At 44.4% G+C, this 60,948-nt stretch overlaps 4 protein-coding genes across 12 annotated transcripts in view; 1 reads left to right on the forward strand and 3 right to left on the reverse strand.

Annotated features, from left to right (window-relative positions):
- Positions 1–19,525, reverse strand: part of LOC123754253 (RNA-binding protein 24-B) — a 180,043-nt gene extending 160,518 nt beyond the window's left edge. For 2 of the 9 annotated variants that reach the window (XM_045736474.2, XM_045736468.2), the window contains exon 1: positions 19,156–19,514. In XM_045736474.2, coding sequence (XP_045592430.1) covers positions 19,156–19,389 — 234 coding nt within the window. In that variant the 5' untranslated portion in view covers positions 19,390–19,514. Of the gene's footprint in view, positions 1–19,155 lie in introns of all 9 variants that reach the window. The other 7 variants (XM_045736476.2, XM_045736473.2, XM_045736475.2 and 4 more) reach the window with 5 other exon arrangements.
- A 3,326-nt stretch (positions 19,526–22,851) lies between these two features.
- LOC138366018 (mRNA decay activator protein ZFP36L3-like) lies at positions 22,852–23,790 on the reverse strand. Its single transcript, XM_069326737.1, has one exon. It carries the CDS (start codon positions 23,788–23,790, stop codon positions 22,852–22,854), a length of 939 nt encoding a protein of 312 aa, XP_069182838.1.
- A 9,160-nt stretch (positions 23,791–32,950) lies between these two features.
- Positions 32,951–36,314, forward strand: LOC138366019 (uncharacterized). The gene is made up of 2 exons (XM_069326738.1): positions 32,951–33,029; positions 35,686–36,314. The coding sequence occupies exons 1-2, from the start codon at positions 32,951–32,953 to the stop codon at positions 36,312–36,314; spliced, it is 708 nt and encodes a 235-aa protein (XP_069182839.1).
- Positions 36,315–40,227: 3,913 nt separating this feature from the next.
- Positions 40,228–59,995, reverse strand: LOC123754252 (calcium load-activated calcium channel). Its single transcript, XM_045736467.2, has 6 exons — positions 59,977–59,995; positions 59,610–59,836; positions 58,035–58,112; positions 49,570–49,744; positions 48,659–48,803; positions 40,228–44,873 (listed from the first exon to the last, which is right to left on the reverse strand). Exons 2-6 carry the CDS (start codon positions 59,668–59,670, stop codon positions 44,772–44,774), a joined length of 561 nt encoding a protein of 186 aa, XP_045592423.1. The 5' UTR covers positions 59,671–59,836; positions 59,977–59,995; the 3' UTR covers positions 40,228–44,771.
- Between the last annotated feature and the right edge of the window lie 953 nt (positions 59,996–60,948).

The raw sequence follows: 60,948 nt of genomic DNA on the forward strand, positions 1-60,948 counted from the left end.
CTATACACCAGATGACTGACAATTGTTCCTTCCACAGGCGAGTACCTGTGTAAGGAACCACTCACGCGCTCACTGCTATAAACACTATAACCGATCCGTGATCCGCGGCTACTACGATACCTAGAGAGTGCTACGCTAGCACGATACCTGGACACGATACTGTTATCAATGACGGTTATCTGGCTTCCTACGCCACTTCCTGACACACAACACATGGCTGGAGCAGGAGAGTCTGTCCTTAACTGACACCCCTCAGTCACCTGATGCCGCAGCCCCTCCTCTTACGGCTCCACAACCTCAAGACACTGTCGTACTAAAGTCCCCTTATCCTAACCTAACAGAGGACCCCGAACAGAAAACGGGAGAATATGTCACTTTCGCCAACCGCGACCATTTTCCAGTACGATAATTTTTTGACCTTTGGTAAAGTACATACGTCAAAATGCGACGTTCTATTAGGAGGACGGGTGGGTCGCCCACCACACTGGTATCTGGCTTTTTCATAGCATTTACGGTTTCATCAAGCATTAACGCAACTCTCTACGAAACCAGTACATCTTCCCTCGACCAAGGCGACATTTTTTACATTTATTAAACAATTTATGAGCTCTGCGTCATTACGAGGTTGTGTCAATAACTATCTTGGGTTGTGGGGTTCGGAGCTCATAACTGTTTAATAAATGACAAGAGCCGCCATCAGTGAGAAGACACGTATAGTTTACTAAGTGGCTGAACCCTGGCAAAGTTCCGTTGTTACCTACAACCATAAAACATTCATATTGAAAATGAAGAAAAGACCCAATTTATGTTGAAGTGAATTATAAAAAAAACAATTGTAAGTGTTTCTAACACACTTAAATGTAAATTGTGTCTTCTCTTCACCTACATTCCAGCACTACAGCACTGTAGTAAGTTCCTCCACATTCTATACTTATAAGACGAGGGAGGGTGAGCCCCAGCCCTCCCCCAGCAGGTGTTGTGAAGGGTGGTAACATCTGTGGCGGCTGACACACACCCCCCCTCCCCCACCCCAGGCTGGCTCAAGTCACAACACGTACCCTCCTCACGGAGCACCTCCTCACGGAGCACCTCCTCACGGAGCACCTCCTCACGGAGCACCTCCTCACGGAGCACCTCCTCACGGAGCACCTCCTCACGGAGCACCTCGTCACGGAGCACCTCGTCACGGAGCACCTCGTCACGGAGCACCTCCTCACGGAGCACCTCCTCACGGAGCACCTCCTCACGGAGCACCTCCTCACGGAGCACCTCCTCACGGAGCACCTCCTCCTCCTCCAAAACATTCCAAACGTCAAGAAGCTGCCGTTCTAAAGTACCTCATCCTAACCTACCAAGGGGGCCTCGTAGCCTGGTGGATAGCGCGCAGGACTCGTAATTCTGTGGCGCGGGTTCGATTCCCGCACGAGGCAGAAACAAATGGGCAAAGTTTCTTTCACCCTGAATGCCCCTGTTACCTAGCAGTAAATAGGTACCTGGGAGTTAGTCAGCTGTCACGGGCTGCTTCCTGGGGGTGGAGGCCTGGTCGAGGACCGGGCCGCGGGGACACTAAAGCCCCGAAATCATCTCAAGATAACCTCAAGATAACCAAAAGATCCAACATACAACACGGGACATTATGACAACTTCGCGAGCCGCGACCAATTTCTAGTACGACGATTTTTGGCTTTAAAGTATACGTCAAAATTCGACGCTGTATTAGGAGGACGGGCTACACGGAGAATAACGTATGGCGAGTCCTAATTTGTGTGCTCAAAGCACAAACGCCTTCAAAATTATCTAAAGGTAAGAAGACTTCAAGAAGGATTTGTCCTCTTTGTTTCAGGAGCCCTGAATCCCCAGTGTTGCCTCCACTGGCCCCCTTGATGCCCAGTGCCGCCCCCTCCAGTGCTCGCGGTGCCCTGCGTGACCCAGTTCGGACCCTCGGTGGGCCCTCCGTGGGCCCTCGGTGGGCCATCTCACCCCACATGAACCCCCCAGGGCAACCTGTCGCCTCATACGGGGTCCCAGACGCACCGTGTCGCCCCATACGGGTCCCAGACGCATAGTGTTGCCCCATACGGGGTCCCAGACGCATAGTGTTGCCCCATACGGGGTCCCAGACGCACAGTGTTGCCCCATACGGGGTCCCAGACGCACCGTGTCGCCCCATACGGGTCCCAGACGCACCGTGTCGCCTCATACGGGGTCCCAGACGCACCGTGTCGCCTCATACGGGGTCCCAGACACACCGTGTCGCCTCATACGGGGTCCCAGACACACCGTGTCGCCCCATACGGGGTCCCAGACGCACCGTGTCGCACCATACGGGTCCCAGACGCACCGTGTCGCCTCATACGGGGTCCCAGACACACCGTGTCGCCCCATACGGGTCCCAGACACACCGTGTCGCCCCATACGGGTCCCAGACACACCGTGTCGCCCCATACGGGTCCCAGACACACCGTGTCGCCCCATACGGGTCCCAGACACACCGTGTCGCCCCATACGGGGTCCCAGACGCACCGTGTCGCCCCATACGGGTCCCAGGAGCTCCGGTATCATCCAAATGTAGTGTACTTTTTCACTTTTACAAAGACATAGTAGGTTAGTTTTTAACGTGAGTTTCCATAATGGCTGAAAGCGCTGTATTTGCCGTGTTAAAGTGATCCAAGTGTAGAAAGAGATGTTATTAGTCGGACATGTTTACCCAGGAGAGAGAGAGCTCTTTGTGACGGCTAAAATGAATGACTCTCTAACACGGCATTGATGTTAGTGTTCAGTTTTCCTCTGGTGTTAATATGTGATTATCTACAAAGATAAACGCGATAATTATTATCTATAATGCTTATCGTAAGTATAAGAATACAGATGAATCTTATATCAAGTGTATTCTTATAATAGCCTATGAGAATAATTGTATTCAAATACCCTTCTCATCATTCTCTGGGTAGACTGGGTACGGGGAGGGGGGAGGGGGAGAGGCTAGAAAAGAGGATGTGCCCGTGTGCTGAGGATAAGGTGAGGAAGTTATAAGGCGAAGGTGAGAAGCCAGCATGTTGATATAATAACACGAAGAGAAACATGTTAACAGAATGTGTGCCTCTAATACAAGCAGTGAGGTAAACATTGGCGGTAATGTTGTGTATTATGGCTACTATTTCCGGCCACAAACATTATTTTGATACTGCTGACTTCTTTGACATTAAACAAAAACTAACATGTGTAAAGAACTGTACATTGGCAACGTTAACATGACGGAGTATAAAGATGGTCCAGACAACGGTGATGGTCCACTATATGGTGACCAGTGTGTGGTGAGGGAGTACACAGGCGCCTGTCGCCCCACCGGTCATCAGGGGGACACTACACAACTAAAACAACAATAATCACTTCACGAAACACTCCACACACGTGACCAGGGGCGAGGGGCACACACGTGACCAGGGGCGAGGGGCACACACGTGACCAGGGGCGAGGGGCACACACGTGACCAGGGGCGAGGGGCACACACGTGACCAGGGGCGAGGGGCACACACGTGACCAGGGGCGAGGGGCACACACGTGACCAGGGGCGAGGGGCACACACGTGACCAGGGGCGAGGGGCACACACGTGACCAGGGGCGAGGGGCACACACGTGACCAGGGGCGAGGGGCACACACGTGACCAGGGGCGAGAGGGTAAATGTCAACAAAGGAATCAAATGTCAACAAAGGAATAACTGGAAAGTAGGAAGATGTATTTTAAACTTTCTAACAAACCGAACGCAGAAAAATAACCAACAAAATATAATCTGGTAGTCTGCATGGGGGAAGAGATTTTTTCCACGGTAGTGTACTTGTTCTAATACTCTGGTGTTCTAGCCGACACACCTGGAGTGGGTACCTGGAGTTCTACTCCTCCCCCAGGCCCGACCCATGGCCGGGTTTGACTTGTGATAACTTAGTCCAATAGGCTGTTGTTGGAGCTGCCCGCAGGCCACACAGGCAACCTGGTGCCTTACATCATGCTCCCAGTGCAGTGTCGAATTTGCTATTGAAGTTGTATATAGAGTAGTTAATGGAGCTACTAGGGAAGGGGGAGGTGGTAATTGTTGCAGATGCATAACAACTCTAAACGTCTAGAGGCTATCACCATAGAGGGAACAATAAACATAGAGATGCAATTATAAGAGAACATTCGCAGAGTTTCCTAAGCAAGAGAGACTACTGGAGCCATCTACCTGGTGGGGTGATGTGCGGAGGACCACCTCTGGTGCAGCCTGGCTTCTTCCTTATCTGGATATCATTCAAGGTCGGCCCCCCCCCCCCCACACACACTCACGCCTCGTAATATGTGTTTAAAACTGTTCTAAACTCTCCCTCCAGAGAGCTACACGTAAACAAACTAAAAAAAATTGTAAAAACTATATAGTGTTTTAATGGATACTACCTAATTAAAATAATTACCTAATAATGTATATATATATATATATATATATATATATATATATATATATTTATATATATATATATACTATATATACTATATATATACTATATATATATATATATATATATATATATATATATATATATATATATATATATATATATATATATATATACATATATTTACATATATATACAATTATATACATATTGGCTTGGCTTTCTGATCAATGTAAATGTTGTAAGTTATATCAAGACGAGAAAGTATTCTATCACTATCATACAGAATCTATTCCCCGTCCCCCCCACCCACCATGAAAGTCCAATTCCCTAACCCCAATAAACTCTAACCCCCCCCCCCAACCTTCCAGGTTCACTCCCCCTCCCCCCCCCCTTCCCCCCACCTCCAGGTGCCCGTGTTGATGGGAGGGTGAAGATGGGTGAGGACCGGGGGGAGGGGAGGTGGGAGGGGAGGGGGAGGGGAGGTGGGAGGGGAGGGGGAGGGGGGGGGGTGAGGTGGGGTGTGCGGAGGTGACAGCAGTATGCCTCCAAGCGACCACCGGGACCAAAATAGTAGCGGTAGTGGCACCGTGGCTCAGTGCCATCCTCCGCCTGGCTGTGGAGGATGGCACTGAGCCACGCTTCCTCACCCTGCCTCGCCTGCCTCGCCAACCACAAGACCAAGAGGCCGTCCTTCATAGCGGTGAGCTCCACATATGCTCCTACATGAATGACGCTCACGTATTTCATTTGGTAAATTATAGCGTTCGTGAACGACCAGCACAGACAGAACCCCCCCCCCCATCTTTATGAACCGCATGTTTGCAGCCGTGGGTCCGAGAACCACCAATACTCCACCGTGAACCACATGATGATGTCCTCAGCGTGGGTCAGAGAACCGCAGCCACCGGTCGGAGAACCACCAATACTCCACCGTGAACCACATGATGGTGTCCTCAGCGTGGGTCCGAGAACCGCAGGCACCGGTCGGAGAACCACCAATACTCCACCGTGAACCACATGATGGTGTCCTCAGCGTGGGTCCGAGAACCGCAGGCACCGGTCCGAGAACCACCAATACTCCACCGTGAACCACATGATGGTGTCCTCAGCGTGGGTCCGAGAACCGCAGGCACCGGTCCGAGAACCACCAATACTCCCCCGTGAACCACATGATGGTGTCCTCAGCGTGGGTCAGAGAACCGACGGCACCGGTCCGAGAACCACCAATACTCCCCCGTGAACCACATGATGATGTCCTCAGCGTGGGTCCGAGAACCGCAGGCACCGGTCCGAGAACCACCAATACTCCACCGTGAACCACATGATGGTGTCCTCAGCGAGGGTCAGAGAACCGCAGCTACCGGTCGGAGAACCACCAATACTCCACCGTGAACCACATGATGATGTCCTCAGCGTGGGTCCGAGAACCGCAGCTACCGGTCGGAGAACCACCAATACTCCACCGTGAACCACATGATGGTGTCCTCAGCGTGGGTCAGAGAACCGCAGGCACCGGTCCGAGAACCACCAATACTCCACCGTGAACCACATGATGGTGTCCTCAGCGTGGGTCAGAGAACCGACGGCACCAAATCTTCCGCTATGCCAAGAAGAGTTTGCTAGTTCTATATTTGCCTTTAATATTACGTCAACAAAAATGTAACTCTTCCCTCTGTTAGCAGTCATAACAGTCACTGACGTGAGTCACGGGTGTGACAGCCACGGACATGATAACCTTGGACTTGACAGCCACGGACATGACAGCCTCGGACATGACTGACAGTTGCATGATAAACATGGACTTGACAGCCACGGACATGATAACCTTGGACTTGACAGCCACGGACATGATAACCTTGGACTTGACAGCCTCGGACATGACTGACAGTTGCATGATAAACATGGACTTGACAGCCACGGACATGATAACCTTGGACTTGACAGCCACGGACATGATAACCTTGGACTTGACAGCCTCGGACATGACTGACAGTTGCATGATAACCATGGACTTGACAGCTACGGACATGACTGACAGTTGCAGGATAACCATGGACTTGACAGCCACGGACATGATAAACATGGACTTGACAGCCACGGACATGATAACCATGGACTTGACAGCCACGGCAGGCAAGGCCATGGCAGAATAAATACCAAAGGCTCACACTATTGTTGCGCCGCTAAACTTGTTGGTCCGTTTTAAACTTGTTGTTGGTCCGTCTTACATGGTCGTACGACGTCGACAACTCCGTAGTTGTGGATCAGTCGTAGGTGCTGGTCCGTCGTAGTTATCTCTGGTAGCTGCTGATGAATCATCAGGGACGTCACGTACCTCGTGATATAATATATAAAACACGATTTAATCTATATTTTCCGCATGGTTAGGGTGGGAAGGATAGCATAGATAGTGATAGGATAGGTAGAGTTAGAATAGGTTAAACAAGGATAGCAAAGGTTATACGACGATAGGTTAAGTTAGGTTGGGTTAGAATAGGATAGGTTTGATAAGGATAGGATAAACTGAGTTAAAGAGTATCGATTACGTATAGCAATATATACTTTTCTCAAATTTCCGACCGCACTTCATAATAGCCTATTGTCCCATAACAAAAAAGTTCTACAAAAGCTTTTCATTCAAAGGCAACGAACAGAACACGTGTGGAGGGTGGACCCGGTGTGGACCCGGTGTGGAGGGTGTGGACCCGGTGTGGAGGGTGTGGACCCGGTGTGGAGGGTGTGGACCCGGTGTGGAGGGGGTGGACCACCCTCCACCACCAACTATGGTGGCCACCACCACCAACCGTCATCCCCCCCCCCTCCCCCCCACCATTCCCTGCGTCACACAATATCCATCATTAAACTAGTATTATATTCCGCCTGTGTTAGTCTGGTCATGCTAGTGTTAACCTCAAGGTGTTCCGGTCGTATATCAGTTCAGTCCAATCATAACTAATGATTGTGTGAATGACAGATAAAGCCAAATCAATTAATCAACCCTCTAATTGATCACCCCCCCCCAATCACCCTCCAAGCATTACTTACCCTTAAAACCTTCCACGGTTACAGCTGAGAAAGTAATTATTATTCACAGCAAACAGCATTCACTTAAGGCAGAGAATTAATAATAGACTTCCATTTTCGTAATTGTCAGTTCAAAGTGTATAAGTTGAAGTGAAGTGAGGTGTTGCTCTCGTGAACCCCGTGAAGCCTGGTGAGCCAGGCTGGTGTCCACAACCTCCACAAGCCTGGTGAGCCAGGCTGGTGTTCACACCTCCACAAGCCTGGTGAGCCAGGCTGGTGCCCACACCTCCACAAGCCTGGTGAGCCAGGCTGGTGTTCACACCTCCACAAGCCTGGTGAGCCAGGCTGGTGTCCACAACCTCCACAAGCCTGGTGAGCCAGGCTGGTGTTCACACCTTCACAAGCCTGGTGAGCCAGGCTGGTGTCCACAACCTCCACAAGCCTGGTGAGCCAGGCTGGTGTCCACACCTCCACAGCACCATTTAGCGTGAGTGGCCAACATTGTGTGGGTCTGGGCCGGCTGGGAGCGGGCCACACGCACCTCCACCTCCTTACACGCTAAATTCCCTCTTCTCTAATTCCATAAAAACTTGTCGTGATGAAAAATTCAGAGATAATTCCTCATGTTTTGTGGAGAGTTGGTCAGACCATAGAGTAAAGTTGGTCTGTCCGCGCTCGCAGGTCGCCCAATTATTCTATACCAACCTACACAAAGAAATCACATTAACTTACTTTATTAATAAGATAATCAGTAAAAGCCATGATGAGGATTCGAACCCGCACACTGGGAACTCCCAAACGTACGGCTTAAACAACTCTGTCACGACATGCTAAGAGTCAAGCAACCTGGGACTCAACTGAATCCCCTAGAGGTTCTGAGGCCGCCATGGAAGCCTAGTCAGGGTCCCACACTCCTTGCCCCCGCCCTCCCATACACTCTGACTGTTGGTGGCCACCTCCAGCGTGTCTCATCACATGCACAAAGAATACACATTAACTTGCTGGAGCTTCATCATGGCGCCAACTGATTCTTCTCACTGATTCACCAAGTTAATGTGATTTATCTGTGTATTTTAAGAGAAGCGTTGGAGGTGGAACTTGTACAACAGCCAGAGTGCATGGGGGGGGGGGGGAGGGCAAATGTGTAGAACAATGTGTTAAACCTCCTTTTTTGTTACACACCTCCAGAAAGTAGCCCGTAGCAGCTGTCTAACTCCCAGGTACCTATTTACTGCTAGTTGAACAGGAGCATTTTTGTGAAAGAAATTCTGCCCATTTCTTTCCGCCCCCACTGGGGATCGAACCCGGAACCTCAGGAATACGAATCCTAAGCGCTGTCCACCCAGCTGTCAGCCCCCCCCCACCCCCACCCCGGTGTACAATGAAGCACAATTCAGCGTCGTGTACAACCCATAATTGTACAACCCAGAATTGTACAACCCAGAATTGTACAACCCATAATTGTACAACCCAGAACTGTACAACCCAGAATTGTACAACCCATAATTGTACAACCCATAATTGTACAACCCAGAATTGTACAACCCAGAATTGTACAACCCATAATTGTACAACCCAGAATTGTACAACCCAGAATTGTACAACCCATAATTGTACAACCCAGAATTGTACAACCCAGAATTGGAAATCCTATTTTATAATTTATAACTTATGAATGTCGAAGCCTAACAAGAATAGGCTACGCGGTTTCGCTTTCAAGACTAAATTGTCTTGGAGGCCCTTAAGTCTTTAGCAGAGCTGCCGGATAGCTGAGTAGTAGTTTAAGAGCTGCCGGATAGCTGGATAGTAGTTTTAAGAGCTGCCGGATAACTGGTTAGTAGTTTTAAGAGCTGCCGGATAGCTGGGTAGTAGTTTAAGAGCTGCCGGATAGCTGGGTAGTAGTTTTAAGAGCTGCCGGATAACTGGTTAGTAGTTTTAAGAGCTGCCGGATAGTAGATTTAAGAGCTGCCGGATGGCTGGGTAGTAGTTTTAAGAGCTGCCGGATAGCTGGAGTAGTAGTTTTAAGAGCTGCCGGATAGCTGGAGTAGTAGTTTTAAGAGCTGCCGGATAGCTGGAGTAGTAGTTTTAAGAGCTGCCGGATAGCTGGAGTAGTAGTTTTAAGAGCTGCCGGATAGCTGGAGTAGTAGTTTAAGAGCTGCCGGATAGCTGGGTAGTAGTTTTAAGAGCTGCCGGATAGCTGGAGTAGTAGTTTAAGAGCTGCCGGATAGCTGGGTAGTAGTTTTAAGAGCTGCCGGATAACTGGTTAGTAGTTTTAAGAGCTGCCGGATAGCTGGATAGTAGTTTTAAGAGCTGCCGGATAGCTGGATAGTAGTTTTAAGAGCTGCCGGATAGCTGGGTAGTAGTTTTAAGAGCTGCCGGATAGCTGGAGTAGTAGTTTTAAGAGCTGCCGGATAGCTGGAGTAGTAGTTTTAAGAGCTGCCGGATAGCTGGAGTAGTAGTTTTAAGAGCTGCCGGATAGCTGGAGTAGTAGTTTTAAGAGCTGCCGGATAGCTGGAGTAGTAGTTTTAAGAGCTGCCGGATAGCTGGAGTAGTAGTTTTAAGAGCTGCCGGATAGCTGGAGTAGTAGTTTAAGAGCTGCCGGATAGCTGGGTAGTAGTTTTAAGAGCTGCCGGATAGCTGGAGTAGTAGTTTAAGAGCTGCCGGATAGCTGGGTAGTAGTTTTAAGAGCTGCCGGATAACTGGTTAGTAGTTTTAAGAGCTGCCGGATAGCTGGATAGTAGTTTTAAGTGCTACCGGATAGCTGGATAGTAGTTTTAAGAGCTGCCGGATAGCTGGGTAGTAGTTTTAAGAGCTGCCGGATAGCTGGAGTAGTAGTTTTAAGAGCTGTCGGATAGCTGGAGTAGTAGTTTTAAGAGCTGCCGGATAGCTGGAGTAGTAGTTTTAAGAGCTGCCGGATAGCTGGAGTAGTAGTTTTAAGAGCTGCCGGATAGCTGGAGTAGTAGTTTAAGAGCTGTCGGATAGCTGGGTAGTAGTTTTAAGAGCTGCCGGATAGCTGGAGTAGTAGTTTAAGAGCTGCCGGATAGCTGGGTAGTAGTTTTAAGAGCTGCCGGATAGCTGGGGTAGTAGTTTTAAGAGCTGCCGGATAGCTGGGTAGTAGTTTAAAGAGCTGCTGGATAGCTGGGTAGTAGTTTTAAGAGCTGCCGGATAACTGGTTAGTAGTTTTAAGAGCTGCCGGATAGCTGGGTAGTAGTTTTAAGAGCTGCCGGATAACTGGTTAGTAGTTTTAAGAGCTGCCGGATAGCTGGGGTAGTAGTTTTAAGAGCTGCCGGATAGCTGGGTAGTAGTTTAAAGAGCTGCTGGATAGCTGGGTAGTAGTTTTAAGAGCTGCCGGATAGCTGGGGTAGTAGTTTTAAGAGCTGCCGGATAGCTGGGTAGTAGTTTAAAGAGCTGCTGGATAGCTGGGTAGTAGTTTTAAGAGCTGCCGGATAACTGGTTAGTAGTTTTAAGAGCTGCCGGATAGCTGGGTAGTAGTTTTAAGAGCTGCCGGATAACTGGTTAGTAGTTTTAAGAGCTGCCGGATAGCTGGGGTAGTAGTTTTAAGAGCTGCCGGATAGCTGGGTAGTAGTTTAAAGAGCTGCTGGATAGCTGGGTAGTAGTTTTAAGAGCTGCCGGATAGCTGGGGTAGTAGTTTTAAGAGCTGCCGGATAGTTGGGTAGTAGTTTTAGGAGCTGCCGGATAGCTGGGGTAGTAGTTTTAAAGAGCTGCCGGATAGCTGGGTAGTAGTTTAAAGAGCTGCTGGATAGCTGGGTAGTAGTTTTAAGAGCTGCCGGATAGCTGGGGTAGTAGTTTTAAGAGCTGCCGGATAGCTGGGGTAGTAGTTTTAGGAGCTGCCGGATAGCTGGGGTAGTAGTTTTAAGAGCTGCCGGATAGCTGGGGTAGTAGTTTTAAGAGCTGCCGGATAGCTGGGGTAGTAGTTTTAAGAGCTGCCGGATAGCTGGGGTAGTAGTTTTAGGAGCTGCCGGATAGCTGGGGTAGTAGTTTTAAGAGCTGCCGGATAGCTGGGTAGTAGTTTTAAGAGCTGCCGGATAGCTGGGGTAGTAGTTTTAAGAGCTGCCGGATAGCTGGGGTAGTAGTTTTAGGAGCTGCCGGATAGCTGGGGTAGTAGTTTTAAGAGCTGCCGGATAGCTGGGTAGTAGTTTTAAGAGCTGCCGGATAGCTGGATAGTAGTTCTAAGCAATATGATAGTAACAGTTATGAGTCATACAAAATATTCTGTTATGATAGGAAAGTTAATCAAATTTATATTATTAGAAATATAATAAATTTAAAATTAATACATTACAAATACATAAAAGTCCAAAGGAACTGTTAATGTTGAAGAGAAATGAGTTAGAGACGAGAGGAACCAATAATTGCGTGTGGGAGTAGTACAGAGTGTAGCCAGCCAGAGGTCGGTGAGGCCCACCACACACACACTATGTAAAACACACACCGAACACTTTATGTAGGGTATACGTAAATCTGTGTATCTATGTATTTACGTATGTAGGTTAGCTTAGCATTTTAAAAGCACCGAATCACCTTCTGTGGTTGAGTGTTCAATAAACCCTTGAACTGTATGTTTAACACTTCTCTAATCCTGTCCATGGAGGACAGAAGAAAATGTATACTGTATATGCTGGTTAGCATTGTAAATGTGTGGCCACGTATGTGGTAGAAAAAAAACATTCATTCAAGTGTGTGTGTACTGTAACTGTGGTGGTCAAGTAGACTAGTAAACCCAACGTTGCCGGCCTGTGGCGGGACCGGGACCTGAAGCTTGGAAACACACCTAGGTAAGCACACACAAAAGAGAAAGATCTGGGGGTTGATATCACTCCCAACCTGTTCCCCAGAGGCCCACATCAAAAGGATATCATCAGCGGCATATGCTAGGTTGGCCACCATATGAATTGTCTTTAGAAATTTGTGTAAGGATTCATTCTTGTATACCTCATATGTTAGACCAATCCTGGAATATGCAGCGCCAGCCTGGAGTCCATACCTAGTTAAACACAAGATAAAGTTAGAGAAAATTCAGAGGAAAGACTACGAGAGCTAAACCTTACGTCCCTGAAAGACAGAATAGTTAGAGGAGACATGATTACCACCTTCCAAAACAGGAATTGACAGGGTGGTCAAAGACAAACTATTGAATTTGTCTAAGCTAAACTCCATACACAGTTTTAAATGTAGATATTATAGAGCCCAGTAGGCTCAGGAACCTGTACACCAGTTGGTTGAGAATTGAGAGACGGGACCAAAGAGCCAGAGCTCAACCCCCGCCCTACAGATGCACAGGACCCAGCTACGCCATAACCTCAACACCTCATCGGCATAACATTTTCTGATTATTGAAATGACAGAAAGCAGTGACAAACAAGATGATTAGGCCAGTTTAGCTGATGTGGCCACGCTCAGGCACGGACACCCAACACCCCACTACGACACGGACACTAACAGCCCACTACGACACGGACACCCAACACCCCACTAGGACACGGACCAATAGCCCACTAGGACACGGACACCCAATAAGCCAACAGTAGGGAAACTCAACAGAAGACACAATGAGCCACAGACATGAGACACAAGGGAGGCTCATCAAGCACTCAACACAGACAGACAGACACGCTCAACAAACAGGTTCATCATGCACTGACAGCAACAGTCAACAGTCAGGCGCGGCAGATTATCAACTATAGTCTGCCTGTCAGTCATCACAAACCCAAGTCAAAAGCTTTTGGGTCAGAATCAAGTTTTATATCAAGTTATGGACAAGCGGAGGCAGACTGCGGCAATCAAGTTATAGGCACTAAAGATTAGTGCCTATAACCTCTAGTCCTATATAATCGCTAGTCCTATATGAGTTATAGGACTAGAGATTAAGGCAAACCGCAAGTTATACGCTTTGAGATTTCGATAAAGTGAGTTACAGGTCTATAAGTTAAGGCATATGGTAGGCGGAAGGGTTCACATCCCCGCAGACAACCTAACCTTGGTAGATATATGGGTGTGTGTGTGGGTGTCACATGTACTAGTTCGCTCATATATATACACAGTGCCGTGACGCCTGCGGTACCCCCGCTCACCCCACCTGTACTGACCAACACCTCCAGCTGCCCCAGGCCGCCCCAGGCTGCCCCAGGCCGCCCCAGGCCGCCCCAGGCCGCCCCAGGCCGCCAGCAACGGTGACTACACGCCTTAGAGCGAACTCTCTAACTTGTAAAGATTCGGTGTGGACTCTAAGAGAGGTCTACTCTTGACGTGTTCTGGTCTTGTAAGTTACGCGGCTGTAAGTTACAGCCGCGCCGTTTAGTCCGTGCTGGCGAGATGTGATTAACGACCTGATGACCAACCACACACCAGAAGATGTGTGGTTAACGATGTGCTCAATTAATGTCACGTTGAGGATGTGGACTGAGACACGGGAGGCTCTTGAGCCACAATTAGCAGTTTGCATAAAATGTTTATTTGAATCTGAGCCATTTCTTCGCCTATGCTGCATCGTCTGAGAGGGACAAGGTGACGTTTGTTCCCCCTTCATAATTGTCATCATTACCGCCCAAGTTATGGTCACTATACCGCTACGCTCTCTTAACTACACCCGCTTGTTAAACTTGCACTCTAATTACCCTCCCGTTAACTGCAGGCTTTTTCCCGGCACAGTTGTTGCCCAACCGTTACACCGTGCAACACATGCAGCTGCAACACAACTGAACCTCCCATACACATACACACACACACATACACACAACTAAAGTCTACAGGGGCCGGTGGCTGAGTGGACAGCACGCTGTACATGTAATCCTGTGGTCCGGGGTTCGATTCCTGGCGCCGGAGAGAAGCAACGGGCAGTTTCTTTCACCCTCATGCTCCCTGTTATCTAGCAGTAAATAGGTACCTGGGAGTTAGACAGCTGTTATGGGCTGCTTCCTGGGTGTGTGAGTGTGAGGGGGGGGGGGAACAAATAAAAATATAATAATAATAATTAGTAGTTAGTTACGGATGATTGATTGACAGTTGAGAGCAGGGCCGAAAGAGCAGAGCTCAACCCCCGCAAGTACAACTCGGTGATTACACACATATATACACACACACACACACACACACGAGTCATTTAGGAAGTTCTAAACACCGATCTGTTACTTGTCTCTTGGGAATAACAAACATAAATGTCTTAAAACAATTTAAAAGTCGAAACCAATAAATATTGAAGCAAGCAGAGCCTTAAAGTTAAAAGCCAATCAATAATCCTACTCACGCACGCACGAAAACTTTAGTCGCTCAATTGACTACGGACGGACAAGTTAAAAAAAAAAACTACTTTTTTTTTACCATATAATTTGACAATGGCAAGCAGTTCAGCGGCCCGTCCTCCTAGTACAACGTCGCATTTTGATCCCATACTTCACCTAAGGCTAAAAATTGTCGTACTAGAAAATAGAAGCAGTTCGCGGAATTGGCAAACTGTCCCGTTGTATGTTTTGGGTCGTCTTGGAGACAAGGATAAGGGCACTTTAGTACGGCAGTTTCTGGACGTTGGGGAACGCCAAGAAACTGCCGTACTAAACTTAGGAGGGCGGAGCCTAAAGTCAATCAATAAAGAATGTGTATTTGTTGACAATTCTTTCAAAAATGGATATACTTTTGCAATAAAATATCTTCCACTGCCATGGATCAGTAATACTCATTGTCTTCCTAAACATGAAGTAATAATTTAAACATCTTGCAGTAGAGATAATGTATACATTGGATAATAATATATAATAGTGACGCCTGTGTATGGAGAGAAGGAAGAGGCTGTCATAGTTAAAGCGTCCGCAACAATTATGGCTAAATTTGCTGTTACTAATTTAAACAATCCATTTTCCTTCAGTTGACCTGTCTACAATTATAATCAGGTGTATTAATCATTCTCAGTATTGTGCAGCATATACACAGCCGGTGAGTATGTGTGTATGAGTATCGTGACGGTCCAGTCCCGCCTGAGTGGTCACAACGACACACGGACATGTTGTGCTAAATTGCCGGCAACTGAGTACCCACGTCTGGAAGAGGTCCAGCACCTGAGTACCCACGCCTGGAAGAGGTCCGGCACATCAGTACCCACGCCTGGAAGAGGTCCGGCACCTGAGTACCCACGCCTGGAAGAGGTCCAGCACCTGAGTACCCACGCCTGGAAGAGGTCCGGCACATCAGTACCCACGCCTGGAAGAGGTCCGGCACCTCAGTACCCACGCCTGGAAGAGGTCCGGCACCTGAGTACCCACGCCTGGAAGAGGTCCGGCACCTGAGTACCCAAGCCTGGAAGAGGTCCAGCACCTGAGTACCCACGCCTGGAAGAGGTCCGGCACCTCAGTACCCACGCCTGGAAGAGGTCCAGCACCTGAGTACCCACGCCTGGAAGAGGTCCGGCACCTGAGTACCCACGCCTGGAAGAGGTCCGGCACCTGAGTACCCACGCCTGGAAGAGGTCCGGCACCTGAGTACCCACGCCTGGAAGAGGTCCGGCACCTGAGTACCCACGCCTGGAAGAGGGTCACACACCGTTAGTGTTGCCAGCCGCTATGGCCTGTCATGCGTGACATAAGGTAAATCGTCGTAGTAGAAAATGAAAGCGGCTGGTGAAAGTGACGTACTGTCCCATTTTCTGTTGTGGGTCCTCTGGTAGGTTAGGAGAGGACACTTTACATTGAACGTTTTCTTAGCGTGTTAGCTTACACGCTAATGAAAGCTATAGGTTTCAAATCCAGATTGTTGTCTTTATCAGTGACTCACTTATTACCATAATAGTAGCAACGGTCAAAGGTTTCACAAGAGTGGCAGCCACACGTTAGCCATCTTGTCTTGACAACGGAACACTGGTCCGTGAGGTCGACCCTCACGAGGAGAGGCGCAGTAGTCTTCACAACATTACCATAATGCTCATGTGTGTGTGAACACAACCCAGTCTTAATGGCTACTGCTAGGCTTATATGCACATACTGACTGATACCTCAGTTTCCAAGTAAGCAAACTTTTTATAAACCAAACAACAAAAATAATATGTCGGGAATCTGAAAACAGTCAATTTTAGAAGGGAAGAGAAGAACACGAAAAATAAAAAGCTTGTCTAACCTAACTTAGACCTAATTTATTCCTATGGTAACGTATGAAGTTACGCTAGGATACCTTTATATGTTTACTTTCTACTTTTATCTTTACTCAGTGTGTTCCCAACTGGACTTGTCAACATGTGCAGCAGCGACAACAACACCCAGGTGGGACTGGGGTGTTAAGGAAGTATTGACCATCAAGGTGAAGATGTTACAATTAAGGAGATCGCGTGAAGCGTGTGACTGGCGCTCATCCAGCCGGCCCTCTGCACTGTTCACAACGTCACTAAACACATGTACTAAATTACCATAACAAGTTCAAGTACGTTTATTGAGACAATAAGATGAATCTTAAGGGGTAGAGTACCTTAGGCTGTTTCTACTCCTCCTTGCTTTACCCTAACCTAACCGAGCACTCATGAAACGTGACATGTCGCCAGTTCTGCGAGCCGCCATGATAATACATCAGTTGTTGATGTATTAAACCAGGCCTCAGCATTTTGGAAAAATCGCCTATGTGCTATTGAGGCGGAAGGGTGGTACTCGGCCACACCAGGGACCTCACACAGTTAAATATATCCTACACACCAGGGGCCAGATTCACGAAGCAGTTACACAAGTACTTACGAACGTGTACATCTTTCCTCAATCTTTGACGGCTTTGGTTACATTTATTAAACAGTTTATAAGCATGAAAACTTCCCAATCGACTGTTGTTATTAATACCCTGCCGGTGCTTCAGAGCTAATTAACTGTTTAATAATTGTATACATAGCCGCCAAAGATTAAGAAAAGATGTACAGGTTCGTAAGTGGTTGCGTAAATGCTTCGTGAATCTGGCCAGGCAGATCCACCACCACCAGCCACCAGCGGAGTGCAGGTTAACGCAGTCATACAAGCAACTATGGTACGGTGCTCAAGCCTCACTACCCAGGTTACACGGTACTCCAGCGTGATGTACCGTGTCACATGACGCTCCTGCATGACAGACCAGGACATCCCCTGCATGACAGACCAGGACACGTCCTGCATGACAGACCAGGGCACGTCCTGCATGACAGACCAGGGCACGTCCTGCATGACAGACCAGGACCCCCCCCTGTATGACAGACCAGGACACCCCCTGTATGACAGACCAGGACACACCCCCTGTATGACAGACCAGAACACGTCCTGCATGACAGACCAGGACACGTCCTGCATGACAGACCAGGGCACGTCCTGCATGACAGACCAGGACACGTCCTGCATGACAGACCAGGGCACGTCCTGCATGACAGACCAGGACACACCCCCTGTATGACAGACCAGGACACGTCCTGCATGACAGACCAGGACACGTCCTGCATGACAGACCAGGGCACGTCCTGCATGACAGACCAGGACACACCCCCTGTATGACAGACCAGGACACGTCCTGCATGACAGACCAGGGCACGTCCTGCATGACAGACCAGGGCACGTCCTGCATGACAGACCAGGACCCCCCCTGTATGACAGACCAGGACACGTCCTGCATGACAGACCAGGACCCCCCCTGTATGACAGACCAGGACACGTCCTGCATGACAGACCAGGGCACGTCCTGCATGACAGACCAGGACCCCCCCCCTGTATGACAGACCAGGACACCCCCTGCATGACAGACCAGGGCACGTCCTGCATGACAGACCAGGACACCCCCTGCATGACAGACCAGGACACGTCCTGCATGACAGACCAGGACCCCCCCCCTGTATGACAGACCAGGACACGTCCTGCATGACAGACCAGGACCCCCCCCCCCCTGTATGACAGACCAGGACACGTCCTGCATGACAGACCAGGACCCCCCCCCCTGTATGACAGACCAGGACACCCCCTGCATGACAGACCAGGACACGTCCTGCATGACAGACCAGGGCACGTCCTGCATGACAGACCTCACGGAAAGAAACAAGGTGCCGCAACACTTCCTCCTGGTCCTCAGGGTAAAATAAAAATAAATTGCCCCTCACCAGGGTGCCCCACTATGGTGCCCTAGGATGCCCTAGGGTGCCCCAGGGTGCCTCACCAGGATGCCTCACTATGGTGCCCTAGGATGCCCCAGGGTGCCCCAGGATGCCTCACTTTTCCCTCAACCATTTTCCGATTTCCTCGCTGTTGTGTCGCACAAAATGCCAGGTTTTGGTCACTAAACTATTGTGTAGAAGCAGGTGTGGAACATAGCTTATATATACATACATACATATATATATATATATATATATATATATATATATATATATATATATATATATATATGTGTGTGTATATATATATATATGTATATATATATATATATATATATATATATATATATATATATATATATATATATGTATATATATATATATATATATATATATATATATATATATATATATATATATATATATACATATATATATATATATATATATATATATATATATATATATATATATATATATATATATATATATATATATGTGTGTGTGTGTATGTATAGGCCGCAGGGAAGCTGTGGCCACGTCCTTAGCGACTACACACGCACGCACGCACACGCACACACACGCACGCAACATGGCATCAGGTACTTACAAAACCATAGCCCCGGCTCTTGCCCGTCTGTCTGTCAGTGATGACGACGGCCTCCTCGATCTCGCCGTAGACCTCGAAGTGCTCCCGGAGTGACTTGTCCGTGGTGTGGTAAGGCAGACCCCCCACGAATATCTTGGTGAAGGTGGTGTCCTTCTGGCTGATGCCCGGCGCTTCTATTGCCTGGTGCATGGTAGGCGTGGTGAGGCCCGAGGGTATGGCGGCGGGCATGAGCATGGTGGCTTGGGGTGGCGGCCGAGTGGTGTGTGAAGGGAAGAGAGAGATGCGGTAGGAGGTCACGCGCGCACGGTCCACGGTAGACTGACGGTGTGGGTCGGCACGCACCGCTCCCCCACACAGACCTGCTGCTGCTGCTGCTGGCACTCCCGCTTGCCAACACCACCAACACTCACAACCTTTATCCATGTCACGTCAAGTACCGATGACACTTGTCCACTTCATCCATAAGTGATATACCGTAGGAAGTTATTATAACCTGCGTAATAGTGCGCAGCAATGCGTACTGGAGGGAATAAATTTCGCAAAAACGTTCTCGTCAGCAACTGGTGGGTAGCACGCGCTGAAGCAGTGCGCATGCGCCTGAGCCCCTCCAGCCACGTGGGTCGTCCCGGCTTATCCACACATATCTCCTCTCCTACCAACAGCTGCGCCCAAAACACACGCAAGAAAGCGAGGAATATATACGCACTTGTATATTCACAACGCGTGTACGCATACCCATAAGGGCCGGAAAGGCGAGGGCATCGGGCAACACAGGTGGCAATCACTGCCAGCCCAGCTACATGCTTGCCGCCTTTTATTGAAGATATCAATAAACACGTCACCTTAAAGCAAACACTTGCTTGGTTTTTCAACAAACATACAAAAATGTGAGAGAGAGAGTTTAGCAGGAGATGAGAGTAGGAGTATTGTTAAGCGGTGTCTTCAGAGGTGCTCATCTACTGCTACTTGCCTCTTTGTGCTGCCAGCCAGGTAGTTCCAGCTCCTGGACCCCATCTTAATACAATGACTAGCAACCCTCCTACTGCCTCTCGTATCCTCTCTGGAACTCTGCATACAGATAGTCTTATCTTCTATTCTCTTAATTCAATGTTGCACTGTGAGTGTCTATTTACTATTTAAGCCTGCAGAATGGAGCTATTAGCTCTTGGACCCCGCCTTCCTAACCAAGCTATTTTTCCTCCATTATATCTACTACATATATTTCTCACTAACACATCCCCAGGAAGCAGCCCGTAGCAGCTGTCTAACTCCCAGGTACATATATGCTACTAGGTGAACAGATGCATCAGGGTGAAAGAAACTTGGCCTATTTGTTTGTGCCTCGGTCGGGAATCGAAACCGGGCCCTAAGGACTACGACTCCCAAGCGCTATCCACCCAGCCGCGAGGTCCAATAAGTGTGTGTACTCACCTATTTGTGCTTGTAGGATCGAGCGCTAGCTCTTGGATCCCGCCTTTCTAGCCTTCGGTTGTTTAAAGCAATGACGCCGGTCCTTCTCTATCATACATAGTTTTAAAGTTATGAATAGTGTTTGCTTCCACAATGTGCTCCTTTGGTTCACTCCATGTCACCACTACTCTCACGCTAACAGAAAACTTTATAACATCTCTGTGACTCTATGAGTTCGCTGGAGTTTCCAGCTTCCACTCATGTCCTCTTGTTCTGTTGGTATTCCGTGTGAATATTTCGTCTATTTCCACTCTGTCAATCCCCCAAAGTATTTTGTATGCAATTATCATATCTCCCCACTCCTCGTCTTTTTCTTACGTCGTGAGGTTCAGTTCCTTCAGTCACTCTTCATATCCCATCCCATGCAACTTTGGGACTAGCCTCGTCGTAATATTTTTTTAACTTTTTCCAGTTTCCTTTGTGTGTTTCTTTAATTAAATGGGGTCTCCATGATGGCGCGTCATACTCTTAAGACTGGCCTCACGTAGGCAGTGTAAAGTGCCCTAAATGCCTCCTTACTTAGGTTTCTGAATGATGTTCTAACTTTTGCCAGTGTAGAGTACGCTGCTGTCGTTATCCTATTTATATGTGCCTCAGGAGTTAGATTAGGTGACACGTCAACTCCCAGGTCTCTCTCTCGAATCGTCACAGGTAGGCTGTTCCCCTTCATTGTGTACTGTCCCTTTGGTCTCCTATCACCTAGTCCCATTTCCATAATTTTACATTTGCTCGTGTTGAACTCCAGTAGCCATTTCTCTGACCATCTCTGCAGCTTGTTCAAGTCCTCTTGGAGTATCCTGGAATCCTCATCTGGTCACAACTCGTTTCATTAATGTCGCGTCATCCGCGACCATCGACATATAGGACTCTACTCCTGTAGACATGTCGTTCACATATATTAGAAATAGGACCGGTCCCAGCACCGATCCTTGAGGTACTCCACTCGTTACTGTTCGCCAGTCCGACTGTGTGTGTGTGTGTGTATATAAACTATTTGTATTTACTATTTGTGTCTGCAGGATCGAGCTATTAGCTCTTAGACGCCGCCTTTCTAACCAATCTATTTTTTCTCTATTATATCTACTACATATTTATTTCTCTCTAACACACACACACGCACACACACACACACACACACACACACACACACACACACACACACACACACACACACACACACACACACACACACACACACACACACACACACACACACACATCCCTAGGAAGCAGCCCGTAGCAGCTGTCTAGCTCCCACGTACCTATTTACTGTTAAGTGAACAGGAGAATCAGTGTAAAATAAACTCTGCCCGTTTGTTTCCGCCTACGCCGTGGATCGAACCCAGGCCCCTTGAGATTACGACTCCCGAGCGCTGTCCACTCAGCCGCGAGACCCCTGGTATGCGTGTGTGCATTCAACTAGTTGTAGTTACCTAGTTGTGCTTGCGGGGGTTGAGCTCTGGCTCTTTGGTCCCGCCTCTCAACTGTCAATCAACAGGTGTACAGGTTCCTGAGCCTACTGGGCTCTGTCATATCTACACTTGAAACTGTGTATGGAGTCAGCCTCCACCACATCACTTCCTAATGCATTCCATTTGTCAACCACTCTGACACTGAAAAAATTCTTTCTAACGTCTCTGTGGCTCATCTGGGTACTAAGTTTCCACCTCTGTCCTCTTGTTCGTGTCCCACCTGTGCTGAAGAGTTTGTCTTTGTCCACCCTGTCAATTCCCCTGAGAATTTTGTAGGTGGTTATCATGTCTCCCCTTACTTTTCTGTTTTCCAGGGACGTGAGGTTTAGCTCCTTTAGCCTTTCCTCGTAGCTCATACCTCTCAGTTCCGGGACCAGTCTGGTGGCATACCGCTGAATCTTCTCTATCTTCGTCTTGTGTTTAACTAGGTATGGACTCCAGACTGGAGCTGCATACTCCAGGATTGGTCTGACATAAGTGGTATACAAGGTCCTGTGTGTGTGTGTGTGTGTGTGTGTGTGTGTGTGTGTGTGTGTGTGTGTGTGTGTGTGTGTGTGTGTGTGTGTGTGTGGGTGTACACTTACCTAGATAATGACAACATGCAAAGCCTGTGTGCGATCACCTGACAATACTTATATATATATATATATATATATATATATATATATATATATATATATATATATATATATATATATATATATATATATATAATATAATCAGTGTCTATTTCCAACAGTGTTGAGTGTAGTCATCATATGTTGTTGCCACGAGCAACAACAGTGCCACGAGCAACAACAGTGCCACGAGCAACAACAGTGCCATGAGCAACAACAGTGCCACGAGCAACAGCAGTGCCACGAGCAACAGCAGTGTCACGAGCAACAGCAGTGCCACGAGCAACAGCAGTGCCATGAGCAACAGCAGTGCCACGAGCAACAGCAGGGCCAGGAGCAACAACAGTGCCACGAGCAACAGCAGTGCCACGAGCAACAGCAGTGCCACGAGCAACAACAGGGCCACGAGCAACAACAGTGCCACGAGCAACAGCAGTGCCACGAGCAACAGCAGTGCCACGAGCAACAGCAGTGCCACGAAGAACAGCAGTGCCACGAGCAACAGCTATGCCACGAGCAACAGCAGTGCCACGAAGAACAGCAGTGCCACGAGCAACAGCAGGGCCACGAGTAACAACAGTGTCACGAGCAACAACAGGTCCACGAGCAACAACAGTGCCACGAGCAACAACAGGGCCACGAGCAACAACAGTGCCACGAGCAACAACAGGGCCACGAGCAACAACAGTGCCACGAGCAACAACAGGGCCACGAGCAACAGCAGTGCCACGAGCAACAGCAGTGCCACGAGCAACAGCAGTGCTACGAGCAACAACAGTGCCACGAGCAACAGCAGGGCCACGAGCAACAACAGTGCCACGAGCAACAGCAGTGCCACGAGCAACAGCAGGGCCACGAGCAACAGCAGTGCTACGAGCAACAGCAGGGCCACGAGCAACAGCAGGGCCAGGAGCAACAACAGTGCCACGAGCAACAGCAGTGCCACGAGCAATAGCAGGGCCACGAGCAACAACAGTGCCACGAGCAACAGCAGTGCCACGAGCAACAGCAGTGCCACGAGCAACAGCAGTGCCACGAGCAACAACAGTGCCATGATCAACACTCTCCCTGATCATGACAAGTGCAGGAGGAGGAGGAGGAGGAGGAGGAGGAGGAGGAGGAGGAGGAGGAGGAGGAGGAGGACGGGGAGGAGGAGGAGGAGGAGGAGGAGGAGGAGGAGGAGGAGGAGGAGGAGGAGGAGGACGGGGAGGAGTGTCAACAGGCAGCAACAGGAGACGCGGCACAAGGAGCAACAGAGCAAGTAACAGTAGGAGAGGCCAGGAGAGGAGCGGGTAGAGGCGCAGGTGCAGCAGTAACAACGGGGAGGATAAGTGATCACCACGGGGGAGAGGGAGAGGAGGGAGAGGGAGAGGGAGAGGTGGGAGAGGGAGAGGGAGAGGGAGAGGAGAACAAGGAGAGGAGGAGGAGCAGGTGGTGGGGGTGAGGGAGGCGGCCACGGGGCGGCAGGTGAGGTGTACACCTGTGTGTAGTGTCATTACCACACTACCAGCTGACCCGACGCTCTCCCCCTACCCCCCCTCTCTCTCTCTCCTTGTCTCTCTCTCTCTCCTTGTCTCTCTCTCTCTCTCTCCTTGTCTCTCTCTCTCTCTCTCTCCTTGTCTCTCTCTCTCTCTCTCTCTCCTTGTCTCTCTCTCTCTCTCTCTCTCTCTCTCTCTCTCTCTCTCTCTCTCTCTCTCTCTCTCTCTCTCTCTCTCTCTCTCTCTCTCTCTCTCTCTCTCTCTCTCTCCCTCTCTCTCTCCCTCTCTCTCTCTCCCTCTCTCTCTCTCTCTCTCTCTCTCTCTCTCTCTCTCTCTCTCTCTCTCTCTCTCTCTCTCTCTCTCTCTCTCTCTCTCTCTCTCTCTCTCTCTCTCTCTCACTGTCTGCCAGATAGATGTAAAATATTGCTGACAATATACTCCAACAAACCCGGCCATCTTCCCTGGAACAGAGTACTGACAGTACCGGTGTGGTCAAGAGTACCAACATGTCGTGATGGACCACCAGGAAGTACCAACATATATATATATATATATATATATATATATATATATATATATATATATATATATATATATATATATATATATATATATATATATATATATATATATATATATATATATATATATATATATGTGAATGCGTGTGTGTGTGTACTCACCTATTTGTACTCACCTTTTTGTGCTTGCGGGGGTTGAGCTCTGGCTCTTTGGTCCCGCCTCTCAACTGTCAATCAACTGGTGTACAGGTTCCTGAGCCTACTGGGCTCTATCATATCTACACTTGAAACTGTGTATGGAGTCAGCCTCCACCACATCACTTCCTAGTGCATTCCATCTGTTAACTACTCTGACACTGAAAAAGTTCTTTCTAACGTCTCTGTGGCTCATCTGGGAACTCAGTCTCTACCTGTGTCCCCTTGTTCGCGTACCACCAGTGTTGAATAGTTTATCTTTATCTACCCTGTCAATTCCTCTGAGAATTTTGTAGGTCGTGATCATGTATCCCCTTACTCTTTTGTCTTCCAGTGTCGTGAGGTGCATTTCAAGTAGCCTGTCCTCGTAACTCATGCCTCTTAATTCTGGGACTAGTCTAGTGGCATACCTTTGAACTTTTTCCAGCTTCGTCTTGTGCTTGACAAGGTACGGGCTCCATGCTGGAGCCGCATACTCCAGGATTGGTCTTACATATGTGGTATACAAGATTCTGAATGATTCCTTACACAAGTTCCTGAAGGCCGTTCTGATGTTAGCCAGCCTCGCATATGCCGCAGACGTAATTCTATTTATGTGGGCTTCAGGAGACAGGTTTGGTGTGATATCAACTCCTAGATCTTTCTCTCTGTCCGTTGTGTGAAGGACTTCATCTCCCATTCTGTATCCTGTGTCTGGTCTGTTTCCACTGCCTAGTTTCATTACCTTACATTTACTTGGGTTGAACTTTAGTAGCCATTTGTTGGACCATTCATTCAGTCTGTCTAGGTCATCTTGTAGCCTCATACTATCTTCCTCCGTCTTAATCCTCCTCATAATTTTTGCATCATCAGCAAACAATGAGAGGAGTGATTCTATACCCTCTGGGAGATCATTTACATATATTAGAAACAGTATAGGTCCAAGGACTGAATCCTACGGGACTCCACTGGTGACGTCTCGCCAGTCTGAGACCTCACCCCTTACAGTGATTCGCTGTCTTCTGTTACTTAGGTACTCCGTTATTCAATAGAGTACCTTCCCTTTCACTCCTGCCTGCATCTCCAGCTTTCGCACTAGTCTCTGGTGTGGTACTGTGTCAAAGGCTTTCTGGCAATCCAAAAATATGCAGGCTGCCCACCCCTCTCTTTCTTGCCTTATTCTTGTTGCCTGATCATAGAATTCAATTAATCCTGTGAGGCAGGACTTGCCATCCCTGAAACCATGTTGGTGTTGTGACACAAAGTTCCTACGCTCCAGATGTTCCACTAGCTTTCTTTCGCACAATCTTCTCCATCAGCTTGCATGGTATGCAAGTGAGGGACACTGACCTTGACCACACACACATATATTGTGTGTGTGCGTGTGTGTGAGTGAGAGAGAAAATAAAGCCCGAAACCATAGAAACTATTTTTGATTCAGTAAATACTTGAGTAAATACTGGTTTTTGAATGTAATAGTTGTATATAAGGAAGGTGAGGCCGGGCATGACGGGTTGCTAGAGTGTCTCAAGTGTACAGTGGCCAGGTGGTCGTGGTAAGATATACGGCACCAACTGTCTCGCACGAGCCAATAAAGCCCATGGAAGGTTATTCTGGTATTATGTTCGTATGTACTAACCTTCCTCATACAATGCTTCATTCTGGCCCAAGATTGGCTGAAATGATCACAGTTCCCCCTTGTCGAGGACTTTAAGGTGTCGGGTGTTGCCAGGAGACCCTAGACCGACCTCTGAGCTTCCCCAAGATGCAACCTTCAACAGTTGAATAACTCTTGGGTACCTATTTACTACCAGGTGAGCAAAGACATCAAATGAAAAGAAAAATACCCAATGTGTCAGCCCTGCTTGGCCATCTAACCCGGAACCTTTCGGTTGTGAAGTGATCACGCCAACAACAGTGCTACAGGAACCCTGTGTGTAACTAAGGAGGTATGTGTTTAACCATATTAAACAAGACATGTTCTTATATACAAAACACCTGAAGATTTGTCTATAGTAATATATTGTGTACATACAACACTATCAAAGGCATGGATCACCCAAAGATTTGTCCTATTATTTATGAAAACAACCCTTCGTACAGCTTTCTTTTTTCATTATGAAAAACATTTCTGCCTCCTCTGACAAACTGAAGTGTACTAATGCAGTATATGAGTACAAGTACTACTCTGGATACTGTGTGCTACGAAATATGTGCCATATTGGACACGAACTAACACTCCGAGTAGGTATCTCACTTTTCTTTTACAAGAAGGAATTAAACAACACCCCAATACCATCGTTAACTATCAGGACATCTTAAAGGGCTTCACAGTCATCATTACACCTGTCATCTAAGAAAGCTACAAACACGTAAAGACATATTCATTTGAGAACTGGTCCCCATTTCATTCACTACCACTTTCGAGGCCTGTGGTACAAGGTTCTCGTGGCCCAAGTGAATGAAACGAATGACATCTCCGAACACAAGTGGCATCCCAGGGCATCCCGGGGCATCCCAGGACATCAAAAGGCAACCCGGGGCATCCGAAGACATCCCAGGGCATCCCGGGGCATCCCAGGACATCAAAAGGCAACCCGGGGCATCCGAAGACATCCCAGGGCATCCCGGGGAATCCGAAGACATCTCAGGGCATCCCGGGGCATCCAAAGACATCCCAGGGCATCCCAGGGGAGGTTTAACATCTGGGTTGTATGGTAGTTGCGTGTTTCCGAGGTCCTCTCTCACTGTTGGTGTTGAGTGGTGTGGTGGGTAGAGCTGGGCTACTGCTTGTGTGGTTCGTGATTCGAGGCACCGAGTCCAAGTGAATTAAATGACATTATCCACGTGTATTGTGGTTAGCAATTGAGTTGTATAGATACACAATCACATTATTGACTGTGCGAGGAAGACATGCCGCGCTCTCTCACTGGACACGATGATATACCAGTGATGCAGCCACCTGGTACTGGTGGGGTGTGCGGACGCCCTAGAGTAGCCAGGCAGGCACCGCTGGTCAGGAGGCGTCACCGTCCCGTGTCACTGAGCGGGAATCATTATCATCACTCCACCGTGTTACCAGTAAATAAGTGAAAGGCGGGACAGAGCATTGACGGTGGTGGTGTGGCGTGAGGTAGCTGGCCACCACAGTGTATTGTGGTGGTGTGGCGTGAGGTAGTTGGCCACCACAGTGTATTGTGGTGGTGTGGTGTGAGGTAGTTGGCCACCACAGTGTATTGTGGTGGTGTGGTGTGAGGTAGCTGGCCACCACAGTGTATTGTGGTGGTGTGGAGTGAGGTAGCTGGCCACCACAGTGTATTGTGGTGGTGTGGAGTGAGGTAGCTGGCCACCACAGTGTATTGTGGTGGTGTGGAGTGAGGTAGCTGGCTACCACAGTGTATTGTGGTGGTGTGGTGTGGCGTGAGGTAGCTGGCCACCACAGTGTATTGTGGTGGTGTGGTAGTTGGCCACCACAGTGTATTGTGGTGGTGTGGTGTGAGGTAGCTGGCCACCACAGTGTATTGTGGTGGTGTGGTAGTTGGCCACCACAGTGTATTGTGGTGGTGTGGTGTGAGGTAGCTGGCCACCTCAGTGTATTGTGGTGGTGTGGTAGTTGGCCACCACAGTGTATTGTGGTGGTGTGGTGTGAGGTAGCTGGCCACCACAGTGTATTGTGGTGGTGTGGTAGTTGGCCACCACAGTGTATTGTGGTGGTGTGGTGTGAGGTAGCTGGCCACCACAGTGTATTGTGGTGGTGTGGTAGTTGGCCACCACAGTGTATTGTGGTGGTGTGGTGTGAGGTAGCTGGCCACCACAGTGTATTGTGGTGGTGTGGTAGCTGGCCACCACAGTGTATTGTGGTGGTGTGGTGTGAGGTAGCTGGCCACCACAGTGTATTGTGGTGGTGTGGTAGTTGGCCACCACAGTGTATTGTGGTGGTGTGGTGTGAGGTAGCTGGCCACCACAGTGTATTGTGGTGGTGTGGCGTGAGGTAGCTGGCCACCACAGTGTATTGTGGTGGTGTGGTAGTTGGCCACCACAGTGTATTGTGGTGGTGTGGTGTGAGGTAGTTGGCCACCACAGTGTATTGTGGTGGTGTGGTGTGAGGTAGTTGGCCACCACAGTGTATTGTGGTGGTGTGGCGTGAGGTAGTTGGCCACCACAGTGTATTGTGGTGGTGTGGTGTGAGGTAGTTGGCCACCACAGTGTATTGTGGTGGTGTGGTGTGAGGTAGTTGGCCACCACAGTGTATTGTGGTGGTGTGGCGTGAGGTAGCTGGCCACCACAGTGTATTGTGGTGGTGTGGTGTGTGGTAGCTGGCCACCACAGTGTATTGTGGTGTGTGGTAGCTGGCCACCAGTGTATTGTGGTGGTGTGGTGTGAGGTAGCTGGCCACCAATGTATTGTGGTGGTGTGGTGTGGTGTGGTAGCCAGGGTGCCACATGGTTTATGCATACCGCTCGGCCACACAATGTAGCGCCTGAACCACCGCCTCAAAATGCACTTCTCGGTGATAAGTTAAATAAAGTGACATTTCACACAACACAATTTCTTTAGGAAGATTTCATCCTTCGTGATTTGGTGCAATATTGTCGCACGTGGGGCACGTGAGGAGGGTACGGGCACGTGAGGCGGGTACGGGCACGTGAAGCACGTGAGGAGGGTACGGGCACGTGAGGCGGGTACGGGCACGTGAAGCACGTGAGGAGGGTACGGGCACGTGAGGCACGTGAGGAGGGTACGGGCACGTGAGGAGGGTACGGGCACGTGAGGCACGTGAGGAGGGTACGGGCACGTGAGGAGGGTACGGGCACGTGAGGAGGGTACGGGCACGTGAGGAGGGTACGGGCACGTGAGGAGGGTACGGGCACGTGAGGAGGGTACGGGCACGTGAGGAGGGTACGGGCACGTGAGGAGGGTACGGATGTAACACCACTATAATTGTAACACCACGATAAAATAAGTACTAAACTAATAATGTAAACACTACTTATCCTGAGTAACACTTCCTATCGGTTGCACTTGGTAACACTGTTATTGAACACTGTAATATGAGCTGACATATGATGGTTACACTGGAACCAAAAGATACACTGCCAATAAGGAAATGCTTCACAGGATTAAAAACGCTGCCACCATCTGCTTTGACCATTGAGACTATATCAAGCAACGAGGCAAGAAACATTGCTTGACTTGGAGAGTACTTTCTATAACTGTCATTAATTATGGGACGGTTGTCAGCCACTATATCCAAAAGGCTAAGAGGATTCAACAATTGACACAGACGGAAAATTTAACATGAGTTTATTGAGACCAAAATTATGCTAATCACCACTTATAAATCCTACTCTAACACTGGCCAATAGTTAAGAAATTTAGACATGGAACAAAACCTCAGAGATCACACACATTACCTTAAGACCTCTGTCTCTCCATCTGGTGGATTCACTCTGTCACTCCCTGGCTGTGCGATGTTCTCCACAGCCTTCTCTCGACCCCGGTGTCCCGCACTCTGTCTCTAAGTCTCTACAGGACCAATATATATACACCCCCCCCCCCCAAAAAAAGGGGGAAGGGGGAGATTTGCTGTTGCTACCTAGATCAAAAAGAGGTCGGGCCACACGTGCACAAACACTCAAGAATTTTCATTAAATTTGTTTGACATTCACCATACACTGTTCAAGAAAGGAATTATTAATTACGTGTGTGACTGACCTCTGACCTGGCTAAAAGGGGGAGATCCATGTATGTTTACACATAAGAATCTGGGGTCTAATTCCATTGCAATGTTTGACAAGAGTATCATGAAATATTACATACTTGAAACTAGCTGACTAAGACTAACCCAGGAATTTTTTAATCAACATACAAGATAATCCGGAGGTTATCTGGGCTGACCTCTTGGAGAAGGCTTCCCTGGGTGTGAACTCTAAAGGGGGGGGGGGGGCATGGGTGTTACAGCTCCCTTTCCCCGGAGTTAAGACAAAATCGGGTGTATGATAATTAAAGCTAATTTTGTCTTATCCTAACTCATCCAAGATACCATAACTAAACCCTAAAAGAAAGAAAAATTGCCAGTGACATATTGATAAAAGTAAACTAACAAAATTAACACGATGCAAAGTACATTATACAGTTACACTTCAGTAAGAACAACATATAAATGTACAATGGAAGAAACAAAAGTAAAAAAAAAGTATTGGCAAACAAACAAAGCAATCAACATTGCAATGGAATTAGACCCCAGATTCTTATGTGTAAACATCCATGGATCTCCCCCTTTTAGCCAGGTCAAAGGTCAGTTGGTCCCCCAGACCACACTACCAGATCTGGCCCCCCCAGACCACACTACCAGACCTGGCCCCCCACACACTACCAGAACTGGCCCCCCCACACACTACCAGACCTGGCCCCCCAGACCACACTACCAGATCTGGCCCCCCCAGACCACACTACCAGACCTGGCCCCCCAGACCACACTACCAGACCTGGCCCCCCACACACTACCAGACCTGCCCCCCAGACCACACTACCAGACCTGCCCCCCAGACCACACTACCAGAACTGGCCCCCCCACACACTACCAGACCTGGCCCCCCAGACCACACTACCAGATCTGGCCCCCCCAGACCACACTACCAGACCTGGCCCCCCAGACCACACTACCAGACCTGCCCCCCAGACCACACTACCAGACCTGCCCCCCAGACCACACTACCAGACCTGGCCCCCCAGACCACACTACCAGACCTGGCCCCCCAGACCACACTACCAGACCTGGCCCCCCACACACTACCAGACCTGGCCCCCCAGACCACACTACCAGACCTGCCCCCCCAGACCACACTACCAGACCTGGCCCCCCCAGACCACACTACCAGACCTGGCCCCCCACACACTACCAGACCTGGCCCCCCACACACTACCAGACCTGGCCCCCCAAACCACACTACCAGACCTGGCCCCCCCAGACCACACTACCAGACCTGGCCCCCCACACACTACCAGACCTGGCCCCCCACACACTACCAGACCTGGCCCCCCACACACTACCAGACCTGGCCCCCCCAGACCACACTACCAGACCTGGCCCCCCACACACTACCAGACCTGGCCCCCCACACACTACCAGACCTGGCCCCCCACACACTACCAGACCTGGCCCCCCCAGACCACACTACCAGACCTGGCCCCCCAGACCACACTTTTTTTATTATTATTTTCTACCACAGACGTGGCCACACATTTATAATGCTAACCAACATATATACATTTTCTTCTGTCCTCCATGGACAGGGTTAGAGATGTGTTAAACATATAGTTCAAGGGTTTATTGAACAATCAACCACAGAAGGTGATTCGGTGCTTTTAAAATGCTAAGCTAACCTTCATACGTAAATACATAGATACACAGATTTACGTATGCCCTACTTAAAGTGTTCAATGTGTCTTTTACATAGTGTCATTAATGTGCATTTACAAAGGTGAAATGTAATTCTGATCAGCCACCCTTTCCAGTTTTAATCCCTCCCTTTCCACCCAAGAAGCAAATTAGAGATCAGCCCAAGCTTCGTCTTGAGGCAAAGCTCAACGCCTTAAGCCATATTGATGCTCTGTCCACAGAGCATTCTCTCTCTCAAATCATATACACTGATGGTTCCCTACACCGCACCACGGGTGCAGCTGGAAGTGCAGTTGTTCTGACAATGGGCGATGGCTTGTACTTTGAGTGGGGAGTCCGTATAAACAACTGGGCCTCTACCCTTCAGACCGAACTATTTGCCTTGATCCTTGCACTGAAATGTGTACAAGTCTCAAAACTTGATACATTAATTGTAAGTGACTCCTTATCATCCTTAAATGCTCTCAACTCTTTAAGACATAACTGTAACATGCTCGTGTCCGAAGCTAGACACAAATACAACAAAATTATTAAGGATGGTAACAGAGTCCATTTCATGTGGTCTCCATCTCATGTTGGCCTCCGAATGCATGATAGAGCTGATGAGTTAGCCAAAGAATCTGCCTTTAAAGGAGACGTTGAGTGCAACCTTGGATTGTCAATGAGCAATCTGAGAGCAGCAGTACACCGAGAACTTCAACAAGATCTTGTAGATCTGAGGCAAAGTGAAATTGATACCAGTAATTCCCTCTATCATCATACTATCATGCAAGAGGAGCCACACATCTATGGATCATCCAATAAAATCAGCAGACTTCTAGATGTTACTACTGCTCGCCTTAGACTCGGTTACAAGTATCTCTGGGAATTCTCATTATCTGCTGATGTAGACCTGACCAAATGTAAACTGTGTCAACAAAATTATTCGCACACCCTCCGTCACTATGTGATGGAGTGCGAAAAGATACGTGAATTTAGAGACAATTCTATAACCAATGTTCCAGCGATGTGTCAATATTTCAATCAAAATGATCTGCTACCAGAAATTTTAGCCAAATATCCCCAGTTTGCTAACTGTAGGTAGTAACTAAGTGATTGTAACCTAGCCACCGCTGCCCACTGGATAGGGGGCGGTGTGCAGGACAAACATATAAATTTTGACACTAGCTCTCCACATATGTCAGTTGCTTAATTTAGAACCTGTACATGAGGTCGATCTCGAACCCATTGTTGATGTGACTACTTATATTGAATTTTGTAACTAGCTCATCAAGATTGTAACTTGCTTAGCTAAATGAATTGTGGGGTTCAGTCCCTGAGCCCATTATGTGCCTCTGTAACCCTTTCCACTACCGCCCACAAGATGGGTATGGGGTGCATAGTAAATGAACTAAACTAAAAAAAAAAACTTCCATATATACTTTATACACATGCATATACATACACACACACATATACGTACATATACATATATCCATACATATATTCACACAGATGCATTCACATACATTTGTCTCTTTTACTCTGACAGGGTGAGATAGCTGATAGAGAATCTAGTGTGTAATTAAGCACTTAACCACTGAAGGTGATTAAAGTGTTTTTACAAGCTCAGGTTATATAGTTACATCACATACATACATTGTATAATTGATACCTTACATGGTCAATTATGGATACAAATCCAATATATCATCAAGTGTTCCAGTATTCATATAGTAGTTACAGAGTTCAGCATACCTAAGCCCAGGAGGGCGAAAGTCAGTCAATATGGGACATATGAATTGTGAATTTGTTAGGTCGGTGAGATCTTCATTAAATATTTGTTTAAGTATTCTCTTTGTCAGTGCTAATGAAACACCCATATCAATTTCTATTACTGGTTTTCTGCAGGCTGTCTTAGCAAGCATATCAACAGTGTCATGCCTTGAGATGCCAACATGTGATGGTATCCATAGGAATTTAATTTCAAATCTGTTTTCTTTAGCAGCTAAAACATTCATTCGAATATCACTGACTATTTTCTGGGTGTCACTACTATGTGCGTTCAGTGCCAGGAGTGCACTCTGCGAGTCACAGTATATAAGTCCACTGCCTTTGTCTTTTAAAAATTCAGTGGCAAGGTATATGCCTGCAAGTTCGGTTTGAGTTGTACTTGCCCAGTCATTGACGCGCTTCATTGCTGTATGTACGAGAGAAGATTGTTCAAATATATTACACGCACATCCGGTACATCGTCCACCTTCTTCTACAGAGCCGTCGGTATAGCACTGATACACATCGTTACCCATACTCTGAGTACTTTCAGTGATGCTGCACAGTGTTAACTGTTTTAATAATGTAGAGTGCACACTATCTTTCTTGACCACACTGGTTGGCCCGCTGTAGTGTATAGTTGGCGTACGATACTCTCTACCCCGTCACCGCCACTCTCCTCTGACTCTAAACATATCTACGGAGGCCAGGTTGGTGGCAACACTGAAGGAGGAACTGGCATCTCTGAGTATTTATGGGTCACGAACGAGGGCTGGAGATGACTTAGCCTTCCAGCCACCGTTGTCTAATGCCTCCCAACCTATTATACCTATTCCATCTACTAGCCTAATTACTATGACCGTCCCTAGGATGTAACCCACTCCATCAGTCTAATCCCCAAATGCCTATTAACTACTTACTGAACACGGGCATCAGGTGACACGAAACGTTGCCCAAATTTTTCTGTTCTACCGAGGAGATCTAACCCGTGATCCTCGGTTGTGAATCGAGGATGCAGCCCACTGCGCCAGTGAGTTTCGCAAACTAGAAGAGGCAATGTCTTACAAGTTTGAATTATGGGATGTTCCCGATCTTGGCTTCAATTGCGTGTAGATGAGTGTGTGTGAGTGCGTGCAGGCGAGTGTGTGAGTGCGTGCAGGCGAATGTGAGTGCGTGCAGGCGAATGTGAGTGCGTGCAGGCGAGTGTGTGCGTGCGTGCAGGCGAGTGCTACACCGACCGCCGTCACCCCCACTGCCTACATTATTTACACTGGAGCAGCTCACATGCACTAATTGACCGCCACTTAATCAAATATGAGTCCCCGATCAATATATGACTAGCATTCCTTGTCTTCTCCACTGGGGGATCAATACCAAATGTTTCAATGACAAAAAACAAAAAACAATCGAATATATTCATCTGAAAGTTAGATTAGGCTGTCCTCTAGTGTTTGGCAGTGTGTTATCTCATACAAACTCACATTACGAAATTAAAACTAGAGTTGAAATAGACGATTATCCTGGGTGTGTTTTTGTGAGTTTTCACAAAATTAATTGTCACTATTGGTCTGTCACCTGGTCACTAATTGTACTCCACTATGGCATAGTAGTTTATTGAGCACCTGGCCATCTATGCCGTGTTAGTTGAGCACTTGGCCAACTGTGCCGTGTCAGTTGAGCACTTGGCCATCTATGCCGTGTTAGTTGAGCACCTGACCAACTGTGCCGTGTTAGTTGAGCACTTGGCCAACTGTGCCGTGTTAGTTGAGCACCTGGCCAACTGTGCCGTGTTAGTTGAGCACCTGGCCAACTGTGCTGTGTTAGTTGAGCACCTGACCAACTGTGCCGTGTCAGTTGAGCACCTGGCCAACTGTGCCGTGTTAGTTGAGCACCTGACCAACTGTGCCGTGTCAGTTGAGCACCTGGCCAACTGTGCCGTGTTAGTTGAGCACCTGACCAACTGTGCCGTGTTAGTTGAGCACCTGGCCAACTGTGCCGTGTCAGTTGAGCACCTGGCCAACTGTGCCGTGTCAGTTGAGCACCTGGCCAACTGTGCCGTGTTAGTTGAGCACCTGACCAACTGTGCCGTGTTAGTTGAGCACCTGACCAACTGTGCCGTGTTAGTTGAGCACCTGGCCAACTGTGCCGTGTTAGTTGAGCACCTGGCCAACTGTGCCGTGTTAGTTGAGCACCTGGCCAACTGTGCCGTGTTAGTTGAGCACCTGGCCAACTGTGCCGTGTCAGTTGAGCACCTGGCCAACTGTGCCGTGTAAGTTGAGCACCTGGCCAACTGTGCCGTGTTAGTTGAGCACCTGACCAACTGTGCCGTGTTAGTTGAGCACCTGGCCAACTGTGCCGTGTTAGTTGAGCACCTGACCAACTGTGCCGTGTCAGTTGAGCACCTGGCCAACTGTGCCGTGTCAGTTGAGCACCTGGCCAACTGTGCCGTGTCAGTTGAGCACCTGGCCAACTGTGTCGTGTCAGTTGAGCACCTGGCCAACTGTGCCGTGCATTTATAGCAATCATAAGCCAATCAAATACCGAAAATTATGATTTTTATGTCAAGTATTAAAACGACAAAGAACGTTCTTTCTCGTATGTTTAGTTATTGATTTTTCACACCCTTTAGTACAGACGCTGTAGCAACTATACAACTCAATGATAACTTAAACAAAAGAGGTAAATTATTAATGATAAAAATCATCATGGCCGAAAACTGAATAAATGCAGCTTATTTAGATAGGTTACAAACAAATATTTACTTACATTTATACCTTCATCATATATGAATAGCCTAAGAGGGTGATTGATTAGAAAGAGGAGATTTGGCTTTAAGAATTGGTTCTTATTCCATTTTATTGTTTATGTATATATTGCTTTGTTGTACATACCCGTTCTTGGTATATGTATTGTTTATATTATCAAGATTTATAGTGTTTCGTATTATCCCTGTTTATATAGTTGCTTTGTGCTTCCTTGCTGTTCTCCTACTGGCTTTCTCCCACCTTTGCTCCAAGCAAAGGCTCTTGCCTGTCACGGTAACACTGCATGCCGCTTCTGCCCACCCTTACTGCCTTATATCTTTCAGCCCGGGGGAGGTGATCTACGCGACAAAAAATCGACGTACGTCCGACTGGACCAGGTATCGTTTACATGGTCAGGAATCAACACTCTTCGGATCCTACAAGCACAGCGCAGGACGCACGCATACCCTAGCCCAGCGAGCGCCTCCCCCCCTCCCCCCCGACAATTTCTACCCGGCCCGTGCCCCAGTGAACAGGCAAGACTTCTCCAGGGCGCTTAATTCGCGCCGCCCTCGCAGAGCTAGGCTCGCCTCCAGCCGACCACGCCCTCTTACCTTTAGAATTGGCAGGGCCACTCAGCTCTCTTGACGGGCTCGCCAACGGAGATAATGGCGGGTCCAGCAACCAGCTGGAACCCCCAGCTGACTACGTCCGGGACGTTGTTGCTCTGCCACTCTGAGGCCTCCTTAATTGCGGCCAGCGGGCCTCGCCCTTCGGGGGGGGGGGGGGGTCCGGCCAGCTGGCCTGCGGTGGGGGTGCAGCGCCGGTCCCCAAGTGTCCCGCTGCCCGCAGCTAATCCTTTGCCCAGTCTAGGTGCTAGTAAGAGTTAGGAAACCCTTCTCCTTATTCCTTGGCGGCCGGCCTCATGCCCTGGGAAAAACTTCTCCCATTTGTCATATATCAGTTTTCCCCAGTCACTAGGTATTTTCTGCCCGCCTGCTAATTCTAGGATTTCCCATTATGTCTTGGTCGGGCTCCGTTAAGTGTTGTGTCTATACACTTTATTTCCCCTTTGTGTCCTGACTGTTATACCTAGTTCTAATTACATTTCATCGGCCATTAGGTTTCTGCAGAACGTGTTTGCCATGTCACTATAGGCTATGCTTACTACTACGGGGGTACATTTTAAGTTAATCAGTCCTCAGACATGGACAAGTTATATTTGTTAATTCCTACTTATATTATTTACATGTTCTGCAGAATTTAATTTACTAATAAAATTTAAGCCCCAATCGGCCTGTCTTTTTCTCCCCTGGTCAGAAAGAAGGTTTTGATGGTTGACAGTGTCAAAAGCCTTGCGCAGGTCCACAAATAACCCAACAGGGAACTCATTTTTATCAAGAGCTGCATAAATCAAGTTAAGCATACTAATAAGTGCATCGTTAGTGCTTTTTTGGGTCTAAAGCCATATTGGCAAGAGCTAAATATATTGTGTTTGCCTAGATAAGAGTAAAGCTACTTGTAGATTAGTTTTTCAAAAATTTTTGACAAGTTAGGCAGGATTGATATAGGTCTGTAGTTGTTAACATCTGTGAGATCACCATATTTTTGTACAGGGGTAACTCTCGCTTTTTTTTAGGATATCTGGAAAGGTTTGGAGTTCAAGTGACTTGTTGAAGAGCAATGCAATAGCAGGGGCTAAAGTTCTGGAGGCTTTTTTGTAAATTAAAGTTGGTATCTCCTCAAGGGCACTAGACTTGGTTTTAAGGGAAAGGATTAGCTCATTGACGTCAGTGGAATTAATAGGCTTTAGGTACAGAGACTGCTGTGGATAGTTACCTGTAAGATAGTCCTGAATATTGGTACTGGAAGATGGAATATCATTTGCAAGGGATGGCTCAATGGAAGAGAAGAACCTATTGAACTCAATAGCAGAATCTGAGGCTGAAAGCTGACCATCGTTATTGGACAGGAGTGTTGGTTTGTTATTTAAAATCTTTGATCCCAATATTTGTGAAATTGTGCCCCAAGTTTTTTTAATGTTGCTCTTTATTTGGGTAAATTTATCTTCGTAGTATTTAGTTTTGGCTCGTCTAATTATCTTAGATAGCAATAACGAGTAATTCTGAGAATTCTTTGGAGACAATTCCTAACCAATACTTCTTCTCAAGGTCATGTTTTTTATTAATGGATTTAAGTATTCCCTTTGTAAGCCAGGGATTGTTAAGCCTTTTGGTTGTGACTTGTTTTGTAAGCATAGGACAGTGGGTGTTATAAAGGCTAAGAGTTTTTTGAAGAAAAGATTGCACTGATAGGTTGATGTTCCCTATGTTACCAAACTCGGACTCCCAGTTGACATTATCAGCAGCAGTTATAAAATTGTCTATAGCAGTTTCATTGTGCAGCCTAAAACTTAACTCCTTTGACTCTAGAGGTGGTTTGCTAATGTTAGTTAAGAGAAATGTGGGGTAATGGTCTGTAGTGCTATCGGTGATTATACCTGAAGTAAGCGGAGAGGTTATGTTTGTCCAGATGTGATCTAGAGTCGTGGCAGTACTATCAGTGATTCTAGTAGGTCTAGTGATTAAGGGTATGAGGAAGCAGGAATTCATACAGTTGAGGAAGCTAACAGCAGTAGGGTGTTCAGGCTCGCAGAGGTCAATATTAAAGTCCCCTGTGATAATTAGATGGTTTTTGTTCAGTCTGTTATCAAGTATTAGATTTCTAAGGTTTGAGTTGAATTCGGACACATCAGTGTTAGGAATTCTATAGACTGCACCCAAAGACAGGACAGACTCAGCACCTATCCTATCTTAATCTAACCTAAACTAACATAAATAAATCAATAATTTATGTTCTTAATATAATATGATAATAATATTAAAATAAACCAATAGGAAACAGTTTATTGAAAATAAAGAAAATCACTCGGCCTATTAGGCAAATTGGGCCTTGCATAGTAGGCCGAGAAGTGCATTCTGGCTACTAGGTATATATATATATATATATATATATATATATATATATATATATATATATATATATATATACATACACACACACACACACACATATATATACACACACACTCAGAGTTGAAATAGCTTGGCACTTTCTCCTGATAGTTTCCTTCCCCCTTTGAAGGTCAATCATTTGCCTGGCTCCAGTTTTGATGCCTTGCCACCTACAACTTACAAAATAAATTTTGTTTTAAAATAAATAAATCTTTACCTGCTTTGCTCCTCAGTAAGGCAAGTACTGTGGGTATACTCCTGCCACACCGAGGATCCTCAACACAGATAAATTAAATGTACAGTATAAGGTTCCCATACTAATCCTTACCGTCTTTCCAAAGTAACTAATTATTATACCACAATTTTCTATGTTATACTATGTTTTTGAAGGAGTAATTTACCAAGGAGAAAAGGTAAACAAAATCAGCTCCATTTAATGTTTATTTCCACTAAAACATGATTAACATTCCAGTATTTTTCTCCAAATGGTAAGTAATGTACAGCATATTATGGTACACCTCACAAAATTACATCAATGACATTCTGAATTTGCTTATTTCATCTACTTTCAAACACTATAAACTGAAAATGAAAGGCCGATCAATGTCAAAACCAATTAATAATCAATTAACAGATAACATATTCAGTCAAGTGCTCAGCGTAAGGAGTACTGTACTACTGGTTGTAATACACAGCAGTATGTTTTGTTTTATTTGACCGTAACCAATCAAGGGAGAGATCCACAGGCTGCCTTATATCAGGATAAAAAACGTAGTGTAACAAGTACTGTACAAGGATTGCAATGATTATTGGATCTGAAACAAGAACCAATAATAGTGAGTACAGTACTTACATAACACGTTTACCTAAATGACTGTCTAGCTTTTTGCCCTACCTATAAACCGTGTTGTACCCCCTACCTATAAACCGTGTTGTACCCGTTTTCTTATAATTTAACTGTCGTTCAAATTATTTATTGAATCTGGTCTTGAAAAGATGTTGTGGATGGAGTTGGTTTTCAGAAATTTTTTCATACAAAGTTCTGAAATTACACACATAAATCACAATAGAATGATGCATGCATCGCTTTGTTCAACGTTCTGATATCGTCTTGCAAGTGCATCCACCCATACAGAATATGAGTACAGGTATTTCCTTACATTTCATCAACTCATGTGCGTTTCCAGCTTCACAATTCAACCCATCCTCAGACCAAGTCCATTCCATCTAGCGGTTGACCCCAAAGACGCATTCATCAATTTTAACATGTTATTCATTCAAAACAGGAATTTTCTCAAATTAGTATTGTTATATATTAACATACTATGCATATGTAGGCACTGGTTAGGATAGGTGTTTAGGTTCTGTTGGGATTATTTGTATTTGTAGTGGGTACGGTAGGTGGGTGAAGCATTTACAGCATTTTGGTTCGAACAAAAATCATCAGCAAAGCACTACAAACATTTGTCTATAAAAATGAATTAGTCTTGGCAGCTAGTGAATAAGGAATATCCAGTCTTGAGAGAAAAAGCTTCTCTTAGTAACATCTTTTGTACATGAAATATGAAGTATGATTTTCCAATGTTGCTGTTATGAAACGTATCAATCTGCTGATTAATCTGTAAGAAAATGTATCTAAGGTTGGAGGTCAGACACTTGGGGATTAGTTAAACTTTGCAAAATGAATGGAGATTTTATTGGGAAGGTCATAGGGGGTTTGGGGTTGGCACACGACCCAACTGCCTCTCTTTTATGAAGTCTGTGGATGTGAAATGTTCAGCCCCAAGTGCACAGACTTTAGCACTTGTATATCAGATGACACATTACCTGCTTGATGGGGCTCTGGAAGTTCTTTTACTCCCCAAGCCCGGCCCGAGGCCAGGCTTGACTTGTGAGAGCTTGATCCACCAGACTACTGTTTGGAGCGGCCCCCAGGCAAATACCCACCACAGCCCAGTTGGTTCGGCACATTTTTTTAGAAAACAAGCTAGTTTTCTCTTGAAGATGTCCACGGTTGTTCCGGCAATATTTCTGATGCTCGCTGGGAGGATGTTGAACAACCGTGGACCTCTGATGTTTATACAGTGTTCTCTGATTGTGCCTATGGCACCTCTGCTCTTCACTGGTTCTATTCTGCATATTCTTCCATATCGTTCACTCCAGTACGTTGTTATTTGCATTTGCAATAAAACATTTGCATTCTCACAGTAACCATTTGGTTACAGTACTTGGGATAGTGTATATGAAAAATGAATATAGTAATTAGGGAGACAGGGAAGAAGATGGGTCGAGAGGTGACTGGTGGTCTTTGGAGAGGGAGGTAGGGGGGTGTTTGTTGAGTGAGGTGGTGGGGGCTGTCTGGGAAGGGATGTGAGGGGGTAGTGTGGGTGTGGATAGGGAGGTTGGGGGGGGTCTTTGAGGGAGATGTGGAGAGTGAAATGAAGGGTGGTGGTGGAGTGTGGAGACAAAGGGTGGTGGTGGTGGAGTGTGGAGACAAAGGGTGGTGGTGGTGGAGTGTGGAGACAAAGGGTGGTGGTGGTGGTGGTGTGTGGAGCAAGGAGGGTGTGTGGGCATGATATGGGTACCAGGGCACTATCAGGTACCCCATCTTTATAAAATTAATAAATACTCTTTCATCAATATATTAATGATCTGATAAACTTTGGTAAGAAAAGCAGCACATATATGATATTAATTGAATTGGGGTTTTATATATAAATGTTTATTTGCTCTACATATTAGTACAAATAATTATTCATGCCATTTAAGTTACTGTACTTTAACATTCAATAGATTTAATGCAACGATATTTACCAAGTCAATAAATAATCTGAATGCACATTTACTTTGCCATTTTTGGATCTATTTACAAATATTATGGAGAGCAGCACAATCAGACCTTTGGAGTTTGAGGTGGTTGTCATTACCTAATACACTGGGAACCACTGCCTGCTTTATGGGAATACCAATAAGTACTTAAATGTATATTAATCAGACAAAAAATAAGTAACTTTTTCCAACAAAGATATCCATTACATATTTTTCATTCATACATACAGGAATCCACATGAAACCTTGATGGAGCTTCAAATCATATTGCTGTACTTGTACACAAAATTTGCAATAAATTAATTCCTATTTTAATAAAACAAACATTTAATATACATAGTGTATGTATAATAAATATATATATATATATATATATATATATATATATATATATATATATATATATATATATATATATATATATATATATACTTTTTTTATACAAGTAATGTTGTGATTTGAAGCTCCATAAAAGATTCGTGTGGGTACCACTTACAAGAAGTGAATGTATGGTGTCGGGGTGCATGTGTAAACTGTACATTAACGTGTATGCATGGTGTGTGAAAGCACATGTGTGTCATCACATAAGTGTAGTTACAGGATGAGAGCTACATTTGGGGTGTCCCAAGTGTCCTATAATCTTTGTCATATGGTTTTGGCATACACTTCACACTTAATTTACACTAGTTATCACCCACTTTTTTTTAAATAATTATTGTAATCATTTTTGGCATCTTTATTGTCTCAATATGAATCTATAACCACAAATTATCAATGTTGCAGAGATTAAAAATTCCTCCTTAGAAATTTCATCAATTTGTCATACTTTGTACAAGGCAGTCATATTACCTTTTTTTGGCTATTAATTATGCTATATTTAACACCTGCAACTTTTTCTCATAGCTCCTCTTTATTTTGAGTATATGTCATCATAAAGTAAGGATTGAATATAGTGGCTAGGAACATCCTGCTACCTGCAGCAGCATTGCCTTAGCATATTTACAGGCAGCAGGATGTTGCTGGCAGCAGTCATTGGTTTTGTGTCCTACTCAAAGTCATTATTCCCAGTTATTTCTTGGAAGTCAAATTATAAAATAATAAAGTGAATACACAAAGAAGTTACACTAGCGTGATAGCTGTCAATGAGAAAATCAACTATAGTACCGAGATGGCATGAACCAGCGATCAGGGTATTCCCAATCACGCACCTTACCCCTTGCACCATGACATGGTCAAAATTATGTAACCTGGGATTCCACTGAATTCACAGGTAGTCTGAAGGCTTCTACTGAGCCAGTCCCAGTTTTACATATAACCCCCATGCACCAGAATGTATGGAGAGGGGGGGGGGAGGGTAAATTAATTCATCAACCATATGCTCCAGCTTCAGATACACAAAGATATCACACTAACGTAATAAGAGAGTCATTTCAAACACCCGAGGTGACTTGGTCCAGGGATGAGGGCACTCCCAGCCACACACCTTATCCCTATACCCCAACATGGTGTAACTTATTCAACCTGGGATTCCACTGAATCTACAGGATTTATGGGTATTGGGTGTAAAACTAAGACTGGCTCCAGTAGAAGCCTTCAGACTTCCTGTGGAGTCAGTATAATCCCAGGTTATATATCTTATACCACAATGGGTACAGGGGTAAGGTGCATAGTGGGGAGTACCCTTATCACTGGTTCAAGTCATTTCAGTGCTCCAACTGATTTTTTCAAAGTAAATGACAGAACATAATTTAAGATAGTATAAAAGATATTAATACTCTTAACAATAAAACTATGATATTTAAAAATTTGTAATGTTTTGATAGTGCTTGGGTATCATATCCAATTTCCATATTTATAATTAAAATAGCTATTATTGAACAGATTTATAACTGTATCCATTACCTATGTGCATAAATAACTGCACAAACTCTCTGTGTAAGAGCACTCCATTATGCTTCATGTACTGAATATCAATGAGTATTATTTTCAAATACATTACGACAAGATATTTTTTTCAGAACTAAAAAGAAATTGAAAATTAACTCCCATTTTCTTGTCCACTTGTTAGAAACACACGGCACAGCTTCAAGGTTGAAAGGGTTGATGATGGAGAAGAAATTGGTGTCTTGATAACCTCTTTCATCTATTTGTATCCACTTAGCTGTTGTGGTTGTGGCCCAAACAAATTGGTGCTGTGCTTATTTGCTGCTCTTGATGGTGCAAATCCTAGAAGCTTCTGAATGTTCTGAAATATTACATATACTGATATAAAACAAATCAAATGTGATCAAATAATGGAAATAACTAAAGAGGTTACCAAATGATTGCTAATAATTCAGTTCCAAATACCGGTAATTAGCTGTGAGAGAAATCAGGTTTTAACACACAAACAGATGAACAACCAAAATATACTCTAAACCAACTGATGACATTTCAAAATTTTTGTATTAAGCAACTACCGGTTATTTTATTAACCCTTAACATGCTCGGGGTTTAATATCCTGTCATCCCCACAGGCGCATGTCATTTTGAAAAAAAAAAAAATATATATTTTTTCTTTCTAACCTGTTAATTTGTGTTCACTGATCACGGGAAAAATAATAAAAAAATCGTAAGTGGCATATATTGCCCGCTATAGGGCGGGGAAGTCTGGCAAATTATAGGCGCTGACTCAGCGTGCGTCCCAGGCGGTCTGTTGCTCGCCAGCTGTCAAGCCGGAGTTGCCACAAAGAGATAATTACCGAATTATTTCAATGTCTCTGATTGATTTTTCATACCTTTTTTGCTGTAATATTATTCAATAGTATGTAGTTTGATATATTTATATAATAAAATGAGTGAATCATTGCTGTACTAAAAAATATGGTGTGCATATTGTTGATTCAATTATGTTCATCAATCAGTGAACAAATACTTTGTCGGTTATTACATTATAAGCACAGGTTATATATAAGTATCTGCACGTTTTGTTCACTATAACGAACCACTAAGTAGCTATTATGAGTCAAAAAGTAACGAGGAGTGACCGCCGTGTACCAGCCAGCCACTCCCGCCCTCCCTCCAGTCATCTGACTCACCCACATTCTCCTCCCACAATAATGTTTTTGCTATAATTCACTATATACAGACGTTATATATAAGTATCTACATGTTTTGTTCACCATAACTGTACATCTAAGCTTGTATGGTGAGTAAAGGCACAAAGATGTGGCTACTCACACAGTCAGCTGATCGGCGGCCGCCCTCAAGGCCAGACGCACTAATATTTCTCCTCCAACAATACTGTGTGGTGTTATTACGCTATATACACACATTATATATAAATATCTACCTGTTTTATTCACCATACTTGTACAAATAAACTGGTATGGTGCCCAAAGACCATCGTGGTAACCAGTAAACAACACCATCGTCTGCACGGTGGCGTCGTGCAGACGACGCCACTGCCCTCACCAAAATGGCAGCTCCAAACCTTCTCTTGCTGTTTATACCCTCTATACACACGTTATATATAAGTATCTACATTTGTGTTCACCATAGCGAACCACTAAGCTGGTATGCTGAGTGCAGTCAATAAAAGGTGGCCACACACAGTCAAAAGACATCGCCACCATCCTCCCTCCCACAGCATTACTCCTCCTTCCATGGCGCACAGCGCTAAATATCACCACAATCCTGCTATTATCAGAACCCTGGTCAGTTTTATCACAGTCAGGGGTCTTCTGTAATAATATCATCGCTACATAATAGCATGAACAAGTATAATTTGGCATTTTTAGGCGATGCTGTGGTCACAAGCTGAACAGCAGTGCTGTTAGCTCATGCTGCGTGCGTCAGGCTTGGTTGCTCACTCAATACTGAGGCCAATAACACCCGAGAGTTTGGCCCACGATTTTTTAAAAAAATGGCATCTGTTTACAAGAGCCCTGATGAAGGTGTGGTGAACCCCGTGTATCCGCAGGCTGTTTAAATCTTGCGTAGTACTCCAACACATCATATGACGTGATGCGCAGTTGACTGGAACAACGTCCAGCACGTCATATGACGTGATGCACACTTTAAGGGTTAAGCAAAATATTCAGATCCCACACTTTAGAATAAAATTATCTGTCACCCAGGAAATTGGTACACTGACTTGGTTACAAGTATCTCTGGCAGTTCGGCTTGTATAGGGATCTAGATGAAGTAAAGTGTAAAGTTTCTTTCACCCTGATGTCCCTGTTCACCTAGCAGTTACAGTTGTTACGGGCTGCTTCCTGGGGGTGTACAACAAAAAGGAAGCCTGGTCGAGGACCGGGCTGCGTGGACGCTAAGACTCGAAATCATCTCAAGATAACCTCAAGACACTTAATGTGGTGTCAGTCTGAAACAGAATCCTATCTAGGGACCCTTGTCTCTCGGTACCTCCTGCAGGGAAGGGAGGGGCTTCCTGCATCTCGGCTCCCTTAAAAAAAGTTTGAGCCTCTAAACTTCACAACCCAAAGTTATCATTATTCTAAACAACCAAACTGTGCTTTGGAGCTCACAAATGGTTAAATAAATGTAAACAAAGCAGCTGTGATTAGGGAGAGATGTATATACAGGTTTAGGAAGTGGTTGTGTAAATGCTTTATGAAGCCTAATCCAGGGCTCTATCAGCAAGAAGCATTTTATTACATTCAATGCTGGGTTTGTCCTTTTAACAGAAGGGAGGGGAAACCTACTCTAACTGAAATGTCCTGGTAACTAACAGCTCTCAGTACCAATCCTATCAGATACACCAAGGTCATGATAATTGAATTCCACATTGATACTGGGTAGTGTAGTTCCTAGGTAGTAATTTGATTCTATAAAAAAAAAAAAAAACTCCAGGAAATTACACTACCCAATATCAATTTGCAATTGAATTATCATGTCCATCTGTTAAATGTTGATTTTAAAGTCTTAACACTTTAGTCCGGGAATGATGCAGCATTGCGTCATCCGTTTACTGTCGGTAATCTCGGGGATGACGCAGCATTGCGTCATCCACTAAAATAATTGCCAAAAATCAGGTTTTTATCCGATTTTTGTGGGCTGTTTGGTAACTGTCAACAAGCCGAATGCAATCTGTGACTACAATACAAACATGAAAGGTGTTGATCACTTTGACCAAATGATCAAATATTATCACTTCATAAGGAAAACTCACAAATGGACGAAGAAAATGACCATCTATTTTGTGCAAATGGCTATCTACAATGCTTATGTGATGTGCAACTACTACACAAAAAAAACTAAACTATAATACTAAATACTAAACATTTGTGGGCAGGAATTGGGAGTGTATCTGGAAGGCGTCTGGGCGCTCACTCGCGGTTAACATGTGGCCCGTCTTCAACTCGTCGGCGGGTGAAGCGTGACCAGGTTTTTTATTTTATATGCTAATGTTCTTCTAAAGAATTCTATTGTGAACCCATTGATACCAAAATGAAAGACCTAGGACGAAAATTGAGGTGACCAGAGTGAAAAGAGTGAACACATTTTATCGCTTTTGCGCGCTCCTGGGTAACTCGTTCGCAATTTCTGTTTGCTGCGGGTAATTAGCCGGGCTTTTGGAGTTTATATGCATTTAGTGCTGTAGAGAATTCTATTGCAAACACAATGATACCAAATTTAATCTCGTAGGACGAGAATTAAGGTGACAAAGTTGAAGAGAGTATACACTTTTCGGAATTAACTCGCGCTCCCGTGAAACTCTGGGACCCAAATCGCACAGTTGAGCGGGGGCGGGCGGGGCACGCCAAAGTGTTAATTTTGGATACACTTCCTAATTTTAATGGGAAGCACAGCATTTTATTGTCTATAAGTGTTTTAGACTACATCATATGTCTATAGGAAGATGCAAACTCAAAATATTCCACAAAGACCAAGGAGTAAAAATTTAATAAACAAAACCAAATGACATTTCTTCTGGAATATTGTACTCGGTAACAACTTGTACAATAAATAATCCATAGCAGACATTAGTGGTGCATATAATATATTGTAATTAACAAGCATTTCACTCACCTGTCTAATACTCATAGTGCAGAGAATATACAGGAAAATGAAGGAACAGTCTGTATAGTCATCACCGAGCAGGTTACGGTGGCTTAGACCCTGAAGCCATGAGATGGGGATGAATGGCAATTTAGCAACCACACGCCCATCAAAACTGTATGGAACAATTAAGGTCAAAATCAGGGTTAATTCATATGAAAAGCACCTTTCTGAGCAGACCATTCTGCTGCTCTGCAAGTCAACCCTTAGACCGCACAATACATGTATAGACGATGGGAGTAAGTTTACCGAAACAGCGCAATATATATATATATAGATGATTGAGGCTCTAGAGCACGATTTTAAATGCCCCGCGAGGGATAGGGGCAGCAACAGTTCAGCCACAACCGATAGTTAACAGACGCCACCTAGAAAAAAATCGTGGGTAACATTCCTGGGTGTAAGAGCCTCAGTATTGAGTGAGCCACCAAGGTTGGCTCACTGAGGCTCTGGCTGTGAGCCCTTCGGCGAACCATTGTTTGTTGAATCGGGTGAGTAAATCCAGCCTGAAAAGTGTGCGAACTAGTCGGAGATTTGTTGAATTGGGGTACGTTGAATCAAGGTTGTACTGTACTGTACATAGAGCAATTATTGTAGCTTGTAGATTTAGGTTTTACACATGATTATCTACAATATAAGAACAAAACAAATAATTTTGTTAATTATTTATACTCGCATGGGATAAGGCATATAAATTGATGTATACAGTTCGAGAGTTAAGTGGCAAGACAAAAGTGACACAGTACTTCAAAATGACCTAGTCATAAGGTTCTTATAGTACCCTCGCAAACTAATTCCTGTTTAATTTTGAAGCATGCTGCTTTCACCTGCAATTTTACTTCCTTATAAAAAACAGAAAAAGAAAGAAAATAGGAACTTACATAGAATTAAACATGGAGAGAAGTGCTGTAAATGCAAAGCCAATAGCAAACATGCTCTTCATCTTAACCAAAGATAGGTCTCGGTTACTATTCTTCAATCGTTCTTCCTCGCGTTCTATTTTGCGCTTCTGTTGTCGGTCAATACTGTCTCCATGAGCTTCCTTTTTCTTTTCCACTGAGAGAAAATATAAGGAACAAATCTAAAATTCCTTTACTTAAATAAGCAAAACAGGCTATCATAATATAACAAGTCTGAAATTAACTTCCTCACCCCCAAAGAATCCTTTAGGGGTGAGGAAGTTAATTTTGTCACATATTGTCACATAGCAATATGACATGTTTAACAAATCATTGCAGCAAAATTGGAAAGCATAATTTTTAGGAAACTTTTCAATAAAGATACTTTTTAACCTATTCACAGCAAAAAAAAACAGCGTTGAATGTAATGAAACACCATTTTCTAAGTGAGACCCGGAGGCTCCCTGGAGCTATACCGGGCTGTGTATATATTAGACCGTGGCAACAGTCAATCGAAGGAGTTCCAGGCCTACCGAGGACCAGAGCCAGAACCTGGCCCCCCTCAAGAGAGGCACGAGGAGCAATGGCCTAAAGACACCCCCTTGTAATTGGAAGCAGTCTTTATCTGCCATCTACCAGGTCAGGCACCCAGAAAGGTAGGAATTCCAAAACAAATTACTGCTGATTAACCCTTAAACCGCGCATATCATATATATATGATATCAGTGACAAAACCGAAACCGCGCACATCAGTTATATATGATTTCGTGTCTAGCGCTATAATTTAAACGCCCCGCCTGGGATAGGGGCAGCTATCATTGTGTCATTGTGAGGAATAGTCTCACTGCCCTGGCGGTTGGTTGAGTCAGAGTCTTGCCTGCTGTTTGTTGTGGTGGGTCTTCTCTGGTATTGGCAGCCAGGTCGGTTGCGCTTTCCCTAGCCTTGTCTTTTCTGTGGAGGGAGCCCTGTTGCCTCCCTGAAGCTATTGGACTGATGTTAGCTAATATTAGTTTATGGCAACAGTCAATTGGCAACTATCGGTACAGCCACGACCGATAGTTGCCAGATGCCACCTAGAAAAAAAATCCAGGCCAACATTCTTGGGTGTTGGAGCGTCAGTATTGAGCAAGCCACCAAGGCTGGCGCACGCAGCACGAGCTCACAGCACCGCTGTTCAGCTTGTGACCACAGCATCGCCTACAAATTTCATAATATATTGATACTGCTATTATTTAGCAGTGATAGTATTACTGAAGCCCCCTGTGATAAAACTGACCAGGATTCTGATAATAGCAGGATTGTGGTGATATTTAGCGCTGTGCTCCGTGGAGGGAGGGTTGTGGCGTCGTCTTCTGACTCTGTGTGGCCACCATTTATTGACTGCACTCACCATACCAGCTTAGTGGTTCGCTATGGTGAACACAAATGTAGATACTTATATATAACGTGTGTATAGTGTGATAACAGCGAGAGTAGGAGGATGGGATTCCCTTTAATTCTTATGGGAAACATCGCTTCGACTTACAATCCGTCACTGGGAACGGATTAGCATCGTAAGTCGAGACCCCACTATACCGTCGACCACTCTTAGCTTTACGTAAACTGGATATAACTCAATTTTTCTCTACTACATAACACTGGGATCGATTTTAAGATTTTGGAACGTAAACAAAAGATTATAGCTGGTGAATCTCGTGAGGAGGAGTCCTTCGTGTTAGTTATATATGCATTCTCTGCTTGAAACTTGAAGTAAATATGTCTTTCATAATATTAGAATTAGTTTTATAATAGTAAGATATTATACCAGTAGTTATTAAGTAAATAAACACTGGTGAACATGAAATATGAGAGAAGGTGATGAGTCCTGCCTGATGGGATCATTTACTATCACCAAATGCCCCTGTTCACCTAGTAGTAAGGGTGTACCTTAGCTATACATACCCATTTCTAATTTATTTAGTTTGGTTATATTTTGAAATTAAATCTGGGCGAGACATAAAATAAAATATGCTGCACAAATGATGTTAGGTAAGGAGAAGGGTAAAAATGTCAAAAACTTTATTCATTGAATACTTAAAGCTATAATTATGACTATATGGACTATTAAAAAAAGAGAGGAAGTAGGGGTCCAAGACCTCTTCCTGTTACACAACTTGGGTGTGGAACAAGTAATTATCAAAAGAAGGCACCATGCCGGGAAGGCTATGAAGCAGTAAGGCAGTGAGGTGAGGCAGCTACTTATTTGAGAAATGCTTATAGTATTTTATTTACCTTAAAAGCTGAGGCAGCTTATTTTATTTGAGGAATATTCAGCTGATTCCTCTACATTTAGCATGGAACAAATTTGTGTCCAAGACCTCTTCCTGTTACACAATTTGGTTGTGTGTAACCAAACTAGAAGTGCTATACAAATCAAGGGACCCAGAATGTGGAATGACCTCTCGAATCAGGTCAAAGGCTGTACCTCTCAACCAGTTTAAGAGTAAAACCAAGTACAGTGGTACCTCGCATAACGATCGCCCCAAAAGACGAACATTTTGGGTAACGAACGGCCCGATCGGCGTCAAATCGTCCCGTATGACGAACGCTGGTTTGAGTAACGTCAACACCACATGGTGGGGTCGTGCTGCTTCTTGCACATTCTTAGACGCCTCCGACGACGCACATAAATTATGTTGTTTTTGTTTAAAGATGATAATGATGCTGGGATATAAACGGGTGACTGCTGAGATGTTGCAAAGCATTGATGTTTTTGTAGGAAAAAAGAAATGAAATGTCTGATATACAACAAATGTCAAAAAGGTTCGTTCAGTGTTCGGCAGGTAGGCTGCTCCATTATAACAATCTTTCTTTGTTTCAAATGTGTTCCATTTGTTTTGTAATTTTCATTTACGTCTCAATAATGGAGAAGCCTATCTTACATACACTGAATAAACCAGTATGACAATTTCCTTTCTTCAAATGTGTTCAATATTTATTTTTCATTTGTCTTATAGCAAAAGGTTCCTTCGGTGGTCGGCAGGTAGGCTGCTCCATGTTTCTTACATACAAAAAACGTAAATAATAAAACAAAATGAAGAATTTTGAAAACCAGGACAAATGTCAAAAAGGTTCGTTCGGTGGTCTACAGGTTGGCTGCTCCATGTTTCTTAAATAAAAAAAAAAACGAAAAATAAAAGAACTGTTGAAACAATTTGAAAAATGGACAAATGCCATAAAGGTTCGTTCAGTGTTTGTCGGGTAGGCTGCTCCATTATTGAGACGTAAGTGACAAATACAAAACAAATAGAACACATTTGAAACAAAGAAAGATTGTCATAATGGAGCAGCCTACCCGACAAACACTGAACGAACCTTTCGTTATAACGAATATGAAAGACAAGGGCTGCTGGCTGGGTTAGTACTGCGTGAGCAACCATTTGTGGCACACGTGCCTCTGGCTCTCAAACACCTGTCCCACACGGTGTTGAAAGTCTGCGCTCAGTCGGTGCAATTCAGACCCCTATTGTTTGAAGAACATAAGGGTCATAACATTGGTGAAGCTAGGCGCAATAAGGGCTTAACACAACGGTCGGATGCCAGTCATACAGCACCTATGAGGATGATACAGTGAGCATATCCAGTTGTAGCTCTGAGCCCCACCCTTGCCATCTCAAATTTATATAGATGATACATAGATGAATCGTTTTCTGCGTTCAATGATGACACATCTGATACAAGTAGCATAGATGAACAGTGTTAGTGGCTTCAATGGTGGTGTTGTTCATTGATATTTTCAAGAATACCTGAATCTCTTCCTGACTGATGGACACTCTTTGATGCTAGCTGAATCTCTTCCTGACTGATGGACACTCTTTGAGGCTGGCTGAATCTCTTCCTGTGTGGGACCTTACAAAGCGATCTTTTCAAGACTACCTTACAAATTGAGCTTTTCCTATAATCGTTTCAATACTACCTTATGCTTTACAAGCTTGGCTACATACCACCTACAAGTACTAAAGCCAAGGGTGCACACAAGTGCGTTATTTGCAAGCACACAGAACGATGAAACAGGAAACGAAAATCTATCTGTAGCTGGTGCAAGGAAAGCAAAGTCGCGCTATGTACCATGGACTACTGCGTTGACTATTACGCACCTCCAAAGTACTGAGTGTGTAATACAGTGTGTTACTGTGTAAATAGTATGTGAAACTGTACATATTGTAATTTTAGTGAATTTTTACCACGTAATATTGTGACAATAAACATTTATTGTGGACACATTACTGACACATGTATCACAGTTTCATGGAAAATTATGAACATTCTACTGTATACATATTGTAAAGGTCACAAATATGCATCATATATGATAAAAGAAATAAATAAAACCGCATTGGAAATGCATAGAAAAAATATTTGAAAATATATTTGTGGCAACATGCAGTGCTTGAATGGCCTGCGCGACCGTGTCTGGGAGCTTCACACACGGGCGACCAGGCCCTGATGACGTCACAGCGCACCTTGTCCACGCCCTCACACCCAAAGTAAGTGGAATTTGGTAATTATTTTTACATAGACATGTTCAGGGACGGTAATTTATCATTTTGCAAAGAAAAATGATATTTTGGGGAACATTTGATGTCATGCACACTGGGGGAATTTCACAATAAACACAGTGCATCACACTGGTTACATGGAGCACACTTGTTTTGTATGACGTCCGTTTCACATGACGAACATGGAACGGATTAAATTCGTTATGCGAGGTACCACTGTACTACTTAATTAACTCCATGTAACCTACCTTACCCCCTAAATGTCAACCCATGTCTTGCTATTTTTTAAACAATGCTGTTTGTTCACCAACGTGTACAATTGCTGATTTCTACTATGTTACCCCCCCCTTTTTTTTTATTCCTTCTTTCAACACAATTTATACCTAATCCCAATTACTATTAAGTTATAGTCTTAAGTGTTTTTTCCCCCACACCTTGCCCGAAATGCTATGAGTATTAGTGGCTTTAGGTATTGTATGTACTAGCTCTGTCTATAAATCCAACATTATGTTTGTAAATCAACTGTATGTACTTTTCCTGAATAAAATGTATTTATTATTATTTATTTATTAATCAGTAAGTAAGTATTACAAGAAAGCACCAAGCTGGGAAGGCTATGTAGCACCATTGTGTGTAACAATAAACCAAATTTTTTTTTAACAAATAATGCAGCTGTATGGCAAAACAAATCCTGTCAGCTGTAAAAATATTGATGCAGTTATTTAAATAAAAAATATAATGAAAGAAATATTACTGGTTTATTTTTATCCTATCTTTTTGTACTGTACAGTATATTCAAGGAAGGTATAAATTTGAGACATAATGCATAATTTAAAATGCATAATGCATAAAAATGATTAGCATGGATTAGCAGTTCAAAAGAAATATGACTATTACATATCAACATGATCTTAATGATCCATTGTTAAGATGATTTAATAAGGATAATACAGTATTTGTAATGATACAAACTATAAATTAAAATCTTTATTACTGATTTTTTTATTAAGAAGATTAGGTATACACAGCAGTGTGCTGCTACTCTATTCTATATGGAATATTACAGTGTAGATAAAAAACTAGCTATAAATTTATCTAATACTCCCATCTCACAGGATGGTTAGACATACATGGAATCAAGGTAGAAAATACCAGCCTCAATACAAAAAACAAATAAACTCTGACTAAACTCTTCACGATTTTCACAAGAGGTAAGCACTGAATTATGGAAACATTTTATTATAATTACTCTTACCAGTTTCTAAAAGACTCCTCTCAAACAAAGTAATTTTTAACATGTTTAGGTATACACAGCAATGTGCTGCTTCCCTATTCTGTATGAAGGACCACACAGTGTAGATTAAAAACCAGCTACAAGCTCATTCAACATCCTCACCTCACAGGATGGCCAGTCATACATGGAATCAGGAGAGAACAAAATACTTAAGGCTGATCTATTAGCCTCCACTGGCAAAATCTGGGTGCAGCACAAGAATATCTTCCAATATTCCTGTGTATGAAGTAATTGCAGAGCTCAAAGTACCTCATACCATTTGGTATGAAGTCACTGATAACAGGGCAATCACAGATGTAGTGTTGGAGAGTATGTCCTCTCAAGTAGGACTGAAAACAGATGTTTTTTCCACCAAGAGGGTTATAAACCCATGGAACAGCCTACCCGCTGAAGCCGTAAATGCCAATTTCCAGCTAAAAAATATAATTAAGACAATTGGCGGGCTCTTTAACAAGCCGCCGGCTTTCTGTTCTCGTCAAGGCCACTTGATTGATAGTGGCCCTTGGGTAAATTCAGTAAATATATACAATAATTGTCAGCGCATCTTCTGAGCAACAAGGACAGCTACACAGAATCTCTTAGAATTATGTAGGTAAACAACAAATGTATTTGTTTACTACAATGTCGGTGCTGCCTGTAGAAGTTGAAAAAACAGTTTTACTTCGAAATATACTAATTTTATAAGAAAATTTGACGTAAATAGGAGGCAGTAGAGCTCCGATAAGCCAGCGCTAAATCTTCAATATGAAGAATGTTGCCTGCTCTCTGATTGGCCAAACGAAACACAGTAGTGACCTCTATCAGCACGCAGGTGAACCAGACCCAGAACTCAAATATCTTCGTAAGTGGACTTACGTGAATTGCACCTAAGCATCTTCTTAGGGCATATTTAGGAACCTTCGTAGCAAACCTACTTACGAAGAAATACATGGAGCTTCGTGAATCTAGGTCCAGAGTCAGAGGAGCATGACCTTGCCAGTTCACATCAGCCTCAGATCATGGGGTCCCTCTTCCACCTCCCGTGGGAGGAGGGAAGCTGCGCAGATGGTGACGTGGTGACGTCGTACTCGTTTGCTCGTTTTCATTTAGGGAGTTCTGTCAAATAGTTTGGCTTTCGGTAGCAATATTTTAACCAGAAGAGGAGTTTGTTTTGGGACGCTTACCATTCTGGGTGCCAGACCCGGTCAATGGCAGACATAGAATGCTTCCAACCACATGGGGGTTTCTATAGGCCATTGCTCTTTGTGCCTCTCTGAGAGCGCCAGGTTCTGGCTTGTGGTCCCCGGTAGGCCTAGAACTCCATGTGCATTGACTGATGCCAGGGTCTAATACATTCATATCAGCCTGGTTAGCTCCGGGGAGCCAATGGGATTCCCCCCAGAAATATAGTTTATGATATATATATATATATATATATATATATATATATATATATATATATATATATATATATATATATATATATATATATATATATATATATATATATATATATAAAAAGCGAAGTCTGGACCCAGCAGACACCTCTGTCTGCAGAGGTGTGATTTTTTTGCAAGCTCAAAAGTGATTTTATTCCCAGCTGGTGAACTTAATGACCTGGGCTGCAACCTGGTGATGAGTATGGGATGTAGGAACAGGGTAGATGTCTAGTTTAAAATTACTTCACTCAAATGTTTCTCACGAGCATTGAATGTTTTAAGGTGACATTAAAGTTTTCTGTAAATCTATATGGTACTTTACTGGAATCATGATAATTCTCTCAATTGCAGTCAAGAAAAACAAGTGCTACACATTTAGTATTATTTTAAAGTGTGTACAGAGCAGGACAACAGAGGACAATGTAAGCACTGTTCAGTCAGGTTAAGGTATGAGTGCAGTCCATCCTCCAAAAAGGGGGAGGTAAATGTAACAGCACAAGTGCAATTATGTACCATTTATAGCAGTCAGGAATTGTACTTATTTTCACTTAGTATTAAACCTAAATCGTAATGTCAAATATATTGTGAATATTTGAGTTACCTGAAAAGCTGAATAGAAAGCCACGACCTAACCTAACCTTCTTAACGTTTGAAGATAAGCATTTTATTGTTTCTTAATTACAATTAATACTTAACCTATAGCTATACTGATACTGTATTACAGTTTTATAAAACTAATAAAGCAAAACTAAAATATTTCAATAAATTGTAAAGTAACTCAGGATATATTCAAATTTTATATAAAATCTCTATTGTTTAATAAAACTGAAAAAGAAATTTCTGATATTTAAAACTTGTGTATAGCAAATTGAACTCAAAAAAATTCATCCTAAAATTCTGAGTGTCTTATTAGAAAACGAGGAGAATAAATGGGGAGGTAAATGTAACGACACAAGTAAGTGTAATTACAGTATGTACTATTCCTAACAGTCAGGAAATGAACTAATTATAATTAGTATTTAAACCGTACTGTCAATTCGGAGGATGGGTTGATGGGTGACAACTTACCCTGCCCAAAACTTTCTTATCCAAATACCCAAGTTAACCCTTTTCCCCCTGGAGGCTGCTGCTGCTGCACAAACATGCTTGAATGTAACAATTTTGCTTTGAAGTTGAACTAATAAGGGTAAAACTTACATCGTTTACATTGACGTTCCACTTCTGCCTTCAGCTTCTGGTACTTTTCAGTTCTGTACACCAGAAGCCACGTAAGCCCTGTATTGAAGAGAAACTATTTGAAGTAATATTACACAAGATAAGCCATTAAAAACAGCAAATTTAATATAACCTCATGATCTGCACCATATTCCCCCCTTACATACCAACTTCAACAAAAAAAACCTGTAAATCAAGCACTGAATGTAATGAAATGTCTATTTTTGGTGGGCCCATTAACTCCCTGGAGCTTAACCCTTAAACTGAGCAATACATACATATACGATGGGAGTAACTTTCCTGAAACCGAACAATACATACATATACGATAGAGGGTTTAGTGCACGATTTTAAATGCCAAGTGAGGGATAGGGGGCAGCTATAGTCCAGCCATGTCCGATAGTAAACAGATGCCACCTAGAAAAAAATCGTGGGTAACATATCCGGCTGTGAGCGCCTCAGTTCTCAGTGAGCCACCAAGGCTGGCGCACACAGCATGAGCCCACAGCACTGCTGTTCAGTTTGTGACCACAGCATTGCCTAAAAATGTCCAAATATATATGTACATGCTATTATTTAGCGATGATAGTATTACAGAAGACCCCTGACTGTAATAAAAATGACCAGGATTCTGATAATAGTTGGATTGTGCTGACAATTAGCGCTGTGGTGGGAGGAGTAATCTTGGTGTGGAGGGAGGTAGTGTTGTCTCCTGACTCTTTGTGGCCACCTTTTACTGTAAATATCAGTGATTCAATGCTGTTCACAATGTTCACAGCGCTAGCCACAGCATTATTTCGTCCATCTAGGAATCTTCAAACGACTTCTTAGGTTCCTTTTCAAAATAAACTTGTGGTCAATTATTCATTTACAGGATTTAGTGACCAGGATTGTTGTTAAGCTTATATTGAGGTTGAATTATTGACCCTTCCCAGGATGCAACCCCACAACAAGCTGACTAACTTCTGGGGACCTATTTACTGTTAGGTGAACAGGACACTAGGTGATAGAAATGGCACCCAACCATTTGTCTCGCTTGGGATTCAAACCCGGAATTCTCGACTGTGAGTCAAGAAGGAACCCGACTCTACTACCAGGACCCTCAAAGCCAATACAACGATATAGCACTTGAAAGGAATCAGGATAAGGATTTTGGATGGGAGGGGGGGGGGAAGGAATGGTGCCCAACCACTTAGAGGTCGGGGATTAAACACTGACCTTTCACAGTCCACCCCAAGTTGTTGTGATACAAATTTGTATACAGTTATCTTGTCTCCACTAATGGGAATTATATGGTAGTGCAGTGCCCTGGGAGCTTACATTCAATGGAATAAACTTAAGTTCTCCCTTTCACATCTCACTGTTCAAATTAAATCACACTTAAGCTAATTATAGTAAGGAGTTTTGACCTGTTTAACGTAAAAGTATCCAATTAAAGGGATTTCTACCAAATCCGTCTTTAGATGGCGGTGCGCGTCTTCCAGTGTATTTCATTTTGCACAAGGATAGAACACAGCAGTCTATAATTACCGAGGCCGGAATAAGGATGAAACTCACCTTCCCCAAACAGTGCTGTACAAATAGAAATGAACACGATAAACAGTGTGTCGGCCCACATTTTCACTGGACAATCTCGTGAAAGCGTGTATCATAAAGAATATCTTTCTCTATTCTTCTTTCTGGCACTGTGGTAAATGTGGCGTGGTTATGATGGCTGTAGTTTCTGAGGGTATTTTCTCGGGGGCGAGGTACGGGGTACAAGGTCCAGCTGGCGTCCTCAACACCTGTGTTGGATACAAGACACTCCGTACATTGACAACATCGCACACTAATATTTTTACCACTTCGGACACCAGCTTTAGACGTTTCGCATATGTGTACGTGTTCCATATTAAAACGACAATATAATGCTATTAACAATTACAATCTTCTATTTAACAGGCATATAGTTATTAAATGAAGTTTAGTGATGTAATAGACATAATCCGGAGTTGGTAAGGACGCCGCCCGCCAGCGTAAACACAACACACCCGAATGCCCACAAACACGATACAACGCACAAAACACAACACTTCTGTCAGTTTTTGGATAAACTCCTTTTATATTTATTATGTGAGAGTTATACATGTATAAAATGATAACTATTATAGGTAAGCGCCTAATATTTAATATTAATCAATAAAAAAGAAGTCAGAAGCCACACGCCTGTCTGTACATGTCTTTTGTGTAAAAGTATTTTGGGCGCTCATGTACTTGTGCGCTAGCTGGCGTTCACAACTGTTCTCGCCTACAAGCATTAGAATTAAACAAACATTTATTTTTTCATTTATATACAAGAAGAGAAGGCTACCCTTGAGTCTGTAATATTCATCTGATCACTGGTCTCCCATTTGGTCCTCATTGCTTTATCTTACTATTATTGAATGTCAATAACCGTATTATGCAATTTCAATTTCTTCTATTTCTTTCTTTATTATGCACCCCATACCCATCCCGTGGGCGGTGGTGTAAAGGATTACAGAGGCACATAATCAGTTCAGGAACTGAACCCTCTAGTTCGTTTAGCTAAGCAAATAACAATGTTTGACGCTAGTTACAAAATTATTAATGTTGTATACACATGTACACACACTCATATATATATATATATATATATATATATATATATATATATATATATATATATATATATATATATATATATATATATATATATATATATATATATATATATATATATATATATATATATATATATACGTATACATATATACATACACATACATATTTAATCACCTACACAAATACACACATCAATAATCTTTGTGTCACAGGTGATCAACAAGAGGCTCACAACAGTCACTATAAAAGGCACTTTGCATCTATAGTGAGTCAC

This window comes from Procambarus clarkii, chromosome 18, assembly GCF_040958095.1.
Source record: "Procambarus clarkii isolate CNS0578487 chromosome 18, FALCON_Pclarkii_2.0, whole genome shotgun sequence".
NCBI classification, from domain to species: domain Eukaryota; kingdom Metazoa; phylum Arthropoda; class Malacostraca; order Decapoda; family Cambaridae; genus Procambarus; species Procambarus clarkii.

Excerpts from the sequence above, each read along its gene's own strand:
- LOC138366018 (XM_069326737.1), bottom strand. The coding sequence starts at position 23,790 with ATGATCAGGGAGAGTGTTGATCATGGCACTGTTGTTGCTCGTGGCACT.
- LOC138366019 (XM_069326738.1), top strand. The coding sequence starts at position 32,951 with ATGAGCAATCTGAGAGCAGCAGTACACCGAGAACTTCAACAAGATCTT. Across the intron at positions 33,030-35,685 it reads GCAAAGTGAAATTGATACCA|TTGAGCACTTGGCCAACTGT; the intron begins GTAATTCCCTCT and ends ATGCCGTGTTAG.
- LOC123754252 (XM_045736467.2), bottom strand. The coding sequence starts at position 59,670 with ATGTGGGCCGACACACTGTTTATCGTGTTCATTTCTATTTGTACAGCA. Across the intron at positions 58,113-59,609 it reads TACAGCACTGTTTGGGGAAG|GGCTTACGTGGCTTCTGGTG; the intron begins GTGAGTTTCATC and ends TCTTCAATACAG. Across the intron at positions 48,804-49,569 it reads CTCTCCATGTTTAATTCTAT|TTTTGATGGGCGTGTGGTTG; the intron begins GTAAGTTCCTAT and ends TGTTCCATACAG.